The sequence below is a fragment of the Lipophrys pholis genome (genome assembly GCF_963383615.2).
Source record: "Lipophrys pholis genome assembly, chromosome: 16".
Taxonomy (NCBI): Eukaryota; Metazoa; Chordata; class Actinopteri; order Blenniiformes; family Blenniidae; genus Lipophrys; species Lipophrys pholis.
In genome coordinates, this window is record NC_137634.1 from 23,614,787 (window position 1) to 23,683,556 (window position 68,770).

The 68,770-nt window shown below is 44.6% G+C and overlaps 3 protein-coding genes across 8 annotated transcripts; all 3 read right to left on the reverse strand.

The window, feature by feature from the left end:
- Window positions 1-591: 591 nt before the first annotated feature.
- LOC308121767 (transmembrane protein 120A-A-like) lies at window positions 592-8,252 on the reverse strand. Of its 6 annotated transcripts, XM_080483222.1 has the most exons (13): window positions 8,171-8,252; window positions 7,256-7,392; window positions 6,168-6,286; window positions 5,968-6,084; window positions 5,830-5,889; window positions 5,341-5,436; window positions 4,441-4,530; window positions 4,178-4,243; window positions 3,889-3,950; window positions 2,891-2,983; window positions 2,561-2,625; window positions 2,066-2,134; window positions 592-1,002 (listed from the first exon to the last, which is right to left on the reverse strand). In XM_080483222.1, the coding sequence occupies exons 2-13, from the start codon at window positions 7,331-7,333 to the stop codon at window positions 895-897; spliced, it is 1,023 nt and encodes a 340-aa protein (XP_080339348.1). In that variant the 5' UTR covers window positions 7,334-7,392; window positions 8,171-8,252; the 3' UTR covers window positions 592-894. The 6 variants fall into 6 exon arrangements, with proteins under 6 accessions (XP_080339348.1, XP_080339347.1, XP_080339352.1 ...); XM_080483221.1 differs by lacking the exon at window positions 8,171-8,252 and having other exon boundaries at window positions 7,256-7,569; XM_080483224.1 differs by lacking the exon at window positions 8,171-8,252 and having other exon boundaries at window positions 601-1,002; window positions 2,891-2,972; window positions 7,256-7,485.
- A 278-nt stretch (window positions 8,253-8,530) lies between these two features.
- Window positions 8,531-12,882, reverse strand: styxl1 (serine/threonine/tyrosine interacting-like 1; the record flags this gene model as incomplete). Its single annotated transcript, XM_080483437.1, has 9 exons — window positions 12,592-12,882; window positions 10,813-10,918; window positions 10,657-10,718; window positions 10,321-10,420; window positions 10,084-10,217; window positions 9,815-9,960; window positions 9,629-9,732; window positions 8,855-8,967; window positions 8,531-8,662 (listed from the first exon to the last, which is right to left on the reverse strand). Exons 2-9 carry the CDS (start codon window positions 10,916-10,918, stop codon window positions 8,531-8,533), a joined length of 897 nt encoding a protein of 298 aa, XP_080339563.1. The 5' UTR covers window positions 12,592-12,882.
- Window positions 12,883-13,632: 750 nt separating this feature from the next.
- On the reverse strand, window positions 13,633-29,646 carry gemin5 (gem (nuclear organelle) associated protein 5). Its single transcript, XM_080482457.1, has 28 exons — window positions 29,378-29,646; window positions 28,226-28,380; window positions 26,225-26,406; window positions 26,003-26,154; window positions 25,638-25,736; window positions 23,919-24,051; window positions 22,424-22,589; window positions 22,129-22,341; window positions 21,886-21,971; window positions 21,000-21,082; window positions 20,780-20,916; window positions 20,486-20,559; window positions 20,221-20,402; window positions 19,733-19,872; window positions 19,477-19,648; window positions 19,208-19,405; window positions 19,075-19,134; window positions 18,864-18,989; window positions 18,551-18,646; window positions 18,293-18,430; window positions 17,002-17,149; window positions 16,684-16,803; window positions 16,400-16,610; window positions 15,827-16,081; window positions 15,589-15,751; window positions 14,815-15,232; window positions 13,941-14,028; window positions 13,633-13,863 (listed from the first exon to the last, which is right to left on the reverse strand). Exons 1-28 carry the CDS (start codon window positions 29,517-29,519, stop codon window positions 13,693-13,695), a joined length of 4,308 nt encoding a protein of 1,435 aa, XP_080338583.1. The 5' UTR covers window positions 29,520-29,646; the 3' UTR covers window positions 13,633-13,692.
- Between the last annotated feature and the right edge of the window lie 39,124 nt (window positions 29,647-68,770).

The following is a 68,770-nucleotide window of genomic DNA, read 5'->3' on the forward strand; positions in this document are numbered from 1 at the left end:
CAACACGGCACTGAGCCCCTGAGATCATTAAACTGGTATTAGTCTCAAAGACATGCATTCAGGGTGAATTTGTCAAAACATCCCTAATGCAACAGCAACAGGAGACGTTTTTCTGACATTTCACTGTATTTTGCACGAGACGGTTTCATTAAAATTGGCTTTATGTTGAGAATTTCTGGCGCAGTTCTTTCTTTTTTGTGTATTTTAATCACATATAGGGGCTACTCTGCATCACCCACAAAAAAAAAAACCCTTTAAAGTTTAAATCAAAAAGCAATTGTGGCACTATTTTACCAGTCCGGCCCACTAAAGATGAAGTTTGGCTGTTTGCGGCCTCTGAATTAAAATATGTTTGACAGCTTTGCTTTGACTGGTGACTTGTCCATGTTTAACCTTGTTAGTGCAATGCTGCCATCTTGTGGCCAAAGTATATATTGGAGGGATTTGTGACAAATAGAGACAAAAAGCTTTCCTGTTCAAATCCCCCCCCCCCCCAAGTAAAATAAAAAAAACGCCAGTAAGGATGTATTCATAAAATTCCTCACATTTAAGAATGTAAGTGGAGATATTTCAAATATCAGAGGTAAAAATGACGAGGTTGTCATTAAAGGAGTGTTTTATTCAGTCAAGCTAGAATCTGCAGCAGCTCCTATGTAACAAACAAGATCTGAGAGGTCAAAGTGGGCCGATCCCGCCATGTTTAAAGCTTTCGTTCTTTAAAAAATAACAACCATGGCCGACTGAGGAACCTAATAACCTCTCGACTCACACAGGAAGTCCAGAAGACGCTGATCCAAGTAACATGAATCGTGTCAAAGAGCTTGAAAAAAGAAGATCAGAGCGCCGCCGCCTGTAAACATTAGAAAAAGTGAAAACTACTGCTCTGCTCCAGCTTCATACGCTTTTGGACTTGTTGCTGGTGTATTTCTGGTAAACCACCCCCAGGGTGGTGAGGAAGTTCCCCATGAAGAGAACCATGTAGGAGCAGCCGCACATCACCACCTGGAAGGAGAGAAGAAGAAACTGATTCTGCCGATGTGACCTTTCAACGCACCGTCTGGCTTTCTCTGGTCCGTCTGAGCTATCGAAGAACAACGCGGCAGGAAAGCGTCGCCATCGAGGTCCAGACGTGTTTGACTGGGAGCGTTTGAACTCAACCTCACCGTCCGACGGTTCGTTTTGGGTTGAATTCAAGTTTATTTTGCTTCTGCTGGATTCGGAAGGACGTAAACAAAATGTGAGGAATATTAGTGAAGAGTGTGATGTGACGAGTCAGCAAAACGGAACAAACTGCGTATAATATTGATACTTTTTAACTAATTCGGGTATTTTATTGATACTTTTTAACTAATACAGGTACTTTATTGATACTTTTTCACAATTACTGGTCATTTATTGATACTTTTTAACTAATACAGGTACTTTATTGATACTTTTTCACAATTACTGGTATTGTATTGATACTTTTTAATTAATACAGGTAATTTATTGATACTTTTTAACTAATACAGGTACTTTATTGACACTTTTTCACAATTACTGGTATTTTATTGCTACTTTTTCACTAATACAGGTAATTTATTGATACTTTTTAACTAATACAGGTACTTTATTGATACTTTTTCACAATTACTGGTATTGTATTGATACTTTTTAATTAATACAGGTAATTTATTGATACTTTTTAACTAATACAGGTACTTTATTGATACTTTTTCACAATTACTGGTCATTTATTGATACTTTTTAATTAATACAGGTAATTTATTGATACTTTTTCACTAATACAGGTAATTTATTGATACTTTTTCACTAATACAGGTAATTTATTGATACGAGTACTGTTATTATTACACATACATATTATCCTCTCTCTGAGACACACTGGTACACACAATGATAGAGCTATTGCTATTTGACCTTAGTGGCAGTGTGGAGTCAGCAACAAACGACAGGCACACACAAACTTTCTCACTAAAAACTTCGACACTTTTTTTTTTTTTTTTAAGAGTTCCGTGTTAGAGATTATCGTTAAAGGTGCTCTGAAGCCTGGAGCTGTACAAACCTGCCACTCTTTACACGCTGGAAGCTGGGACATCTTGAACAGTGTGATGCTGTTGTACAGCTGCCAGGACTGCAAAGCAAAGAAGACGAAACGCAACCACACTTCATTTGGTTTCATTTCTCATCCTCAGAATATTAATCAAGTATGTAACTTTTTTTTTTTTTTTTTTACACTGGATGCCCTTCCTGGATTTGTTTCAGAGTCTCGCAACTTTCACTTCAAGATTTGACCCGATGTGTTACTTAAACAGTGACAATGTAAAAAAAAAAAACATCAAGAGGCTCGTTTTGGCTGCAGGTTTCATTCAAAAGGGTAAAAGTAGAACTGCTGTGTCGATATACAAAGAAATGCTACTTCAACTTCCTTCTCAAAGTAAAATTAAGGAAAAGCAAAAGCAAAAACAGAACATTTCCACCCTGAATTAGAGTTAGAGAGAAATAAGACGGGCAAGAAAAGCCTGATAAGATTCTAGAATGAAACTTTTTTTTAACTCACCTGACCGAAGAACAAGAATGGAAGGAGGAAGGTGAGACCTCTCCACATCCAGGACTGGAAACCCTCTGACAAAACAAGAAGCACAGGAGAGACGAGGCGACTGAGAGGAGATGAATCACTCACTAGTGTCACACATAAATAAATATTCCAGCCCGTTGGTGGACGTACGGGTGACTGCTGGGGAGCTGCGGAGAAAATCACAACAACACAAAAGTCACAACAATTCCCTCCAGCTCGTCTTTGTTTGGATGATGATCTGTGGATTCCTTGTCTTCTCATCCTGCTGATTTGGATTAGTTTTGTTCCCCGACCGTGTTCAGACCCACTCACCCACAGTCAGGTCCATGTTGTGTCGCTCTCCCAGCGCGCGGAGTCGGTACAAACAGCCGCTCTGGTAGTAGTACTGCAGGAACTGGACGAAGCCTCCTCAGCAAAGCAGGGAGAGGCAGAAAGACAGAGCTCAGGTCACGGAGACCAGCGGGATGCAAGTTCAATTCCAGAAATGCACCGACACAACTGCTGAATTCCTCAAACGGACAGGGAAACTCTTCCTGGAGTTGGTCGGAGGGACATGTTTAGTTTACTCCGGTCGTTCTAAACCTTTTTCCTCAAGAGTCACAAATATTTGTCGAATGTTTCAATGAAGTTTTTTCTCTCTCTGGTGTCACCGGGGAAACGTTAGGGATTTTTAGAGAAACGAGAAAATAAGCTTTGGCTTTGGATTATATCCATTTTGGCTACAAAAAAAAAGTGTGCGTGAATTTTTAAGCACTATAATCTTGAGAATCAGTGGTTTCTAGTCTTCCAGCCTGATGAGATATCAAGTCGGTCGCACCAGTAAAAAGATGATCATGTATAAATAAATAATGACATTTAACCAAAGCTTGAATTAAAAAAGTGACCTTTCACCATTATCCAGATAGAAAATGTCCAGAAAGCCTCATTTTACCACACATATTTATTATTTCACTTTGAGCTTTTAAGAAATCGTTCCCGTTGCTTAATTCTCTTGGGGTGAACGTTGGGAAATCGCAGACTTCAACACGTTTTCCTCGCCTCTCCGTCTCATTCTGACCTTTGAAGCTCATATCTGATCCGACAGTAAAGCTGCTACTTCCCACTGTGATCTCTCCAGGACACATTAGAGACAAGAGTCACTGAAGTTTGTCTTTGTATTCACACTTTGTAACATCGTTTTTGGGCTGGAACGGAACGTTTTGTCCTGCTCGACTTCCTCTTATCATCATTTCCTCTGGTGAGGAAACAGGGCAGAGGTTATTTGAGGCTGATAAGACGAGGCGTCACTGGCACATAGAATCAGGACTCACTCTGGTATAGACAGTAGGTGAGGAACTGGTTCCTGAACATTTGATAGAGCGCTCCTTCTGGCCTGGAAAGAGAAACAACATCAGATTAGAGTCATGAGACTGAAAGACTAAGTCAGCCAGAAGGCGATCACACACGAATAGTCAGATTTAATAGAAGAGAATCCCAAATGATGCCTTGAAATCGACTTCACATCTCATCTGTATCATGTCCATGAGAGAAGTTCAGCTTGAAGGTGGTGTGCTTGACCTCAGTCTACCTCACGAGGAAGAGGAAGACAGAGAAACTCACCAGGTGAGCATGACTCCGGACAGGAAGGTGGAGACATAGTGATGGAAAACCCACCAACCTTTGATCCTGAAACGACACCAGCCGCCGACACTCAACACCAGGGGACAACGTGTGTGTGTGTGTGTGTGTGTGTGTGTGTGTGTGTGTGTGTGTGTGTGTGTGTGTGTGTGTGTGTGTGTGTGTGTGTGTGTGTGCGTGTGTGTGTGTGTGTGTGTGCGACATGAAAGGACTCCGAGAAGAAGTGGAGTCAGACTACTGCAGACCTGGAGCCGTTGCTGATGAGGATGCTCTCGCGGATGGTGAGTGTGCAGTAGTACCACACCAGCAGGAAGTTGAACAGAGCGTCCAGGGCTCTGGGAGGGAACAGATGATACGATGCAATACTGGAGAATACACGGCTTCACAGCAACACATGACGAAATGTGCAGCGCCTCACTAGAACACTCGCTTCCATACGGAACGGTGGATCATGGTGGAATAAATTACAATACAACTCAATGCAATCTGATAAAACAGAACGTGTTTCGTTTCTTTGAGGAAATAATCATGACCAGACGTAGACGTATCCCAAGGACAAAGTACCTCTATATATGTACCTTTTAGTTCTCTTCTGACTTGATCTATTTTCATTGTACGGCTCTTCAATTGCCTAAGATTGGACAGTCTCACAACAGAACCATTACTGTGAAATCATAATGGGATCCTGTTTTCTGCTGGTTCATGTAACTTCTAGACGCCATTGATGGTCGAGGAGTTACAGGAATAAAAAGAATACATGCTAAATTCTGACAGCAGTGACAGGATTGGAATATAAGAGGTAAGGGTTCATATAATGAAGGCACCAAGAGAATTCAGAATCCGTATGTGGAAAGATTAAAGCAAAGTTTTGTTGGGAAATCTCCATCAAAGTGTGTTTGTCTGCTGGAGCTCTTGTGCGGAGTCTCCTGACATCGTGGGCAAGTTAACTAAATACTTTGTCGGACCCTGTAATTTTCTCTGTTGCCTTTATCTGATCTGAACAGTGACGACGCCTTCAGCCCAACGTCCTCGTTGAACCGCCCGGCTGTCTGGGCGGAGCCCCGAGGAACAAACGACCCGGAGTCGATTGAAGTGTCACTCACCAGCTGTTGGTCGTTTCTCTCATGTTCAAGAAGGATTCTCACCTGGAGCTGAACAAGAAGCGGCAGGTGAAGGAGAAGACGAAGAGGATGACCGTCAGGATCAGTTTGAACTTCTCGTATTCGTCTTTGTAGGCAAATCTGCTCAATAAAAAAAACAACGAAATGACGGGTTCACAGCCTGGTACCAGAAAGCGGCTCGTCGCAGGAGAATGAGCTTTAACTCTGGAATCAGCTTCCAGACAGTCGGAAGGTGTCTGCACACTGGAAAACGTTTTCGCTTTGGAAAAGCAGCCGTGTCAGAATGAGTTGTTGTTGAATGTGTCAGCATAACATTTTTAGTTTTCAGTGTGAATCTTTGTAAACCAGGTGATGAATTGTTATGGTTCCTGCTCAGGTTCCCGACGCTGCTGGAGGCTATATTTATAATACATATCATAATGTTGTGTTCATCTTCTCTGTAACATTAATGTTTTTTGTACATGGTCCCTGGAAAATAAACTAATAAAGTAAAGTGAACCGAACCGGACTCACTTGGACTGTTTGTTGAGGAGTGTCACGTTGACGTTTCCCAGGACCAGAGTGAGGTACAACCTGAGCAGGAAGAGTTCACAATCAAATCAAACAGCCGAGGAATCTGATTCCGCTTCAGCCACTCCGACTCCGACCGACCCGTTCTTCTTCGGGAGGAACGTCTCCATCTCAGAGAAAGCAGCCTCTCTCTCGGTGATGGAGTCCCTGATTTTTGCGACGGCGTCCACATCCTCTGGACTGGAGTTTTCTTTGCATCTGGTGGCAGAAGGAGAAGGTGTGAGGTTTAAATACACGACTCTGCCCGGATCACATATGGAGACCGTCTGATCCGAACGTACTCTTCCAGCGAGCTGTCGAGGTCTTTCAGCTTGTTCCTCTGGCGTGCGATGGCCCCGGAGCAGCCGGCCTGCAGCTTGGCGACTTCCTCCAGCTTCTGCTTGTACAGACGATGAGTGTCCTGGTGGTGGAGAAAAGAGCAATAAACCATGAGGCTGGACGACGGGACAATCAACAACCCAATCTTCTTTTCTACATTTTCTTTTCCTACAGGTTCAGAATCATTGAATTATACCTCATAATGTGAAGGGACTGTTAAAGTCTTCACATTTAAACACTAACCATCTACTTAATTTCTTTCCAGAGTGGTGAACCATTCTCAATTTTCACTTCTGAGATCCCAACTCTATAAAACACTGTTTAAATACCCAAACAAAATCCAATTCTTCTCAAGACGGGCTAAATTGTCTTGATTTGAACATTTTATATCTTCTACTGCGTAGAACATATGGGTTCAAGATGATGATTATCATTTTAGTTCAGATATATAAATCATTGCGTTATAAACCATAACATATTTGTGTATATTTATAACAATTGGTGATTGAAAATATCGGTGTCACCTGCAAACATAACTGTAATACTTTTGAAACCTTATATTTATGTATAGAATAAAGTATTGGGGGCCCAGTACTGACCCCTGGGGGACACCACAAGCAATGCCAAAGTACGATTGACTGGAAGTAAACAATTGTCACGAATTACTTAATGAACTTTTGTAGAACTTAAACAATGATGTGGATGTGAATACTTTAACTGTAGATATTTATGAAATGTTCCTTTAGAAGACCTGAATTCTGCTCCTGGTTCTGGTTCTCCTTAAACAACCTCTGGAGTTACAGAAACAGTCTCACAGTCCGTCGTCCGGGAGGAACCGGAGGGTCGGGAGGGACCGGAGCGTCGGGGGAGGGGGGCCGCCAGGCTGACGGGACTCATGTGACAGTCTCTCCGGTGAAGTGAGGACCGAGGTGACCGGCTACAGACCCACACTGAAGCCGTGTTTTTGTCTCGGAGCGCGGCTGCTGCTGAGGGCGGATCCCCGTTCAGCCTCCACCCGGTCCGAACAGAACCACAGCGGCGGGTGACTGACCTGAATTTTCTGGTAGTCCTTCTCCAAGTCCTCCCATTCCCGAAAACACTCGGTCAAACCGCTGGGACTGAACAGCATGGTCTTTAGTGAGACATGAAGAGCTCCGGGAGGCTGGGGTGCGGTGTGCAACAGATGTGCTGCGTTCACGGACCCAAACACAGGAACTGTTAACGCGGGTGTTGCGTTCCTGGACCCAACGCAGGAGTTGTCAACGCGAGTGCTGCGTTTAGGAACCCAAACACAGGATCTGTCAACGCGGGTGTTGCGTTCACGGACCCAAACGCAGGAACTGTCAACGCGAGTGCTGCGTTCAGGAACCCAAACACAGGAACCGTCAACGCGAGTGTTGCGTTCAGGGACCCAAACACAGGAACTGTCAACGCGGGTGTTGCGTTCAGGAACCCAAACGCAGGAAGTGTCACCGCGCGGTGTTGCGTTCAGGGACCCAAACACAAAACTGTCAACGCGGGTGCTGCGTTCAGGAACTCAAACACAGGAACTGTCAACGGGAATGCTGCGTTCATTGACCGAACCACAGGAACGGAAAACAGTTGTAATGCGTTCACGGTCCAAACAGTTGTTCTGATGTTCACGGTGTATTCTTAATTTAACCAGAAAAAAAAGCACATTTATGACTAAGAAAACAAATATATTTGATAATGCTATTTGTATCGTGAATTATATATTTGTAGATTTGTAAATAACATTCAAAACATTCCAAATTCACGGTTAATGTCCTTCTATTGAGAAAACCAGAACTATTTCTCTCCATAACTAACATTTTAAATCAAGTGGGTTTTTTTTTAATAATCTTTTTAAACTATGTACTAGCTCTACATACATAGTTCATAAAATGAGTAAAAACACATTCTTACTCAAATAATAACACGTTTTCCATTTCCTATTTAAACTCACATTAGTTTGTTCCAAGTTAATGAATAATAGATGCGTCTTCTCCGCTGGTTCTGACTACATGGAGTATATTTGTTATGGCAGTATGCTTCAGGGCAACAGTTGCTGATGATCAGCACGTGTTTTGTATTTTTAGAGCAGATATTGTGTAACTGATGTCATTTCCAACATGGTCATCGCCTCTGGCTCAGGACTGAGGCTCAAGTTTATGTTGAATATTTCAATACACAAGAAAAACAATTGTGTCTATTCTTGCTTTCTGTGCAGACATTTATTAAATGTTTAGGATTCAGGAAAAAGAAATAATGAAAAAAAACAAAAAAAACATGTATGTGTCACTTGATATCTGTTGTGCTTGTATTGTTAGAAACAAGACTGTGAGATGTCAGTGAGTTTTGTTCCCTTGGTGTGAAGCTCCCAGTCGGACAGCTGCTGCAGGAATCCGGTGTTGGGCCTCATCAAGGGTTTACACTTCAGCATGTACCTCCAGGCCTCCTGAAACAATCGGAACAATAACGAGATGCAGCGGAAAGATCAAAACCACAATAGGACTCCACAAACAGACGTTTTATCATATCCTTAATCAAACCACACAGTAACCGCATATTACGTACTGAAGATGAATGTTTTCCGCTGATATTCTCATTCATAGGAAGAATGTAACATTTCACGAGAAACGCCACTGACCTCCAGTGTGTATTTGAAGTGCTGCATGAGAAATGCAATGGTCACGGCACTGCAGCGACTTCGGCCCAGTCGGGAAACGATGAGGACGCGTGAGCCCAGGTCAAAGTTTGAACCTGAAAACCAAAAAATGGAAAGATAGATGTCTGCAGAATGTGGTTTAAATCGTGCTTGATATCTCATATTTACATAAAAAAACTATTTGCACATAAAATCAGGAAAACATCATTTGATGCATGTTATGATTATTTGATGTGTTCTTGTTTGGTTCATGCATTTATTGTTTTTATCCCGGATTTATTGGGTTGAAAACATGTTTCAGTTGTGTTTTCTGCAAAAAAAAAAAAAAAGAGTTAAACTAACTGGGGCGGTAAAGCTTGGTTGGTAGAGCGGTCGTCTCCCAATCGGAAGGTTGCCGGTTTGATTCCCACCTCTGCCATCTCTGCCTGCCGACATGCCGAAGTGTCCTTGGGCAAGACACTGAACCCCAAGACTGCCTCCATTGGAGTGACAGCGCCTTGTACGGCTGCAGCCTCCAAGTGTGTGTGAATGGGTAAATGTGATGAGCTCTGTAAAGCACTTCGGGGCTGCTGTCAGCAAAAAGGCGCTATATAAGTAAGTCCATTTATTTAACAAATTAATTTAATGTATATTTCCCTATAATGATATTTAATGATATACTATTATTGCCTCTGAATTAAGAATCATGTCTTCTAGTTTTTTGTTCCTGTAATGAAAACTACCTCTATAATTAAACAGTTTTTGAGGATATCTTACCGATAAAACCACAAATCTTTTCAAAACTTGAATATAAATCAGAAGTCACAGAGTCTTCCACAGGGATACTCAACATGGCCTGTTTCTCATGAGCAAATGTGGATCTAAAAAAAACAAACAAAGAAAGTCTTGACAAATCAGTCATTTTGAATACATCGTTATTTTAAACATCAGCTTTAGTCTCACTCCAGAGTGTCGCTCTGTGCGATGTTGACGACCGCTCTGATTTTCAGATCCTTGAGAATGCTGCTGTCCGAGCCTTGATTCAGGTCTCCCATGTACAGCAGTCCTGGGATGACCTCCACAGGATAAACCCTCAGCTTCTCCAGCTCCTGAGACAAATTCAATTATAAAGCAGCAGTTGTTGGAAAGGAAATACTGGAGTGGCACCCTGACACGTGGTCGGATGGTTGGATGGACGAATTCATAAACGGATGAAGTGAGTTTTGTGTTACGGTGACGGTATAAAGGATCTTCTCTGTTCTCAGGAAGGTGTACAGAGCTGAGAACGTCTGGAAGCCTCCTCTCACGATGTGAACTGGATGGAGGCTCATCCTCGCCAGGACCCGAGCGCAGTCCACCGCTCTGCCTGCAACCACAGTCAAACAACATCCCCACGAGTGTGCAGAGCTGCTGTGGCTGGAACGAAGAGCCTCGACATGCAGCATGACACTCCACACTCATCTTGGTACCTGGATCCTGCACGGAGCTCGTGCTGTCGTCATAAACCACCACATGCTGCATGCCGTCAACGTCCCCCCACTCCGGCAGGACAAACGCACCTTCGGAATCCTGAGAAACGATCACACGGAGGACGTCACGCGGTTAGATTGACACTAAAAGACAATTTTAATCAATGAATCCTATTGGTTTTCTAACCAGAACACAGGAGGATACAGGTGTAAAACAGTTACTATAAACTGAACCTGCTGAGGATCAAGTACCTGCTTTTCGTCTCGACATGTTGTAACTGGATCATCTCGCTAAAACAACGTCACATTATCATGAAATCACAATAACGTTCGTACCGTTTTGGCGTTTTTAGCCGTTACAATGTGGCCTGTGTGGTAGTCTTGCCGTTCACGAGCGTCTAGAGAAGAAAGGAGTGAGATGTAATCAAAGCCAAGGTGCAGGAAAAACAATGAAAAGGTGAAAACCTTTGAATCCAGACAGCGTTCCGTTACCGATCAGATAGAGGTGATTGATCTCTGCCAGCCTGGAGAGGCCGCCCCGCTGCTGGTTCAGGAGGTTGAAGAGCTCGAGCGGCTCGCACAGCGTCACTCCATCCATCTGGAAGAGTTCACAAATAAATCAAAATATCGATAATATGACTGGAAAATTCCGGAGGAAATGCTGTGTCCCTGCCTCTCTTTTCTCCTGTGAACTCAGCGTCTCCATGGTAACAGACGCTGATCTCGAGCCGAATTGATAAATTGCAGTCAAGTTTTCGAAAAAATGCGCTCCACTAAAACAGCCCTATTAAAATGATCACATTGTGATGATGGCTGCAGACTCTGGTCCCTTTGATACTGTGGACCACAATATATTAGGAGAGTTGAGGTTTTCCGGGTCTGTCTATGAGCAACATAATGTCTGACGTGTCCATGCTGTGTTGTGGCGTGACCCAGGGCTCGGTCCTGGGGCCTGTTTTGTTTCTATTGTACCTGTTGCCTCTTGGTCGTCTCATTGGTGGTTTTAAAAATGTGTCTCACCACTTTTACACTCATGACATCCAGTAGTTTTGCTCCTTCAGTGACTCAGAGTTTCATGTCTTATGTGTTTTTGGATTGTGTGACCTGCATTAAAAACGGGCTTTCTTCTAATTACCTCCAGATAAACGCCGACATAACAGAAACTCTGATCATTGCTGCTGATAAAAAGATTTCCCTGATCAAAAACCACCTTGGTGCTCTGGGCTCGACTGTCACAACCAGCCTCAGGAACCTCAGGGTTAGGTTTGATCAGGTCACTCCCGACAGCTGACCAAAAACTGCTTTTATCACCTGCAATTCCATTTTCACTAGCTTCAATAGAACCGTCCTCGGCAGACTTCAGGTTCTACAAAATTCAGCCGCAAGACCTTTAACAGGTTCTCCCACAAACAGCCCACATCGCCCCCATTCTATCAAACCTTCACTGGCTCCCTGTCAGATTTTGACTTAACTACAACATTTTAATTCTGACTTTCCGGGCGTTGCATGGTCAGGCCCCTCAGTACATTGTGGACACGCTGTCTCCCGACTCCTCAGGGTCACCCTCCGATCGAGAGGACAGAGTCTCCTGAAGGACCCAAAGACCCGTTTTAAAACCAGGGGGAGTGGTCCTTCCAGGCTGGAGCCCCTTCCCCCCCGAGTTGGACCGGTCCTTTCAGGCTGGAGCCCCTTCCCCCCCAGGGGGGGCGGTCCTTCCAGGCTGGCGCCCCTCCCCCCCAGGGGGGGCCGGTCCTTTCAGGCTGGACCCCCTTCGCCCCTGAGTTGGACCGGTCCTTCCAGCCTGGAGCCCCTTCCCCCCTGAGTTGGACCTGTCCTTCCAGGCTGGAGCATCGCCCCCCCCCCCCCCCCCGTGTTGGACCGGTCCTTCCAGGCTGGAGCCCCTCCCTCCCCGGGGGGACCGTTCCTTTCAGGCTGGAGCCCCCAGACTAGGCAGGACTTGGAACGACTTGCCCCGGTTCCTCCACATGCTGGACTCAACAGACTCTTTTAAAAATCCCTTAAAAACATTTTGATTTATTACAGCTTCTGGCTAAATGAATTTCTCACTTCTTACTTTGTATTTTATGAAATTCTTATGTTTTGTTTTTATCGCTCCCATTTTATGTACAGGACTTTGTGATTGATAAACTTTCCTTCCTATAAACTGAATTTGTTGAGGATCAACTCCCTGCTGTTTCTGTCTGCACGGTGTAGCTCGATGAGCTCACGTAACCACATCATGTTGTTGTTAAATCTCCGGAACATTCGTACCGTTTTGGTGTTTTTATCCGTTACGATGAGGCTTGTGAGGTCGTCTTGACTTTCTCAAGCATCTAGAGAAGGAATGAAATGTACTCAAAGCCGAGGTGCGGATAAAAACTAGTAAAACATCTGGATCTCTGGACCCGCCGCCTCGCTGCTGGTTCAGGAGGTTGTGGAGCCTCTTTTCTACTTGTGATTTTTTGTGCCAAAAAAAAAAAAAGAATTAAATAATTAAATCAAACGGACTCCTGGGAGGAGAGGAATCTTTGTGTCTTGAAGGAACAAGAATTATTTTGCTCTGTTCTGTCAGCATATCGAGGTACCTGCCATCTGTTTGGGTTCGCTTGCTGCTAGGCAACTCAGAAACGTCTCTCATTGGTTGTTTCCATATGACATCACGCCTTAAAGTGACAGCTCCCTTTTTGTTTTACAATTGCATATTTATCAACATTATCATGTTTGTTTCTTTCCTCCATTTTAATAAACAAGTACGTTTAAAAACAAAGTGAGTTAGGTGTTTGACTCATTATTTTCTGAAATCACATTTGTAATACAAAAAAAAGAAAAACACGACCGGAACACGAAATTTAGATCTTTGCAGTTTTCTCTTTATGTCTTTTACTCACCATCCATCAATTTTTTTTTTTAATACTGTTGATATCAGAGGTGTCAAACATAAGGCCTGCGGGCCAAAACTGGCCAGCAAGAGGCTCCAAACCGGCCAAACCCCCAAGATGATTGTAAAAACTTCAAATAAAACATTGATCATTAAACATATTTCTTTAGAGTAGTGGAAACAATACAACACTGAGAGCAGGGCTAACGTATCAGTGATGCCGCCACAAACTGGTCTGAAAGCCATGCTGTCAGGGGAGTTTGTAAAAAAGGTTTTTGGACATTTCAGTTTTTGCGTCATTAAAATTGGCTTTCTGTTGAGTTTGTTGTCACGATTAGTAGTAATCATTTTTTTGCAAAAATGACATTTCCCCTCAAGCATACTCTGAAGTTTTTCTTTGTTGTGACTCAAAGTTAAAATCAAACATGACAAAGACTTTGTAATTTACTTTTTATTCAACAAAAATCTGTACAAGGAGAAGTGCTGGTTTGAGTCTAACATGAGGTGAGGAATCTGCGGGAGGCTTTCTGGAGGGACGGGGTGTTTCCGTATTTCTGCAGCAGATCTTTGACTCGCTGCCGGAGGCCGTCGGAAACAGACGGTGAAGACTTGTTGAGATGCAGAAGAAGCAGACAGCACTCCACCACGTCTGGATGAGGAAACATCTGAAGACACAGAGAGAGTTTCTATACATTAGTGAGCTCAGGGTCTCATCTCGGTGAGGTTTGAGCCGTGTGATCACCTTGACAGAGTCCGGGAGGTCGGCCAGCTCCTTCTGGTGCGCCGACATGTTGGAGGACAGCGAGAGCAGAGAGTCCTGATCTGCACAGCTGAGGAAACATCACAACTAAATCAGAAATGAAACTTACAAGCAGCAGGTTCAGACTCCCAGGCTGACTTCATCAGGTCATGATGAAGTTTATTCCAACTGTACGGCTCAAAGATATTAGAATGATTCATGTAGGACCGAAGGTGTTTGTGGAATTACTTTTTTTTTTTTAGACGATGTAATTATATAAGTTTTAATAGATCAGACTCTGGAAGCAGAATAAGTATCACATGTGATTATTGAATATTGGATAAATGGAAGGATTAAATAACTTTTACTTCTTCGTGCACATTTTCAGACGTTAAATTAGATATATGTGTGTATGTATGTCTAGATCCGTGTGTATACTTGGATATAGATTGTATTGTGTATATGTATTTAAAGAAATATATTAACATGTATTATTTACAAGGGGTAAAAAATCTTAATCATTAATAATTAATGATATTAATAATGATCAATTCTGAGATTTCTGTCCGTTTGTGTAAAAACATTTTGTGAGCAAGTATTTGCATATTTGTGAGTATATTCATGTAACTGTGAAAAATTGTCTTTACATTTATGTGTGCATTAACGTTTTTAAGTGAGATGTGTGAAACTGTTTGTATGCATCTAGAGTTGAGCGAATCCAGAACACGATGCGATGTGTCCATAATGCAGTTAGTGTGTGAATGAGGATATTTGGTTGTGGCTATTCTACAACCATACAACACTCTACATAGCTGGATGACCATGAACACATCATTGTGGTGTTAACGATGAAGGTAGATAAGATGGAGGTTCTCACCGCTTCCCAGCATCGTCAGAGTCCAGGACGGACCCGGACTCTCCGCCGGTTGTGTGATCCGGTTCCTCCCGTCCCTGTGCTCGGCTGTGCTGCGTCACCATGCTGCTGAGCCGCTCCTGGATCTCTCTGATGGCCCTCTGGGTGGCCTGACAGGCTGCGTGCGGCTCCGATAGCAGCCGCGAAGCTTCAGAGTCCGGCAGGTGGAATGTCTCAGTGGGCTGCGCCGAGCCCTCCTCAGACTCTGTCGACAGTCCGTTCACCGCTTCAGGACCGGAGCGTCCCGCCGGCTGAGCCCACCAGCTCTCGTACAGACGGTGGTAGAGGACGAACGCCTGCAGGCTGCCGGCCGCAGCTTTGGCTTCTTCCTCCGTGTGATCAAGTTGTTTTGGATGCTTCGTGGAACAAACACTCACATCACCTGAAGAGAAAGTTTATTAGCACCTGCGATTCCATCATTCGTCAGTCATTTTATCCCACATGTGTCCGGAATCCACACAATCCGCTTCTGCGTCCCATCTTAACTGTATCTTTGTAATTGTATTTGTGAAGTTAAATGTGAAGAAAAATCCTCAGTTCGTCGATTTATTTCAGGACCTGCTGTACCGCTTATCACCACTTGAGGTCGCCAGAACTCAACTAATGTCTGCAGTTGCAGGAAAATGTAAGTGAATCCTTTGGATTTACCAGGAATAGTGCATAAATCTGAGCACACCAGACACTCTTCTTAAAGTAACCAGCTATATGACAGATAAATGATTAATGTTTGAGACAAACCGTGAGGGAAGAGCATCCTGCAGAGCTCCGCAGACACACTGAAGTGTCCGGCGTCTCTCATCCAGCTCAGCGCTTCACATAGCTGCTTCACCAGCTGAGCTTCGTCTCTATGGAGCCAACTGAGGCCGGCTCGGGTCAGATGGAGGGACGAATACATCAGCACCTGCACACGATCAGACATTTCATTTAATCATACGGATCCAGAAACAGCGAGCGAGTGCCGCCTGGTGGATGTTACCTGAGTGAGAGGCACGCTGGTGGAGGGCGGGGGGCTGTCTACAGACTTCAGCTCCTGCAGGAGGACTTCCACATGTCCTTCTGAAACGCCAAACTGCTCCTCCCACACCTCCCTCACTCGGTCCAGGAAACAGGTGCCGCGGCAGCACGGCGACGCCCACGTGTGACTGGACGTGCGCGGCGTTGGAGAGATGACCCCTGACCCCTCCAGCATGGCGGCCAGCAGCTCGACCACAGAGAGGTGCAGCCTGTGGACCTGCAGACGGAGGAAACAAAGAGGGCTGAGAACTACCAGCACTTCATTCCAGTAATTTTACGAATTACAATGTAATCCACTATTAAACTCATGAACCACAATTTAATATGTCCACACTTTCATTACCAATTAATATTTTTGATCCAAATTTGTTCCAGACAATAAGAGAGAAAATTCCTGATTTCTTCGTCATCAGTTAGTGGGAGGAAGATGCTCTATAATCTGGATGTTAGTGGAAGGAAGGTGATTACTTGTGACACACTGAAAGGATGCAGCCCCCGGTAGGAATCCCCCATCCCCCATCCCCCCATTTCTGACCAGCAGTCCGTCCTGCGAGCCGAGAACCTCCTGAGCTGCGGTCCAGTCCTGAGCAGCAGCCAGAGCTTTGGCACAGCGCAGCCCCAGAGAGCGAGCCAGAGCGTCCTCCCCGGAGAGCCGGGCCACGGCGGCGGCCGCTCGCATGGAGGACACGTCGCTCTTCCTGGAGATGACTTTGGCTGCGTCGAATCCGGCTCCGGCGGCGAGGTAGCTGTGAGGCGAGGCAGAATGAATGAGTGAACCGTGGAAATGTGACAGGAAGGCGAGGAGAGTCTGGTTCTGACCATTTAGCCGCTGCAGACAAGTGTCCGTCTTTCTCCAGCACAGCAGCCCAACATGTGAAGAGCTCCTTCAGGACGGGATCCTCTGCTGGCAGCCGGGCTTTCCCCAGAGCGACGGCCTCCCTGAAACAACACGACATCTGTGAGCAGAGGCAGCAAGAAGAACCACAGCATGCAATATCTGTGTACTAGTCTCATGCCTCACTTTTCAGGTATTCGTCAAACCAACACACTAAAGAGTTACTTCTCAATTCTCGTCTGAAAGTAACAGACGTAAAGCGACAAATCTGTGTGAGAAAAAGTGAGAAAGAAGAAGTGAACCTGTAGAGCTTGTGCGAGCGCAGCAGGTCGACGGCCTCGTACACTTTGTTGATGGACAGCAGGTGAGACGCCGCCTTCAGGTACTGCTCCTGCAGACACAGCTGCTTGACGAAGGCCTCCACGGTGCGGCTCCAAACCTCGAACCCCGCTGAGGGGACAAGCAAACCACACAGCGTTGGAACAATTATTTAACATTCTGAATCTCAGATTCTGCCGTTCTTAAACTGCCTTCCTCTGAGGCTCCTTCGATGGTCTATGACGGGAGTCGGTAACCTACAGCCACACGTGGCTCTTCAGTGCCACAAAGCTTTGAGAAAATTATTTGGAAATAAGCATTTTGTTTTCATATTTATTTCATTTGCATACCAGGCTGATTTTCAAAAATGGTCTGATCGCCAGGGTGAAAGCAGACAGAACAACTGGAACTGCTAAAAACGAGTAAAATATGAAATTACAAAAAAGAAAAAAAAAAAAAAAAAAAAAAAAAAGGAAAGTAAGAAAAAGAAAATAAGGGAAAATTTAAAAAAAAAAAACACAAAAAAATGACAAAGGAAAAGAAAGGGAAGCGAAAGAGAAAAGGGAAAATATGTAAGAAAGAAAGAGATGGAATAAAAAAAATAACTTAATGCAAAAGAGAAAAAGGGGAAACAAAGAAGAATAAACAAAAAAAAAGAAATGGAAAAAGAAAGGATGAAAAAGGATAAAAGGAAAGCATTAGGAAATGCAGAGCAGCGATCAATAGCCAAGAAGTGTGAAACGGTTAAAGTGGAAAAGAAAAAGGGGGAAATCTATAAAAAATGGTCACAAAATGTATAAATGTATAACTAATACATCTAAGATAAGATCAGACTTATTAATCACACATGAGGAAATCCAGTCAACTAAATTGTAGCTTTGATACTTCATCAATACAACCTCAGTTAATGACCGTAAAGAAATTTTTTAAAATTGATTTTAGATAAACATGTGAAAACAGCTCTTCAGGGTAAAAGCTGCAGACCTCCTATCAGATGTCTAATTCGGCCCCTGTGATCTCAGTTGGTCTTTAAATGAGCTCTATGTATAAAAATAATAGTCACGCCTGTGCATTGAGTGGAGCAGAGCCACACATGCAGAGGGACAACATGTAAACTCAAGCATGAAATCCCTCCAGTGTGAGGCAGCAGAGCGAACCACTGCACACCGGCGAGTCCACAGGAGCTGCAAGTGGAAGATTTGAGCTCTGATCAACAGATCCACTCCCTCAATGACCCGGATGGTTTTCACCACGGTACCACACAGGAGTCTTTACCCATGGGGGCGATGGAGAGCAGGTGATCGTTCAGCTCTCCTTTCTCGGTGGCGAGCTGCAGCGCCCCCTGCAGGTCTCCGCTCCACAGCCGCAGGTACACAACCGAGTCGTAGTGACCCGCCTCCACGTGACCCTCCTCTGAAACGGGACAGCAGAAGTTACACAGCAGCTCAAAAGTAACCGAACTGTCCAGATTCATTCAGAACCCAAAAGTAAACTTGACGTATTTTGGGAGATTATTGCAGAAATCAGACGCACCTTCTGCCTCCAACATGCGGTGCAGAGCCTGTCTGTCGGTGAACAGGCCCAGATGAACATGTTCTCCTTGACCCGGGACACAGCCAGCTGGGGGCGCTACAAGGCACAAAAGGAAGAAGAAGGATTTAACACCCTGCTTCAAGTGAACGGATTCAAACCCATAACACGTCGTGAAATCACTCAAAAGTTTCTACACATACTCAGCATATTGGAAGCTAATTCGCATCATCGATAAATTTACTTATTTAAGGTTTTGCATTTTCGATTGAATACATTGTGGCGTAAACGGGGCCTGAGAAGAACGAGGTTTCACCCTGGTGGTTCTGAACAGAAGCCAGAGTCACGCAGTCCTGCAGCTGCGTCTCTTTGGGCAGATGATCCATGGACGTGCTGAGAGGCAGCATGGAGCGAGGCTTCTTCTTCTTCAGCAGGGTCAAGTCTGAAGTTACGCAGAGGAAGAAGATCAGCACACGCAGGCAAGAGAGGAGCTGTGTCCACCTTCTTTAATTAAAGTACAGGCCTACCTGGCTTGTCTTTAGTCTTCACCATCGTCATGGAGGATTTCTTTGGCATCTCAAAAGCAGCTGAAAATAAAACAATTTTAAGTTTTACATTTTTTGTTGAACGTGTTGAAAACTGTGTTTTATAATCTGTTACCTGATACTGAGCTGCTGGTGGAGCTGATTTCATCTTTCTCCTCCTCCTCCTCCTCAGACGGCTCCTGTCCCGTCCACGCTGCGTCTCCGCCGGGCTCCGGCGTGGCGGCTCCTCCTCCGGGCCCGGACGCCACCTTCTTCTTCTTCTTCAGTTTGGGGTTGGCCTTCAGCTTCTCCTTCATCCCGGCCTTCTTCTTGCCTGAGAGGAGAGGCGCGTCAGTTTTGAAACTTCAGGAGTTTGGAGGCGAGATGATCGGTGTTTGAATTCACCCATCGGAGGCTTGGTGAACTCCTGCTTGGACACGTTCCACTCCTGCACGCTGAAGTCCCGCCCCCCGGTCCAGACCACGTCCGGGTCCACGGGAGACCAGGCCACGCTCAGCAGGTACCCGGTGTGACCGCGGTAGTTACAGACCGCCGCCTCCTCCAGGACGTCCCACACCTGTACGCAACAAATCAACACTGGGTGAATCAAAAGTGGGTGTTTCGGCGCTCTACGCCAACACGATGGCAGTTGGGTTCCGACCTGAGCCGTGCCGTCGTACGAGACGGTGACCAGCCGGGCGCTGTGATGGGGGCTCCAGGCCATGCCGGTGATTTTAGCCGTGTGGCCCGCCAACCTGCGGTACGGCTCGGTCAGCACCGCCGGGCTCTCCGGAGGATTCTCTGCACACAGGATGCGACGAGTCACACGAGTTTCACATTCAGAGATCGTTTTCACCTTCCGTCCCACTGCAGGACAACGCCGACCACAAACACACTACAATGCTAGAGGAAGAGCAAACACTCATCATATAAGTAGAATGTTTTATGTTGGAAAGTTTAGATCTCTTCATCATATGAAAGAAGAAATAGAAACATGACACGACCTTCATTATTGGATCTGCGGTTCAATGCAGGTAAAGATTATAAGCTGTTTAAAGGCCATTCAATTGCAAAAACCACTAAACACAAACTGCTGCTATTGCTCATTGTTCCTCCTGCCACTGGAGGGAAAGTGCAGAATCCTCTCACCTATGATGGAGTGCAGGTCGTGCACGTAGACGATGGCGTTGCCGGAGCCGGAAGCCAGCAGACCGTGCAGCTCGGGTGCAGCGTCGTGCGCGTGGTGCCACCGCAGCGTGTTGATGATCTTGTGGTGCTGCTGGATGCTGCAGAGCAGCTTCAGGCTGGGAGCCTCGTACACGTCGATGCAGCTGCAGCAGAGGGCGCAGGGTCAGAGGACGCGCAACAAAACATTCCTACAGTGTTTCCGACTCGAGACGAGCCGGCCGCTCACCCGTCCTCGTTGCCGATGGCGACGACTCTCCCGTCCGGCTTCCAGCTGAGGTCGGTGTGTGGAGACAGTTTGTGCTGTTGAGAGGCAAAGTTCACCTTTATTCTCTTTTCATTCGCCTTCGTTCAGCTTTTCTAACCGTCAACGTATCGAGTCACAACTACAGGAGACCCTGCTTCAGTGCAAGACTGTTCACGGATAAAAAAACTGAAATCATTCAACCGTCACAGAGTTCTCGTGGCGCATTTACACCAACAACTATCAACCTAAAGCGCTGCACATCCTGCGTCGTCCCACCTTGATGTTGTTTGTGTCTCGGATCAGCTTGTCGATGTCGGACGCCTCGCCGCTCAGCTTGGACGGATCGTGCTGCAGAATGACTCCTTCTCCAGCGCAGCTGTACAGGCTGAAGCTGGGCTTTCCTGCGGGGGCGCCTGCACCTCACACACACAGAAACACGTCCAATCAGCTTGTAGGAAAGAGGCGCCGCTCAATGTTTCAGTCAGGTGAAACTCACCAAAGGACACGGGGGGCACCGGGGGGCCCCAGGCCAGAGTGTACACGGTTTTCCGGTGGTAGGAGTTGGAGATCTGAGGAGGCCTGAGAGCAGGAAGCAGAGCAACCATTGAAACCACAAGATAAGAAAATAAACTTTAAAATAGAGGTTTCATTTTCAGGGAAGCTTATAAAGTTTATTGTCCAGTCAAAGTTTGTTTTTAATCTTGATTAATTTTTAAAGATGTGATCAGGATAGTTTTACCCTACTGATGATGTGTTGTTGCAATAGTCATCCTTCTATTGTGTGGCGGTGCAGTGGTTAGTACCGTCCCCTCACAGTGAGATTACTTCCAGTTTGAGCCCTCTGTGTGTCTTCCTCTGTGTGTCTTCCTCTGTGTGTCTTCCTCTGTGCGTCTTTCCATTTGTGTCTTTCCATGTGTGTGCGCACATTGCTTTCTGTGTGTGTGTCTCTACAAGAGCTTCGATGACAGGACCACAGAGCTCAATCAGCATTAGTGTCTTCAAAATAACCTTTTATTACAACTAATGTCCCACTCAAACTCTTCTTTAACCAAATGCAACCAAACTCTGAGGGTGACACATTAATCTTCCTCACAAGGGGGAAACTTTAAAGATACGGAAAAGGTAACATACTCATGTACTAAGTGATAAAACATATGTGAAACATGCAGAGTAATAAAATTAAATGACAAAATAAAGTTGGATAAATTTAGCCAATAAAATCTGGTTAAAATAAAAAAAAAAGTCTCTCTAATAATAGACATCTATGTTGGTGAATATAAAAGACAAGTAACAGAGAGAGTGACGGCCTAAAAATGTTGAACAATGAGAGATTGAGAAGGTAAAGTATTCAGAAGTCAAAAAGCTGATAGACTGTCTCTCACTTGTTGGAGAAAACATCGAAGACTCCCACTTTTCCGTCGTCCGTCCCAAAAGCCAGAGAGCCTTCTTTCATCGGGTGCCAGGCGAGCTGCAGGGAAGGAAAACTTGGTTAAAGTCATTTCAGGGGTTTTCTATCAAACTTCTCAGAAGACAAGATGACAAACTAGAATCTGGATATATAATCTAGAAACAAACAAATCCAGTTTCTAGATTTATTCAAAAAAGCTTTGAGAAAGCCATCGTACCGCGGTGACTTTAGACTTGATGCCTTGCCAAAACGAGCGGATGTCGTACTGGTTCTGCGTGGCCAGCGTGTTCCACACCCGGATCATGTTGTCACCGACACCCAGCGCCAGGCAGCCGACGCCCACCGGGGAGAAGGTCAGGGCGTAGACGAAGCCCCCCATGGTGGGCAGAGTCCAGCAGCAGTCCAGAGAGGCCATGTCCCAACACTTCACCTGGAAAACGGGCCGGAAAACTTTATACTCTCCTAAGGTTCTATTCATTCGACGGAGCGAGCAGCGACGGAAATGTTCCCACCTCCCTGTCCATGGAGGTGCTGATGAGCAGCTCCCGGCCGTCCTGCAGCTGCGCTGAACTCATGTTGAAGACGATCCGGCTGTGGTTCTGACCCTCGGACGACGTGCCGAACAGAGTCCAGCGCTGCTTCCCGGAGCGGGTCAGGTCCCACATCACCAGCTCCCCGCTGGAGACGTGCATTTGTGGGATGAGCGGCAGAGTCAACGCACAAAATGAGAAACGGCAGAAGTCAATACAAATATTGAGTGAATCTTTATGGGTCCAACTTATGTACTCTGCTTGGTGCTTTCTAACAGTTTAACACTTAAATCGAAAAAGCACCGTTATGACACAGAACATACTAAAAACAAGTTTCTGCTTCATTTATACTAAAAACTTTCTTGTTCAGTTCAGAAAACTTTATTTATCCCACAAGGGATCATTCATTTGTAGCTTCCCAGTGTACAGTCACATCTCCAGTCAGCCACAACATAAATATATAAGCAATAATCAATCTGTCAAGGAAACATATTTAAGCATGGGAGAGTTGGAGGTGTCAGAACATTGTAAAAGCCCACTTAGAGCAAGATAAAATCTGATAAAAGATGAAGTGAACAAGACAATATGAAACCAGTAAAAATAAACAAAAAACACGACAAGAAATTAATAAAGTCCTTTAAATAAGTCATTTAAAAGTAAAGAAAAAAACTATAGCGCACTCGTCAGGACCAAAGTAATCCTAATTGAGAAATCCCAAAGAGTCTTTTACACTCTTATCAGTTTATGGTTTATACTACTAATTATAGTAACAATAGATAAATCCAGACCGTGACCTCCGTTTCAAGTGAAAACGCATCGTCTCAGCATTTTGTTTTCAAAATGTTTCACATTGACATTATGAACATATCGACTCTGTCACAGCTACGGGCGATCCTGCTTAAGGACGGAAAAACTGAAATACCTATAGAAGTTCTTTGAATACTAACCGGGTAAAAAATGTACTTGTTGGGTTTTTTGTTTAAAACAAAAATGTTTTTTACAGGATAACAGGACATGAATAAGGCCCTGTTTACACATCGACTTTTAATGTAAAAAAATGCTTTTTTGTTTCAGAAAAGCTTCACATTTTCTTTGTTTTGAAGACGATAAATGATATAGTTGCCGTGTTTTTGGTGCTATACACTATTTGGATCACCAGGTGGCAGTACTGTTATTAGTACTTACTGAATAGGTGGGAACAATGTCCGAGCATGACTCTAAAACCGGCACATCACATCAATGTAAAATAATTTATTGGCTGCGGCTGAGAAGTAAATCAATCAACACAGAAAGTTGTGGATTATATTTGATGTAAAGGAGTTTACACAGGAGCACGTCTGAGATTTACCAAACATGTAACCCTAACAGACTTTAAATATTAGGTTAACTACTATAATTGACTTGTATTTGCTTCAGGAGTTTGTCCATATGAATGAGGTTATAAAGGGAAACCTCAGCTGAATATACGCCGACATACCTGAAGCAACTGGACACCAGCTGAGTGGCTCGTCCCTTCGGCCAGTGGACGTTTAGCCAGAGTCTCTCTTTGACCCCGGGGTCGACCGCAGAGCCTCTCTTCTTCACATACGGCAGCTTCAGAGTCATCACACCTGAGAATCGGAGGAAGGAAACGCAGACAGGGATGTAAAACATCCCTTCAGAGTAGGCCTGTCACGATAACAAATTTTGCTGGACGATAAATCGTCCCAGAAATTATTGTGATAAAAGATAATATTGCCATTTTGATACCATTTTTCCACTAATATATTAATAATGGTATAATAATGCAAGTATACCCTTTTAAAGATAAACATAAACAATGAAAACAACCTCTCTCTCTCCCTCTCCTCCTCACGAGGCTCTCATGCTGCACTCAGGTGTGCCAGGTGCCCCGCCTCCCCACACTAGAGTGATTGACAGGCAGTGTTGGGAAGGTTCAGTTTCTACATGAACTAGTTCAAAGTTCAGTTCACAAATTTTAATATAAACTAGTTCAGTTCATAGTTCTAAATTCATAAATGAACTAGTTCATAATTATTTTTTTCCCCCCAATATGTTGCGGTGAGCATTGGAGTTACGTGATGCACCTGAACGCATCACCCACGTATCAGCAGCATGAAGCTTGTTAACCCTTAAAAAGCAGAGTCATCAAAGCATGTAAGGAAAAAAAAAAGTAGCGACTTGTCGTCTGGAAAGTACGGCAACCATACGAAGATGAACTATTAATGGTGGAGACTGAGGTAGTGCTTCTGTCTTCTATTTGTTTTTGTCGTGATGCTTCGCATTTTGATGACGTATGAGGCGGTGCGACTCCCGTGGCTGCTGTTGCCAGATTGGCTGTTTTCCCCCCCGACATGTTAAGGCCCGTTCACAGTGAGCATTACCCGGGTTTTTCACTGGAAGGCTCAGAAATCTGGCAACTCTCTAAAACAACATTAAACTGTGAGAGCGCCGCTCACAGTGACGTCTTTGGTAAATGAAAAATTATCCAGCTCATTTTCAATTATCGTGAAATTAATTGATTTATCGATTGCTTATCGCGACAGGCCTACTTCAAAGGTGTTCACATTCTGAGTTTTGACTCAAAAGTCCCAGACACGTCTCCGGCAGTTTGTCCCAGGAGACTTGCCGCTGTGCATGTGCGAATGGGCAGTAGTGACAGAAGCAGATCATTATGGGAGACGCTCATCAGCATGTCGATCCTCTCGATGGAAACTTGAGCACAAAAAACCCAAGACAGTCGACGGACATAGAGTCTCATGCACGCTCTGCGGGAAGGAGTTCTCTTTTCACCGAAGCTCATCCAGCTTAAAATCCCACATCGACGTGAAGCGAACGTTAGTCTGGATTCTGCCGACTGTTCCGAGCTGCAGCAACATTGTAAATAAGAAGCGGAGCTCTTTCCTCTCGGACAACGTCAACAAGTTAGTTAGTCTCGGCAGCAGCTGGAGGAGGAGCAACAGGAACATTAATGTGGATAAATCTTTGTATTAATACGTATTAAACTGTTAAAAGTGTTTAGTAAACACATTAAGTTCAGCCATAGTCCTTCTTTCTTCAGTCTGTTTGCTCAAATGAAAATAAAAGATAGCTTCCGTGGCCAATTATTTCATTTGAACAACTCCTCCTGCAATGTTTGTGTCAATCCCTCCTGCATGAAGACTGTAGGAACTGGCTCCCGACTCAGATCTCTCACCTTTTCCTCTGGCGGTGCTCCAGATCCTCAAGGTCTGATCTTTGCTCCCAGATGCCAGAAAGCCGCCCTTCTCCTCCGCCGCACACACTCCGTTAGTGGCTGGAGCACAAATGTTGGCAACTCAACATACGAATGAACATTTTTTTCTCAAAATTTATTCTTTTAGAAACAAGACAAGTTGCCGTATAAAATGAAAATGAAGCCACGCTCCGTGTGAAACAAAGAACTCAATACTCAATTACTTTCTTTTAAACCACATCCGGTTGCATTATATTCAACATATTATCATTATTTTGACACGCTGCAACTGTAGATAACGTTAATAAATATGTTTAGTTTGAGCTCTCACGTCCCGACCGTGTTACCTTCACTGTCCTCGGGTCTGCAGAACAGCGCGTCCTCGCTGGCCAGCGGCGACCAGGCCAGCGAGTGGATCTCGTCATCGTGTCCTCGCAGGCGATGGACGACCTGGCCCTTCTTACTCACGTCGATCAGAACGATCATCCCGTCTTTGTACCTGTGGGAGAAGTTCTGGCTTTTGAGCTGCGGTTTGTTAGGAAGTTAAATGTTTGGTGTTTTCTCTTTACCCGACGGCCACGGAGCTCCAGGTGTGAGGGGAGCAGCTGAGGCTGAAGATGGTCCGCGGCTCGGGGAAGAAGCTGGCGCTCTCGCCGGTGTTGTACCAGTGACACACCACGACGCCCTTCTCGTCTCCCGACACCACCAGGTTCTTGTCCGCCGGCGACCAGTGCACCGCCGAGACCAGGTTCTGCCAGGACGACACAACGTGTTTAGACTCCGGGGGAAAGTTTTAATGGCGGACAATCGGTTTGATTAGAAAACTATTTTATTTGTCAAGCTCTATAATCTGGATGTTAGTAGGGGAAGATGTTCTGTAATCTGGATGTTAGTGGAGGAAGATGCTCTGTAATCTGGATGTTAGAGGGAGAAAGATGCTCTATAATTTGAATATTAGAGGAAGGTGCTCTATAATCTGGATGCTAGTGGAGGAAGATGCTCTATAGTCTGGGTGTTAGTGGAGGAAGATGCTCTATAATCTGGATATTAGAGGGAGGAAGATGCACTATAATCTAGATGTTAGAGGGAGGAAGATGTTCTGTGATCTAGATGTTAGTCGGCAGATAGAAGATGGGTTTAGGTGGCCTGTGTGCACAAAGTGTGTACTGAGTGTGTACTGAGTGTGTACTGAGTGTGTACTGAGTGTGTACTGAGTAGGGCTGAACGATTAATTGCATTTGCGATAATATCGCGATATGATAAAACAGGATTTTCTAATCACAAGGGCTGCTCACGTGATCTGGTCACGTGACGACTTGTGCGTCCTGCGCGTGTCATCTGCCCAGCATGCCCGAACGGGCTAGTGGTTTTTATGGATGGAGCCGATCCGATCCGGTATCGGGTTCCGATATCAACATAATTCACGGATCGGAAATTTCCGATCCAACCTGTGGAGATTTCTGATCCATGAAGCCTCGTCTGCTTCACTGTTACTGAAACGACTCCACAGTGTTTCCCTGCTGCTGCTCTGCTCGCTGGCTGCTGCTCTGTGGACTGGATTTCCTGAAGGGAGTCAGGAAATCCATTCCACAGTTTGCGGCCAGCGAGCAGGCGAGTGTAGCAGCACTGTGCTATCAAACTTTTTAAAGATAGAACTAGTTTATTATGAGATGATGACGTCACACAGACCCCCACATTGTCCACATGGAACAGAAATAGTTTTTACTGCTTCATTTTCTGTCCTTACACTAACCTCAAGTTGTCTTTTGAGAGAATACATGTATACATTAGTACAATTCATACTTTACTGTAGAGAGGAGTTTATTACAGCCTCATATAAAGTCAACAGTAATGATAATAATAATAATATTAAAGCAAACAGAGCTCTGCTATCAGAATCGTAGCAACAGATATACAAATTTAAGTATCGGGATCAGATCAGAAGTGAAAACACGTGTATCAATGCTTCCCTACTGCAATGTTGATGAGCAAACTGCTCAAAATCCTTAATGTCCAGCCCTGCATTCGTATAGTGACCAAGCCTGGGTTTACGGCTTTGAAAAGCACAATGGACAAGCGGTTGGCTTGTTGTGATGAACGTTACAAGACTGCAAGTCACAGTATTTAGTAAGTTTACAACTGTAAACTTATTAATACATGCTTCATTTGACTTTATCTTAACATAAGCCTAGTCTATAAGAAAGAACATTTATGTATAATAAATCTGATATGGTTTATTATAATACAGATTGATTTATTGCTTGTGATTGTTGAAAAATACATGGAGAAGAGGACCTTGAAGAAATCATCGCATTTTAAATCGCAATATTGAGGAAAGAAAATTGCAATTAGATTATTTTCCAAAATCGTTCAGCCCTAGTACGGAGTGTGTACTGAGTGTGTACCGAGTGTGTACCGAGTGTGTACCGAGTGTGTACCGAGTGTGTACTGAGTGTGTACCGAGTGTGTACTGAGTGTGTACCGAGTGTGTACCGAGTGTGTACCGAGTGTGTACCGAGTGTGTACTGAGTGTGTACCGAGTGTGTACTGAGTGTGTACGTGACAGTCACCTGATGAGCCGTATGCTCCCGGATGAGAGCTGCAGTGCTCGAGTCCCAGAAGCGAACGCTGCCATCGTTGGAGGAGCTGACGCAGATGTGACTCTGTCCCGGGTGATGACAGAAGGAAAAGCCTGATACGAAATCCTTATGACCCACCAGCTCACCTGGAGAGAAAACACAGAGTGAAACCTCCATGGTTTCCCAAACGGGGGAGAAACAGCTTCTTTATGCAAGAATTTACATCAACAGAGTGTTTATTGTGTTACTTTTGTTTCTCTAACGTGACCAATCAGATAATAAGAGAACAATCTGGACAAGCTCTCAATGTGTGCAGAAAGTCTACAAAACAAATGCAGAAGTGCTTCTGGTAAAGTGAAACTTCTTGGACGGAACCTTCAGCCCTACAGAGGTGCAGTGGTGAGCACTGCTGCCTCACAGCAGGATCACCTGCACCATTGATTTGTCTTTCTTCCATAATCCAAAGATTTGACTCCCACAGAGGACCCAGGTCACCACTGTGGGTCCTCAAGCGTGACCCTTGACCCTGAGCAGCTCTCCAGGCTCCACATTCAGGTGGCCCTCCGCGTCCAGAAATAGGACGGGTTAAATGTATAAGAAATGATTTTCCTCAAAAGGAAAAGCGTATACAACGCCAAAAAATAAAAATAAAAACAATAAATCTGAGCAGTTTCACATGAAAGAAAATTCTTAAAACTTCTGATGCATTAAACCCAATAATCGAGATGCTTTAAGTTTATAGAAGCAAAGCAAAGCAAAGACACAATATTCCCCAAAGTCTGTCTAAAACACACTTAAATTAAGTGTTCAGGCTACGACTCACGTCTCGTTGAGTCATAGGACATAAACACCTGGAACGGTATGACAATAAATAAAACCTTTACAAATTAGATCTAACCAAGTTTATCAGAATACGAACCTTACAAATCTAATATTCTGATTGTATATTTATTTTAAATGATGTGTTTTATTTAAGTATTGTTAGTAATCAAGCCTTTTATTCTATCAGTGCCTGAAAGCCGCATGTAGTGGAACACCAGAGTGAAACCTTCAGTCCAGGAGAATCAGACCCGCCAGGCAGCATCTCACCAGGTTTGTACCTGAAGGTCACATGTAGTGAAACACCTGAGTGTCCAGACCCACCTGAGACGCTGCACGAGGACGCAGACACATCAATCAAATAGATGATGCTTTTGGCTCCGACTCCCAGTAAACCTCCGCTGCTGACGTCGCTGCAGCGCGAGCAGTACCAGTTCGGAGAGGCGGGAAGCGACCTCTCGTGCATGTCGCCTCCGGGGGGGTTTCACTCCTAATGTTGAGTAAATAAAAAGTCTTGTAAAAGTCCAAACTGAACTTCTCACATGTTGCCTGGACCGGCCTAGCTACGATCACTGCCGTAAAGTCAGCGTGGTGTCGTAAAGCCAGCCGGCGACGGAAGCCTCGTTAGTCCAAAATGCAAAGCTCTCGCGAGTCGCTGCTTCTTCTTCTGGCTTTCGTGCAGGCTGTACGCCGTACGGCAAGATGCTGCCCTCCATCGTCCCAACTCGATATTACTCCACCAGCTCAAACCACCGAGAGGCGTGGAGGAATTTTAACCCTGCCTTCCCAGGAGTCAGAGTCCCCCCATAACTCTAAAGCTGTTTTTAAGGAAGACAGCTCCAGACCCAGATCAGACTAATCTTCAAACAGCTTCTGCGAGAGTAATAAGAGAGTAAATAAACAAGAGTTTATCTTACAGCAAAATAACACTTGAAATACCATCCCTGATTCCCCACACTCACACAAACCATTCAGATGTTTTCCAATCACTTTTAAACTACTTCCCAGACTGTAATGCCTCAATCTCAGCCTGGTTAAAATAACGTCATCTCTCTCTCTTTTCACGTTTCACTGAAGGTTGCGCAGAATAAAAATGTCGACCTTTCTGCTCCTGATCCCGGTCCTGTTCTCACATTGTCTCCAGCTTACAGATGCTAATTCATTCCCCTTTACCCATTAGAACATTAAATTTTATTGTTTATTTATTCAAAGATTCTTTCGCTAATCTATCAGGAAGTTAACTTTGCACATAAAACAAACATGAGAACTGGACGTTTCAATTCTTGAAAGGCAGTGCAGGATCTCCTTTACTAGATCAGGTCGAGCTCTAGAAGCTCCTTCATCTGATGCCACCAAAGCAGCAGCAGAATCCCAGCATATGACATTGTTCTTTGGTTTATTACGCTCTAAATGTCAAAAGCTCTTTGAATTGCTAAATGTTCAGCAGGAAGAAATAGACATATTGTGTGATATGTGTATGCTGGTTAGCAGATTCTGCTCAGCAACAAAAACTCCAATCCCAGTTTTCCCAGGAACAGGATCCTTAGAACCGTTTGTGAATATCTTCAGGAACCCATTAAACTAATGTAGGGTTAGGGTTAGGGTTTTAACATTATTTCTACACAGGCTGAGATTTAGGACGGTTTTTATTGAGGCGTTTGGGTTTCACGTTATTCAGGCTGGAACTGATGAGTCACATCTGGCAACCTCTGGTGCTGGCTGGCGTTCCATACACATTTACTTTCCTTAACAGCATGCTCACCGTGACTTCACACCGTCTTCTGCCCATCAGCTCTGGGGTTTCAAAAACGTCTGGTCTGATCACGTTCACCCGGCAGAGGTCCCCTTTAAAATGTTATGCGAATGATCATGCAAAACAGTTAGATCCCAGCAGAAATCGAGCATCAAGATCTGCGGTGTGAACGAAGTCTAACATCTGGAAATAAAAAAGTTGATCAGTTAAAGTTAGTCTTACTCCAACTCCTGTGAGCAGAGGCGTCTACTGGTGCATCTCAAAGAAAGAATGGTGCTGGGAAGTTGATTGATGGTCAGTTATTCCCTCACTAAATCAAACACTCAAATTCAATCGATAAATCTTTTTTTCAGATTATTCTGACTTGATTTTATTTTTATGATTTAAAAAACCTGGAAAAGGATCTGATCTAAATATTCTACAAATGTAAGATATCGTGCTTTTGATCATCACGACTTACAAGCTGAAATAATAAAGGGCTTGAAATATTTAGATTTGCATAATTAGCTCAATTTAATGCAAACTGTAAACTTTTCATGCATTTTAAGAGGAAAAAAAAAAAAACTCTTTATTGAGATTCGCCTGCATTGTGAGCCACAGTCTGGGAAGTCCAGCGCTGGTCGTAGGCCACCTGCTGTGCTGGGACCACTGGGAATGCGTTGGTGGTTTTGGAAGTTTTCCCAACTTGCTTATTTGATTGATTTGGACCAAAACCTGCACCGGGACACTTGTGCCACGTGGCAACAAGACAATAGGAATGCAGCCTAAATGGGGAATCTCCCTCTGGCCATGTGTCTTCCTCAAGGCCGAACCCTCGGTAGGATTCCCTCTTTGATAAAACTCAAAGTTTAAAACTATTTTCTAATTAAGCTGCTCCAGGTTTAGATTTCTGGGACGATATATTTTTTGCACTGAACTTTTCTCCACCTGTGATTCTGCTTCTGCAACTGTTTTTTTTTCTTTTGTTCCCAAGTAAAAGAGACTTTGTCCTCCTCAGTGTCACTTATGCTTGCTAATATCACATCGTCTGGTTTTTATCTGTTAAAGTGACCTGAGATGAACATGTTCTAATCAATGCTACGTAAACAAAACTAAACTTATTTGAATTCTCCTAAAACCTCAGTGTGAAATCTACTTTCCCCCCTTGTCACTCCCCACAGACGTTCATGACATTTCACAGATCCGTGCCTCTTTCCTGTCTCTGTACCGTCCTGCAGGATCCCTGACAGTGGAGCTGGAGGTTTATGATCTGTACCCCGACCCCATCAAGTTTGATCCAGTTGCTCTCTGGACTCTTTTCACTCCAACCCACCACGGCGGATGTCACTAACTTGCGCCGCCGTCGCATTATTATGACATCTTGAAGGGAAAGTGCTGTCCGACTGCCACACTGACGTGATCGCCTTTCACCAACTCCTTCAGGAAGCCTCCCAACACCTTTCCTTAACCCCGTGACGTCATCCACGGGGTTAAGGTAAAGTCGATAGTTAAGGAGATAGAAGGGACTTTTCAGACGTACTCAAAGTCTTATCTTATCTTATCATTAGGAATAAAATAGGAGCACTAAGTTGAGCTGCTATAGGCCTAGACTGCTGAGGGGATTTTCTCTCTCCCGTTAAAGGGAGTAACTCTACATTTGGAGGTTCTGTTTCTTGTCTTTCTTTCTTTCTCTCTGTGTAACAACATTACTGTAGCCACCAGATACTGCCGCCGTCTTTTTTCTCCCTGACAGGAGGGGAGCAGGATCCAGGGGATCAGACCCAAGACTCCCAGAGTGGAGTTACGACGGTCCTACTACCCGACCCCACCACAGCACCGGGACCCCACCGCAACGGCACGGCCCTTAAACTCCAGACTAAGATTGGTTCATCATCAGACCAACGCTCATCATAGACTTTTCTTAGTATTAGTATTTATCTGGCCTGTCTGCCACTCTCTCTCTCCCTCTTCTATTCCTCTCTCTCCCTGTCCTATCCCATGTACTTCTCCCCCCAACCGGTCAAGGCGGATGGCCGCCCTTCCAGAGTCTAGGGTCCGCCCCACGCTTTCTTCCTGAAGAGGGAGTTCTTATGAGCTTTTCTCCATGCGAGGGAGGTTTTCCTGGCCACTGTTGCCTGTTTACACCTGCTTGCTTTGGAAGGGTTTAGTTGGGTTCTGTTGTTCTCTATCATTGTAAAAGCGCTTTGAGATGTTTGTTGATGTGATTTAGCACTTTACAAATAAAATTGAATTGAATTGAAATCTTTCTCTCTCTTTAGTACGTCTGTCTGCATTGCAGTATCTTTACAGTCCTGCAGGGGGCAGCAGATCTACACTTTACACACTTTCTTTACTTAAGATTCAGTTGCTTTGCTTGTTTTTCAACTCAACTGATTGTGTTGATGATTAAAACAAAGCAGCATTGGAGAGAACATTCCAACTATATTCAATGTTTATGGTTTCAATTTCAAATTTTTTTTCAGCAATTTGATAAACACTTTTTAAATTTTTACCTTGTTTATTGGGTTCTGTGGCAATTGCACTTGATCAACAGGACATCGGGGGTATTTAACCTTGGTACAGGGAAAAATAAGTTTTTCCTGTCAATTGTACACGAGACTCGTGTGAATTGTTGCTTCATTTCTTATGATTATTTTCCAGTTGTGATGGTAAATTCCACTTTAACTTCTGAATATAATCCAATCCAATCCAATCCAATGTATTTATAAAGCACTATTAAAAACAACTCAGTTGACCAAAGTGCTGTACAACAATATAAAAATACAATTATAAATACAACAATACAGTGGCAGCACAGAATACACTTTGAGCAGTAAAAGCCAACTTCAACACTGGTTAAAAGCCAAAGAGAACATGCGTGTTTTAAGATGTGATTTAAAAACATGAAGGGAGTCAGCCTGTCTAATGAACAGAGGAAGCTCATTCCACAGTTTGGGACCAACCACAGAAAACGCTCGGTCTCCTCTGAGTTTGCGATGCGTCTGGGGGACCGAAAGCAACGCTTGATCAGCTGACCTGAGTGAACGTGCTGGGGAGTACGACACAAGCAGGTCGGACAGGTAACGAGGGGCAAGGTCATTAAGACATTTAAAAACAAATAACAGAATTTTAAAATCAATTCTAAATTGCACTGGGAGCCAGTGCAGAGAAGAGAGGACGGGTGAAATATGATCATATTTTTGTGAGCCACTCAAGAGGCGCGCTGCAGCGTTCTGAACCAGCTGCAGGCGGGTCAGTAAGGACTGGCTGATGCCGGTGTACAGGGCGTTGCAATAGTCCAGCCGGGTTGTGACAAAAGCATGAATCAGTATTTCAAAATGATGTTTTGAAAGTGAGGATTTTATCTTTGCGAGTTGCCTCAGTTGGAAAAAACTCGCCTTCACCACAGCACTGATCTGTTTGTCAAATTTAAAATGTTGATCCATCTTTACTCCCAGATTAGAAACAGTTGGTTTGACAAACTGTGTCAGCGATCCTAGGTTCACCGGGGCGGCAGTACCAGAAGTGCTCGGCCCCACTAGGAGGACTTCAGTCTTTCTGTCATTAAAATGTAAAAAGTTAGCAGACATCCAGGATTTGATTGCTTCAATACACTCCAAAAGTTGAGTGGCACTGAAAGCATTCTCACGCTTCAGGGGCACATAGATTTGGCTGTCATCAGCATACAAGTGAAATGACACCCCAAATCTACGGAGAACAGATCCTAGCGGGAGCAGGTACAGTGAAAACAGGAGAGGACCAAGGATGGACCCTTGCGGTACTCCATACGACAGGGGGGCTGTGGAGGAAACACAATCCCCAACTTTAACACAGAAACTCCTCCCTGTTAAATAGGATCTGAACCATTTTAAGGCACATCCCCGAATGCCAACCAGATTTTCAAGGCGATACAGGAGGATTTCATGGTCGACTGTATCGAACGCAGCAGTTAGGTCCAACAGCACCAGAGCCACAGTATGGCCAGAATCATTCAACATTAAAATGTCATTAAAAACCCTTAATAAAGCGGACTCAGTACTGTGGAGGTTCTTAAAACCAGACTGAAAAACCTCAGGGATCTCATGTTCATCCAAGAATGACTTCATCTGAATGAAAACAATTTTCTCCAAAATTTTGGAAAAAAATGGGAGCTTGGAAATGGGGCGGAAATTAGAAGGGTCGTTAGAATTTAGGCCCGGCTTTTTAGTTAATGGCTGAACAACAGCGTGTTTGAAACTTGCAGGCACTGCCCCATTCGCCAAGCAACCATTAACACAATGCAAAGCAAAGGGTGCTATTGTGGAAAACACATCTTTGAACAGGCGTGGGGAAATAGGATCAAACGGTGAACCAGCGGGCTTCATTTGACTGACCACCTTTTCCAAGTTAGCGAGTGTGACAGGCTCAAACTGACAGAATAAAGCTGAGCAAGAAACATGGTTAGACATGCCTACAGAGGGAGGGCTTTCTTTTGATGTCCCCTCACTGATGAGCTCATGATACTATGTCGTCCTACAACCGACTCTGAGCCTAAAGATAAGACTGATCCCAGTAAGATAAAATGTCAGTTGAGGTTTCATTAGTTTTGCACATTTGTGGACTCCAGAGGATAAATATCCACCTCTGAAGGCCTGACTTATGTTAACACTCTTAGTAAATGTATATATTTTCCATAATTGCATCGAATTACTCTTTGTAGAAAGTTTTAGGAAGGAAATCTGAATTACAGTTATTATATCGATAGGCTGTGATCAATGATATCTGATGTTCTTTTAACCATGCTCTACACTGCCCAGTTTATTATTTTTAGTTCTCCTCTAGAACAGTCTGAAGTGTAAACAGCTTACCAAATAAAATTATTTAAAAAAAGACCTAAATAAACGTTTTAATTTGGAGGATTCTATTTGTCAGTGAAGAGGGTCAATGTGGGTTGGCTTTGGTCACACAAGTGAAAGAAGCTGATTGGTTGAAGTCGGTGCTTCTGCCCCCGAGAGTCAATTACAGCTGATGAGCAGCACCTGTGGCAGTTAGTGAGACTATTTAAACAGGAACCTGCAGTCTGTAGTATCACTGTCTACCTGGAGCCATGGGATCACGTTGGGCCTTCCTCGCCTGTGCGCTGCTTGTCTTGCTGGCACAAGGTTTGGGTGCTAATGACTCTAGTTGCTCTATTGTGCTTTATGGTACTAAAATATATAATAACTGTCTTGATGTCCACAGGATCCTGGGGGCTGGGAAATGTACTGCAGAGGGGAAAGCGCGGTAAGCTAACTAGTGAGGAAATCTTAAAGGAGTGACTTTCTGACTGAATGCTAATGCTAACATCTTGTTTTCAGAACCGTCTGCCAGTGATATTTCCATGACCAAGACGGTGAAGCTTCTCCAGTCAATGGAATCCATGTTTGAGCAAATTGCCAAACAAGGTAAGCAAAGTCGTGGAAATGATACCTTGGCAGATGGCCTTCAGTATAACGTCACATTGAGCCAATGGTGTTGCTGGCTACCGTGAGTTTCATGTTTTCCTTTCCCCAGTTAAACAAGGAACCAAAGAAGTGGAAGAAGAGGCAACAATTAGTCATGTGAAACTTGTGCAGCAAGACTGGAAGCCCGCAACTCCACTCAACGAGACGGCAGCCGACAGCGGTCGCACCAACGAGACGGCAGCCGACAGCGGTCGCACCAACGAGACGGCAGCCGACAGCGGTCGCACCAACGAGACGGCAGCCGACAGCGGTCGCACCAACGAGACGGCAGCCGACAGCGGTCGCACCAACGAGACGGCAGCCGACAGCGGTCGCACCAACGAGACGGCAGCCGACAGCGGTCGCACCAACGAGACGGCAGCCGACAGCGGTCGCACCAACGAGACGGCAGCCGACAGCGGTCGCACCAACGAGACGGCAGCCGACAGCGGTCGCACCAACGAGACGGCAGCCGACAGCGGTCGCACCAACGAGACGGCAGCCGACAGCGGTCGCACCAACGAGACGGCAGCCGACAGCGGTCGCACCAACGAGACGGCAGCCGACAGCGGTCGCACCAACGAGACGGCAGCCGACAGCGGTCGCACCAACGAGACGGCAGCCGACAGCGGTCGCACCAACGAGACGGCAGCCGACAGCGGTCGCACCAACGAGACGGCAGCCGACAGCGGTCGCACCAACGAGACGGCAGCCGACAGCGGTCGCACCAACGAGACGGCAGCCGACAGCGGTCGCACCAACGAGACGGCAGCCGACAGCGGTCGCACCAACGAGACGGCAGCCGACAGCGGTCGCACCAACGAGACGGCAGCCGACAGCGGTCGCACCAACGAGACGGCAGCCGACAGCGGTCGCACCAACGAGACGGCAGCCGACAGCGGTCGCACCAACGAGACGGCAGCCGACAGCGGTCGCACCAACGAGACGGCAGCCGACAGCGGTCGCACCAACGAGACGGCAGCCGACAGCGGTCGCACCAACGAGACGGCAGCCGACAGCGGTCGCACCAACGAGACGGCAGCCGACAGCGGTCGCACCAACGAGACGGCAGCCGACAGCGGTCGCACCAACGAGACGGCAGCCGACAGCGGTCGCACCAACGAGACGGCAGCCGACAGCGGTCGCACCAACGAGACGGCAGCCGACAGCGGTCGCACCAACGAGACGGCAGCCGACAGCGGTCGCACCAACGAGACGGCAGCCGACAGCGGTCGCACCAACGAGACGGCAGCCGACAGCGGTCGCACCAACGAGACGGCAGCCGACAGCGGTCGCACCAACGAGACGGCAGCCGACAGCGGTCGCACCAACGAGACGGCAGCCGACAGCGGTCGCACCAACGAGACGGCAGCCGACAGCGGTCGCACCAACGAGACGGCAGCCGACAGCGGTCGCACCAACGAGACGGCAGCCGACAGCGGTCGCACCAACGAGACGGCAGCCGACAGCGGTCGCACCAACGAGACGGCAGCCGACAGCGGTCGCACCAACGAGACGGCAGCCGACAGCGGTCGCACCAACGAGACGGCAGCCGACAGCGGTCGCACCAACGAGACGGCAGCCGACAGCGGTCGCACCAACGAGACGGCAGCCGACAGCGGTCGCACCAACGAGACGGCAGCCGACAGCGGTCGCACCAACGAGACGGCAGCCGACAGCGGTCGCACCAACGAGACGGCAGCCGACAGCGGTCGCACCAACGAGACGGCAGCCGACAGCGGTCGCACCAACGAGACGGCAGCCGACAGCGGTCGCACCAACGAGACGGCAGCCGACAGCGGTCGCACCAACGAGACGGCAGCCGACAGCGGTCGCACCAACGAGACGGCAGCCGACAGCGGTCGCACCAACGAGACGGCAGCCGACAGCGGTCGCACCAACGAGACGGCAGCCGACAGCGGTCGCACCAACGAGACGGCAGCCGACAGCGGTCGCACCAACGAGACGGCAGCCGACAGCGGTCGCACCAACGAGACGGCAGCCGACAGCGGTCGCACCAACGAGACGGCAGCCGACAGCGGTCGCACCAACGAGACGGCAGCCGACAGCGGTCGCACCAACGAGACGGCAGCCGACAGCGGTCGCACCAACGAGACGGCAGCCGACAGCGGTCGCACCAACGAGACGGCAGCCGACAGCGGTCGCACCAACGAGACGGCAGCCGACAGCCCTCAGAGTAAAGGTAGGTGAACCAAATTTAAAACTAAAGGTCAAGCAGTTCAGAGTTGTAAAGCTGATTACGTTCTTCAGTTGCAGAGACTCAAGCTTCAGTTGACCCTGTGAAAATCATCAAACCGCCCATGAAGAATCAAGCTGCTGGGGAGATGCTGAAGGGGACCAGAAAACGCCTTCTTGGACTTAGAACCCCACACTAACTCTGCTGTGATTGTCAGACGTGTGGGGTTTAGGGACAATGCAAGAGATTGAACAGGTGTTTGAATCATCTCGTCCCTCTGCTCTGAATAAAAGGCTCAAAGTCCACTTCTGTCTCCCTTGATTCTCTACCTTGTCTACCGCGTTTTCATGGTGGTTGCTCGAGCTTCAAATGGGAAGCTTTTGAGGCATTTTATACTTCTGAAGTTGCAGGTTTCCAATCTGTCCTAGTTGTATAATCTGATGGCATGTGGTTGGACCACTGAAGCAGATCTTATTTCACCAATGCTGTCGCTGTCTGGCCTCGCGCCACTCATACCATGCACCTCCCCTTGTCAAGTCGGAACGCTCCTGCCTTGAGCAAATTGGAGCTGCTGGCCTTGTAGAAACCGTTCCGCTTTGGCCGAGATTCCTTTGAATGTCTGGTCTAAACCCAAAGCCTCAATTCCAGTTTACTGTCTTGGTTTAGTTGCCGTCACTATAGAATATCCTGCTTTGTAAACATGGCATGAAGGAAATGGAAGCTGGGTTTTCAGTGCTTTTGGGATCTTGTAGCTTTGACTTTATTGCAGACTTGACTGTCTCAAACATACTTCTAAGACCATTTGCCATCACGTAGATTACTTGGCAGTATGTGTTCACTCTTGGAAGAGACCAAGCACTATTTCATTAACCTTAGACTCGAATCTGGATTGCATATGGTGGGGATTCATTAATCCTCCTGAGCAACTGTTCTTAATGTGCTCTGGTCTTCGACAAATTTGCCTAGTTATGGAAGGAGCCAAAATGGGATCCTTCACTGCAGCCTTTCAAATGATTTAAGTCCTTGACAAGTAGGATTAGCTCTCCGCCAAACATTAAGGTCTTCGTTGCTTTCGCAATGCAGTTGACCACTAAAAATGAGGCTCTTGGTAAACATGCTGGCCTTCAATAATTTTTCTTTAAGGGCTCATCTATTCAGGAAGGGTGCTTGGTCTCAGTGGGGAAGTAGTTTTGATAGAATTCCCTCCTGAACCTGCCTCGAAGGCAGAGCTCCACCACAAAGGGGAGGCCTGAATCTTGACACAAAGGACCTGTTTTCCTGGGAGTACAGGAGATGGTGGGAAGGAAGAGCTCCTTTTTTAACAGGAACATACCTGCAGTCAGAGGTGGTGAATTTCAGCTGTGATAAAGGAAAGAAGCTCAGTGCAGTAAAGGTCTCCCAGCAGTCTAAACCTACAACAGCTTAACAAGAAAATGATCCAGGGTGTCCCGAACTAGCCCAAACTGTAAGCTTTATGAAATTGACTGTTTACAATATAAATATATTTGACCATATAAACAGAACAAAAAAGAATAAACAAGGAAAAACCATTGTTTTCATGTTTGCTCAAATCAAATATCTAACATCTCATATTACACTGGGTAACAAGTTTTGTGTAAATTGTCTTTTTCAACTGATTTATGACAATTTTGCACCGCTGATTCCGAAAATGATGTCCGTTTCTCTCGATCAGGTCAGATTTTTACGCAAAGTTGTTTTGAAGGAAGTCCGATCTCCTGATTGCATCGATTATATTTTTATGGCATCGGTTGATTTTTGTTAATATTTCTCACCAGAAAAAGGTTTTTGAGAAAGATGTGTTTTCCAACACAATGTATTAATTATATGTTACAAACTTCGATTTCTGTAAATTGAGTAATAGACATTGATAAAGGTCAGTACATGTATTTCAAACATTACGTCATCATTGTGCAAACTTCATGGCATGATCTTCACTTTATTTGAACTCCTAGAATGTTCAGCGGCAGGAATGTCTCTTCAGACTCCAGTAATAATCAGCTATCATGACTGCATTTTGTTTTGTCCTTGACGTTTTATTTAGAAACACTAATAAACCTTACATTAGTTTCCACGAGTATTTCCACACGTTTGGATCTGACACACCGACAGTTTTGCAACGACGTTCACAAACCACAATGGTCTAACAGTTTTACCTTTATTAGGCTGGAATGTTGAACTGTTCAGTACAGCCAATATTCATTATTATTTTTAATAATTATATTAATTATTGTAATTAGATCAATAATAGAATATTTATACATATATTTGTGCAATATGGAACTGTTGTGATGAATGAGTTTCCACATGTGGGATGAATAGAGGGTAAGTCTGAATTGTCCCTACAGTTGTGCTCATAAGTTTACATACCCTGGGAGAATCTTTGATTTCTTGGCCATTCTTCAGAGAATATGAATGATAACACAAAAGCCTTTCTTCCACTCATGGTTGGGTGAAGCTATTTATTGGCAAACAACTGTGTTTACTCTTTAAATCAAAATGACAAAAGAAAGTATCCAAATGACCCTGATCAAAAGTTTACACACCCCAGTGACTTTGACCTGATAATGTGCACAAAAGTTGACACAAACAGGTTTGAATGGCTAATCAAGGTTCCCATCCTGACCTGTGACCTGTTTCTTTGTAGTTAGTGTGTGTGTGTGTATAAAAGGTCAGTGAGTTTCTGGGCTTCTGACAGACCATTGCATCTTTCATCTAGTGCTGCACAGACGTTTCTGGATTCTGAGTCATGGGGAAAGCAAAATAATTGTCAAAGGATCTGCGAGAAAAAGGTAATGGAACTGCATAAAACAGAAAAGGGGTATAAAAAGATATCCAAGGAATTAAGAATGCCAATCAGCAGTGTTCAAACGCTGATTAAGAAGTAGAAAATTAATTGAAACCAGGTAGACCAGCAAAGATTTCAGCTACGACTGCCAGGAAAGTTGTTCGAGCTGCAAAGAAAAATCTACAAATGACTTTAGCTGAAATACAGGACTCTCTGGAAAATTGTAGTGTGGCTGTTTCAAGATGCACAATAAGGAGGCACTTGAAGAAAAATGGGCTGCATGGTCAACTCGCCAGAAGAAAGCCATTTCTGCAAATGTCACAAAATATCCTGCATCCATTACGCCAAACTACACACAGACAAGCCTCAAAACTTCTGGAACAAAGTCCTTTGGAGTGATGAGACCAAAACTGAACTTTTTGGCCACAACCATAAACATTACATTTGGAGTGGAGTCAACAAGGCCTATGATGAGAGGAACACCATTCCTACTGTGGAACACGGAGGTGCATCCCTGATGTTTTGGGGGTCTGTGAGCTTCAGAGGCACATGGAACTTGGCCAAAATTTATGGCAAGATCATTGCAGCATGTTATCAGAAAATACTGGAGGAAAATTTCCACTCATCAGCCTGGAAGCTGCACATGGGACGTTTATGGACATTCCAATATGACAATGATCCAAAACACGAGGCCAACTCAACCTGTCATTGGCTACAGCAGAACAAAGGGAAGGTTCTGGAGTGGCCATCTTAATCTCCTGACCTCAATATCATTGAGCCACTCTGGGGAGATCTCAAACATGCAGTTCATGCAAGACAGTCCAAGAACTGGAGTCTTTTTGCCAAGAAGAATGGTCAGCTTTGCCATCTGAGAAAATAAAGAACCTTATCCACAACTACCACAAAAGACTTGAAGCTGTCATTGATGATAAAGGGGGCAATGCATGGTATTAACAACTGGGGTATGTAAACCTTTGATCAGGGTCATTTGGGTGCTATCTTTTGTCATTTTGATTTAAAGAGTAAACACAGTTGTTTGCCAATAAATAGCTTCACCCAACCATGAGTGGAAGAAAGGCTTTTGTGTCATCATTCATATTCTCTGAGGAATGGCCAAGAAATCATAAACTCTCCCAGGGTATGTAAACGTATGAGCACAACTGTATCTCCTTATCTATCGATTTTCCTCAACCCCGGAAGTGTTTTGTGTGGCGGCCATGATAAGAACTGTCCGAATTCTTAATAAGCAAAGGAAATGAGGCTCGTTGCTTCCTTTAGAGCCTCGTTTAGCCTAAGAACCACTGATGCATCCTTTCGCAAAAGGAGGCGAGCTCATCCTGCCCAACAATCCCTTGCGGCAACCATATTTAAAGGGAATCGCTAATCCGAGCGTTCAGGGAAACTCACGATGTCGGAAAATGGGAGCAGATCATGTAAGTTATCAATGCAATAATCTGCCTTGAACAACTTTAAATCATATAAAACTCAAATGCGCTGTTTGTAGTCCATTTTCGGGAAATTCTAGTTCTTTCCCCACCATGGCGGATGTCACTAACTTGCGCCGCCGTCGCATTATTATGACGTCACAAAGTGAAAGTGCAGTTCGACTGCCACACTGACGTGATCGCCTTTCATTAACTCCTTCAGGAAGCCTCCCAACACCTTTCCTTAATCCCGTGATGTCATCCACGGGGTTAAGGTAAAGTCGATAGTTAGAGCTAGAAGGGACTTTTCGGACGTACCCAAAGTCTTATCTTTCTCTCTCTTTGGCATTTCTGTCTACGTTGCAGTATCTTTACAGTCCTGCAGGGGGCAGCAGATCTACACTTTCTTTACTTAAGAGTCAGTTGCTTTGCTTATTTTTCCAAAATAACTGATTGTGTTGATTAAAACAAAGCAGCATTGGAGAGAACATATGAATGAATCCCCACCATATGCAATCCAGGTTCTGGAGTCTAATGTTAATGCAATAGTGTTTGGTCTCTTCCAAAGGAGTGAGAAGTAGGTTTGAGACACCATCAAGTCTGCAATAAAGCCAAAGCTACAAGATCCCAAAAGCACTGAAAACCCAGCTTCCATTTCCTCCATGCCATGTTTATGAAGCAGGACGTTCTACAGTGACGGAAACTATACCAAGACTAGAAAAACCCGGAATGGAGCAGGCTTTGGTTTAGACCAGACATTCAAAGGAATTTGCCAAAGCGGAAAGGTTTCTACAAGGCCAGGCTTTGAACCAGACCAGCTTTTTGCCACCGCCGACAGCCCGCAACTTCGGAATAGAATATAAAATGCCTCAAAAGCATCCCTTTAAAATGTCCAGCAATTGCCATGATGCCACAATGAAATTCAACAAGGTAGACAGAAGTGAACTGGAGCCTTTTATTCAGAGCAGAGGGATGAGATGATTCTAATGCCTAAAAACCCTTCACCTCCATAGTTAGTGTGGGGTTCTAAGTCCAAGAAGGCGTCTTCTGGTCCCTTTCAGCGTCTGCCCAGCAGCTTGACTCGTCATGGGCGGTTTGACGATTTTCACAGGGTCAACTGAAGCTTGAGTCTCTGCAACTGAAGAAAGTAATCAGCTTTAAAACTCTGAACTACTTGACCTTTAGTTTTAACTTTTGGTTCACCTACCTTTACTTTGAGACCTGTCGGCTGCCGTCTCGTTGGCGCGACCGCTGTCGGCTGCCGTCTCGTTGACGCGACCTCTGTCGGCTGCCGTCTCGTTGAGCGGAGTTGCGGGCTTCCAGTCTTGCTGAACAAGTTTCACATGACTAATTGTTGCCTCTTCTTCCACTTCCTTGGTTCCTTGTTTAACTGGGGAAAGGAAAACATGAAACTTACGGTAGCCAGCAACACCATTGGCTCAATGTGACGTTATACTGAAGGCCATCTGCTAAGGTATCGTTTCCACGACTTTGCTTACCTGGTTTGGCAATTTGCTCAAACACGGATTCCATTGACTGGAGAAGCTTCATCGTCTTAGTCATGGAAATATCACTGGCAGACAGCTCTAAAAACAAGATGTTAGTGTGACGCCCATTAAATGTATCGTCACATTTTATGAAATTTTGGTTGTTTTAATTTGGAAAGATTATTTCCGTCAAAGAAATGTATTAAGATGAGCCCAAATGGCCAATTATTATGTTTTGAGAACACCAAAAACTTTATTTATTTGATGCACTGAGAGCTTTCCAGTGTTGCCAGCAGGAGGCAGTGTTGCGCCGTGCCTTTCCTTTGGGACCCTCCTTGTGCGCGGATTTTCGTTGACTTCCTCATTCGGCTGAGAGAAGTTCAATGGTAAAGAAGCAACGGTCGCCTGTCTCATCATTTCTCCTGTTTTACAGGTTGGTGGAGTAATACAAATGTTAATAATCACTCGTGTGGGTGCTATACATGTAAAGAAGATGTTAGATCGATTCTGGGAAAGTATTGTCAATGTTTGAGTTGTTTTCAGAACAAGTGAAAAATACGTTTTTTCCGTGTGTCGTGTGTGGCTCAAGATGGCGTCGCGGTATTATTATTTTGTTGTGACCAAACCACGTCACAGTTTCTGGCTCCAGTACATTTTATTTTGAGTTTAAAAACGATTCTTAGGGACAGTATATTGTTCACCTGTAAATTCATGAGATGTTAAAGTTTCATGTGTATGTCTGTGTGTCGTAAGTAGTTAAAAGTGTAAAATTGTGTAATGTTCAGCTCATGCCTTGATCCGAAACCCACAGTTATGGAATGTGATATGCTCATGTCAGTTTTATTTGCACTAGGTAAGATGAAATACACATTTGGTGTTTCATGTTATTGTTTTCGTATTTATAAAGTATATAGTGACTCAGTTAACATACTGAATGGCAATATGTTAGTACAGTAATACACTGAATCCAGGACAAAGTGTGTATTTTGGTTCTGGTTTTGAATATTGTGCATGTTGCTCTGTCAAACTGATATTTGAGTGTGAAAAGACCTATTGCATGAAAGAGAATCTTGTAACTTTGTAAATAAATTCGGCTGAGAGAAGTTCAATGGTAAAGAAGCAACTGTCGCCTGTCTCATCATTTCTCCTGTTTTACAGGAAACCTTATCTGTTTACAGGTACTCAGTCTGAGACCTGTTACAGATTGGTGGGAGCTCGTCTGGGATCGACGACACCCGCGCTGGGGAAAAGTTGTTGGTCCAGTGATCTCTGAACCCGTGGACCAGTGTGTGACTTGTCATCAGAGCCAGGGGCTGCAAGGATCCAGGGCATCTGACTGCTGCCAGAGCGGTGGAGTTCGAGAGCCGAGGGCATCTGACGCGAGTTCGCAATGGAGGACGTCGAGAGAAAGAAGTTGGTGTGGACTGTAAAGAAAGGACTGTTTCGTCTTTCCGCTGATGGCTTGTTCCAGATTGCAACCGCCATTCCACGGACACCGGATCAAGACTCAGCTAAGTTGAACAAACATGACGAAGAAGGGTGTATTGACTATTTGTGTACATACATGAACAGTACATTTTTGATGGAGTTGGAGGACGAGGGCATTTCACAGTTACTCTTTATAAAAGATATGATTGCTGAGATGATGCGTGACCAGGAACAGGGCGAAATCTCTACAGAGGGTGTGACAAGTGTTGTAGTGTCTGATGCTAATGTTTTGCCACGTTCACCATCTATGGTCACTCACATTAACACTCAGACCTCGGGCACACACATCGAAGCTACATCATCAGGTTTAGCTTTACAGCCTAATTGCCCTGAGTCACAACAGAATGAGTTGAGCAGCCAAAAGCTTAAACAGAGTAGTACCTCACTCACTTCAGATTTGATTGACACCCGACATACTGATGATGACGGTAACCAGTCCCACAGTCCACATGTTATGCTGTCACCATGCTCAAACACTAACCAGCATTCCATCAACACCTTGGAAAGCATGATTGCTCTCAGAGACCTTCCCCTCCTACAGAGGAAAGAGTTCAAAATCCATGGTGGGCAAATCGGTGATAATGCATCTGACATAAATTACAGCAATATCAGTAAACAAATTGACCTCGGACTGAAAGAAAAGCACACCGAGGGTGAGATCACCAGAGCAGTGTTTCGCATCATAAAGCCTGGCAACTTCAAGGATATGCTCTCCAGCAAGGATGAGATGACAATACCAGAATTAAAGAGCTTCCTCCAGTCACACCTAGGAGAGAAAAGTAGCACTGAACTGTTTCAGGAATTGATGAATGCCAAACAGCATGAGCATGAAACACCGCAGCAGTTCCTCGACAGAATGATGGGGCTCAAACAAAAGGTGATATTCACATCCAGAGAGACACATTCAGACATTAAATATGAGGCACGAACAGCACAAAATGTCTTCCTCCGCACAGTTTATCAGGGCTTGAACGAGAAACATGATGACATCCGGCGTGAGTTGAAGCCCCTCCTCTCGGGCCCAACAGTTACTGACGAGGTGCTTCTGAGACAAGTGACTAAAACAACAAATGAGGAGAGTGAGAGGAAACGACGCTTGGGACGCAGCACCCGTCCAAAGACAGCTCACGTACAGAGTAGTGAGATAAACACGGGTGAGGTGAGCAAAGAAAAGCTTAACATTGACACCAACGCTAAAGATGAGCTACTCCATCAGCTGACAGCCCAAGTCCAGGCCCTGACTCAGGCCGTAAGCTCTCTACAGTCAAATGCTCCAGCAACCGTGAAGCAGTCAACACCTGATACTAGGCCCCAGTGCACCGGTCAGTGTTCTAATCAGCAGAACAGACAGCTAAGAAAAGAGAGACCACATGGCTGCCCTAACTGCATCGCCAACAATCGGACAGACTGTAATCACTGCTTTGTTTGCGGTGAAGAGGGGCACCGCGCGGTGGGATGCCTAAAAAGATCCAAGCCGTCGGGAAACGCAGCTCGGTCATGGCAGAGGGACATGCTGTGACCGACCGGAGTGTAAAGTCCCATCCAGCGAACAGCCAACCAGCAGTCACTCCACCTTATCCACCAGCTGATAACAAATCCACATCACAGCGAGTGGCTAAACTAATTGGAGAGAAATGTTTATTGACATGTAATCTGAATGGGTATACTGTGACTGCTCTTCAGGATTCTGGTGCCCAGGTCAGCATCATCGACCGTTCATGGAAACAAAAATACTTACCTCAACAGGATGTGCGTCCTCTCAGTGAGCTTTTGGGAGATAGAGAACTCGATTTCACAGCAGCCAATGGACAGCCAATACCATATGACGGATGGGTGGAACTCACCTTTAACCTCCCCGGGAATGATGATCCAAACCTCGCCATCAGAGTGCCCTTCCTGGTGAGTCAGGTGAACCTCGCAAGACCAATAGTGGGCTTCAATGTGATCAAAGAGCTCATCCGTGGGCAGGAAAATGGAATGGGTGTTGTCACTGTGATTGCGAGGTTGCTGGAAGGGGCCATGCAGGTTGAAAGCGACACCGCTGAGGCAATCGTAAACTTCATACAGACTCAAGAACCCACCAAAAGCCATGCACTAGTGAGAGTTGGTCGGCGTGAAGTCGTTGTCCATCCTGGCCAGGTGGTCCGCCTGAAATGTAAGGTGCCGGATGGTTTCACTTCCCCTGTGGCGCTGTTCGAGGTCAGCCATCCAGACCTAAAACTTGAAGAGCTAGATCTTGGTGATGGCCTGGTTGAGGTCCACCAGAACAGATGGCCTTATGTTGAAATCCCAGTGGGAACCATACTCAACATAGCATCACATTGAACCACTTCACAGTGTTAGGCAGTATTCAGACCATTGACAAAATAATGGAAACAGACCAGACAGATAACATGGAGGTCAATGATGTCGAGTCATCCGTTCCTGGCTGTAGTGAAGAGAAAGGTGAGGCGGAGCCGCCACCTCAACTGTGGCACCCCAATGTCGATCTAAGCCATTTGAATGAGGAACAGCAGGAGATGGTGAAAACAGTGCTCTACGAGGGGTCCAATGCATTTGCTCGGGATGACAATGATATAGGATGTGTTCCCAGCCTCCAGATGAGTATAACGCTGAAAGATGACATACCAGTGCAGCGATCTTACTCTGCAGTCCCCAAGCCCCTCTACAAAGAGGTCAAGGAGTATATCCAGGACTTACTGGCAAAGAAATGGATTGTAAAATCAAAGTCCCCATACTCTGCCCCAGTAGTTTGTGTTCGCAAGAAGGACGGCAGCTTGAGGCTTTGCATTGATTACAGACTCCTGAATCAAAAGACGGTCCCAGATAGACACCCCTTGCCCCGTATTCAAGATCTTATTGACACGCTCGGGGGGTACAGCTGGTTTTCAATTTTGGATCAGGGAAAGGCCTACCATCAAGGTTTCATTGCTGAGGGTTCACGACATCTGACAGCATTCATAACTCCCTGGGGTTTGTATGAGTGGGTGCGTATCCCCTTCGGACTGTCAAATGCACCAGCGGCTTTTCAGAGGAGCATGGAGGAGATGCTCAACTCTTTGCAGGATGAATGCTGTATCCCCTACTTAGCACTAACAATACCATGTAGAAGTCATTTGACTTTTCGTCCTCTAGATACCAAAGAACAGTCAATTGACTGACAGACTTTCAGCTAACACCTCACCCTCAGCTGTTTGTTATGTAAACAAGGCTAATACTGGTGCACCACAGGAGGGGGAGCCAGGTATTGAAATGCACATGTGTACATGTATATTTATTGAAATCAGGAGAACCACATTGAGATTACTCACCTCTTTTAGTACATAAAAAAGTTTGCTGTGTCTTATATTAATTCTAAATACAAAAATATTCTTAAAACAAATAAATAGCACAAAAGACAAATAGATGGAAACAATAAAAAGTACAGTCGCAGAGAAAGACAAAACTATAAAAGCCACCAAATACTTAAATATAAGTTAGTTAAAACAAGAACAAGGTTAGGTTTGTGTTTACATGTGCTGTAAAATGGCCCTAAACTCGCCCAGCATGACAAACTGTGAGTTTATAATTTTTTTCTGTACAGCATTCCATAAACATGGAGCAGAAATACATAAAGGCTTTTTTGCCCAGTTTATAATGGATGGTCGGAACTGTGTGTAAAAACAAGTCTTTAGACCTCAGACTGTAGTTATTCCTGGGACACATTATAGGTTATCACACACGCAAATATTCTACAATTTATTGCTGAGATTTATTGAGTGTGCTAAAAGAAGCTCTGAGCTTTGCCCATCCCCAAACACTCCAAAACATCCAAGGTGTGAAAAATTCCAATGCGCAAGTCAGATTCTCATTTTCACTCCTCTGCTGATCCTCAGGTAATGTCCTTTCATTTGTAAATAGAGTCATTTGACTTAGAGCTGGGACTTAGAGGAAGTCTGAAAAATTGCTAGTGTTAGACGACATCCTCTGCTATGCCAAAACATTCGAAGATCATGTTGAGGTTCTGAGACGCGTCCTGAGGGCCCTCCAATGCTACGGTGTGAAACCTAGGCCAACCAAGTGCGAACTCTTAAAAAAGGAGGTTCGTTATGTCGGAAAGCTGGTCTCTGCCGATGGAGTTAGAGTAATGTATTAAGATGAGCCCAAATGGCCAATTATTAGGTTTTGAGAACACCAAAAACTTTATTTATTTGATGCACTGAGAGCTTTCCAGTGTTGCCAGCAGGAGGCAGTGTTGCGCCGTGCCTTTCCTTTGGGACCCTCCTTGTGCGCGGACTTTCGTTGACTTCCTCATTCGGCTGAGAGAAGTTCAATGGTAAAGAAGCAACGGTCGCCTGTCTCATCATTTCTCCTGTTTTACAGGTTGGTGGAGTAATACAAATGTTAATAATCACTCGTGTGGGTGCTATACATGTAAAGAAGATGTTAGATCGATTCTGGGAAAGTATTGTCAATGTTTGAGTGGTTTTCAGAACAAGTGAAAAATACGTTTTTTCCGTGTGTCGTGTGTGGCTCAAGATGGCGTCGCGGTATTATTATTTTGTTGTGACCAAACCACGTCACAGTTTCTGGCTCCAGTACATTTTATTTAGAGTTTAAAAACGATTCTTAGGGACAGTATATTGTTCACCTGTAAATTCATGAGATGTTAAAGTTTCATGTGTATGTCTGTGTGTCGTAAGTAGTTAAAAGTGTAAAATTGTGTAATGTTCAGCTCATGCCTTGATCCGAAACCCACAGTTATGGAAGCCTCGTTAGTCCAAAACGCAAAGCTCTCGCGAGTCGCTGCTTCTTTTTCTGGCTTTCGTGCAGGCTGTACGCCGTACGGCATAATGCTGCCCTCCATCGTCCAAACACGATATTACTCCACACCTCAAATCCTCTCGTACCACGCGTGGAGGAATTTTAACCCTGCCTTCCCAGGAGTCAGAGTCCCCCCATAACTCTAAAGCTGTTTTTAAGGAAGACAGCTCCAGACCCAGATCAGACTAATCTTCAAACAGCTTCTGCCTGTGACAAGAGTTTATCTTACAGTGAAATAACACATGAAATACCATCCCTGATTCCCCACACTCACACAAACCATTCAGATGTTTTCCAATCACTTTTAAACTACTTGCCAGACTGTAATGCCTCAATCTCAGCCTGGTTAAAATAACGTCATCTCTCTCTCTTTTCACGTTTCACTGAAGGTTGCGCAGAATAAAAATGTCGACCTTTCTGCTCCTGATCCCGGTCCTGTTCTCACATTGTCTCCAGCTTACAGATGCTAATTCATTCCCCTTTACCCATTAGAACATTAAATTCTATTGTTTATTTATTCAAAGATTCTTTCGCTAATCTATCAGGAAGTTAACTTTGCACATAAATCAAACATGAGAACTGGACGTTTCAATTCTTGAAAGGCAGTGCAGGATCTCCTTTACTAGATCAGGTCGAGCTCTAGAAGCTCCTTCATCTGATGCCACCAAAGCAGCAGCAGAATCCCAGTATATGACATTGTTCTTTGGTTTATTACGCTCTAAATGTCAAAAGCTCTTTGAATTGCTAAAAGTTCAGCAGGAAAAAATAGACATATTGTGTGATATGTGTATGCTGGTTAGCAGATTCTGCTCAGCAACAAAAAACTCCAATCCCAGTTTTCCCAGGAACAGGATCCTTAGAACCGTTTGTGAATATCTTCAGGAACCCATTAAACTGATGTAGGGTTAGGGTTAGGGTTTTAACATTATTTCTACCCAGGCTGAGATTTAGGACGGTTTTTATTGAGGCGTTTGGGTTTCACGTTATTCAGGCTGGAACTGATGAGTCACATCTGGCAACCCCTGGTGCTGGCTGGCGTTCCATACACATTTACTTTCCTTAACAGCATGCTCACCGTGACTTCACACCGTCTTCTGCCCATCAGCTCTGGGGTTTCAAAAACTGATCACGTTCACCCGGCAGAGGTCCCCTTTAAAATGTTACGTGAATGATCATGCAAAACAGTTAGATCCCAGCAGAAATCGAGCATCAAGATCTGCGGTGTGAACGAAGTCTAACATCTGGAAATAAAAAAGTTGATCAGTTAAAGTTAGTCTTACTCCAACTCCTGTGAGCAGAGGCGTCTACTGGTGCATCTCAAAGAAAGAATGGTGCTGGGAAGTTGATTGATGGTCAGTTATTCCCTCACTAAATCAGATGTAACCCTGTTATTTTGCCACTGTCTTATCCTAGAATAGAGTCTGATTTAAACACTTGTTAAAATGAATGAAGTGTAATTCTGAGTTTCGCCAAAAGGTGGCAGTGCACTAACACTTTGCACACTTCTTCGTTGTTTTCTTTCTCTGGCATCCACCTTGCTAAGCTAAGCACATCGTGGAGAGACAAACCGAGAGCACCTGTGAATATTTGGAACTCCTTGAAACTTAAAAGAAAATCGTTTAGAAACGTGGTTATCCTGGTGAGTCCTGACTACATTTCCTGTGTATTAGCATACGAGGGATGCTGATTAAAACATAAGAAATTACTCTAAACATAATTGTGAACCTTGCTGACGAGGAAAACCAGTCGGAAGAGTGTTAATTGTTGAACCTGACTCCGGAAAGAGTGAAGTGATTACTTTTTTATTTACTTTTGCCTGGACAATCACCTTTCATGGAAGAAATGACAGTGAACAAGAAGTTGCACGTGTCTGGAGTTGTTTTGTGTATGTTAAGATGGTTACAATACTATGATTTATATTGTATTGAAGATAAATACTATTATGTGTAAATTGAGTGCCAACTTTGATTGTAATACTGTTTTATTTTGGTTATCTCAGCTGATAAGCTAAATTTGAGTTGAGGAATGGACTATGTAATATGAATAAGAACACAAAGACTGATTAGTAGTTAATTTTCTGCACGTTCTGCAGACTGGTTTTTTTAGAGGATTCGTCTGGATCTGATTCTTGGTTCTGCTGAACTGGATTCCTCTTCGTTCGCCCTGGTGCCTGGTTCCCTGATCCATCTCCTCGTCCAACAGCGCTGCAACGGTCACACTGGGATATCCCTCTCCCTCTCCCTCTCCCTCCCCTCTTCCTTTTTTTATGGACACTGAGTATTACGGATCCTAATTTGAGTGCACTCGGGGGTAAATTTTATTTGGTACCCACCTTTATATTTTTTTGTCTTTTATTTTATTCTTTCCTGAGATCTCAGAGGTTATATTGTTGCTGATCTGTACATTTGTTGTGTTATTTCAAATGAAACGTTGACTTAGAAAAAAAGAAAGAACTGGAAAAACGAATACTAATTCAAACTAAGACTTAAATCTGTTGTCATGTGCTTCTTTTGGAGTGGAATCTACCAGTTATTAAACTGTTAGATGTATATACAACCAGCCTCCTCATCGAATCTAGATTTAGATAGCCTTACCTTCGAATCTTAAGAGTTCCTACTAGCAGGAAAAGCACCGTAGGGCTCCACAAACATTGAAATCCAATCGATAAATCTTTTTTTCAGATTATTCTGACTTGATTTTTTTTTTTATGATTTAAAAAACCTGGAAAAGGATCTGATCTAAATATTCTACAAATGTAAGATATCGTGTTTTTGATCGTCACGACTTACAAGCTGAAATAATAAAGGGCTTGAAATATTTCGATTTGCATAATTAGCTCAATTTAATGCAAACTGTAAAATTTTCATGCATTTTAAGTGGGAAAAAAAAAAACCACTTTATTGAGATCCGCCTGCATTGTGAGCCACAGTCTGGGAAGTCCAGCGCTGGTCGTAGGCCACCTGCTGTGCTGGGACCACTGGGAATGCGTTGGTGGTTTTGGAAGTTTTCCCAATTTGCTTATTTGATTGATTTGGACCAAAACCTGCACAGGGACACTTGTGCCACGTGGCAACAAGACAATAGGAATGCAGCCTAAATGGGGAATCTCCCTCTGGCCATGTGTCTTCCTCAAGGCCGAACCCTCGGTAGGATTCCCTCTTTGATAAAACTCAAAGTTAAAAACTATTTTCTAATTAAGCTGCTCCAGGTTTAGATTTCTGGGACGATATATTTTTTGCACTGAACTTTTCTCCACCTGTGATTCTGCTTCTGCAACTGTTTTTTTTTTTTTTGTTCCCAAGTAAAAGAGACTTTGTCCTCCTCAGTGTCATTTATGCTTGCTAATATCACATCGTCTGGTTTTTATCTGTTAAAGTGACCTGAGATGAACATGTTCTAATCAATGCTACGTAAACAAAACTAAACTTATTTGAATTCTCCTAAAACCTCAGTGTGAAATCTACTTTCCCCCCTTGTCACTCCCCACAGACGTTCATGACATTTCACAGATCCGTGCCTCTTTCCTGTCTCTGTACCGTCCTGCAGGATCCCTGACAGCGGAGCTGGAGGTTTATGATCTGTACCCCCGACCCCATCAAGTTTGATCCAGTTGCTCTCTGGACTCTTTTCACTCTTACTAGGTCCAACCAGGCACGTCAAACTGAGGCTGAGCTGGGGGCCACCGCTGACACTGTTTTGTATTTGACGGCACATTTAAGGTTTGAATATTACAAAATGTTTAGTTTGAATTGTGTGATAGCACAAAGCTGCAAACGTTTTCATTATTCTTTAATATTTAATTCAAACCTTTAAATAATTGGTCTTTTCCCCTGGCCAGACATGTCAAAGCACTCGTGCTCATAGTTTCTTCATATTTAACATCATTATGAAAAATACACAATATTTCTTGAAATATGTTTTGACAGTAAACACACCATATGCTTATTTGTTTTTCTTTTATTGTTCTTCATTGTTTAAATACAAATACATCTAAAAAGTTACCAAATGCTCAATTATCAAGGGATTAGTGAGATTCAAATACTGTGTAGTCAGTTAGTGTGTGTTGTGGATGTTTGTCTCTTTAAGATTTAAACCTGGTGTGTGTCATTAATATCAGTGTTGCAGTCAACCTCAGAAAGGAATGATGAAAGTTTCTGCACAAGCAGCGTCACAAAGTTTTACATCCGGGCAAAAGAAACCGGGTTGATCAGTTAAAAAGAGCTTTACCCTCACTCACCAAACCAGAGACATGGACAGGTGAATCTCAAAGACAGAATATTGTTGAAAAGTTGATTGATTTGTCGGTTATTGCTTCACTAAACTAAACATTCCTAACCAATCTGTAAGTCCTGGTCTGATTGTGTTTACCGACTGACGAGGTGAAATCATGAAGAGATTGAAGTATTTCAACACAAAACATATGGACGTTTGACAGGTTCCATGAAATTAAGAAGGATTTTATTTTCTTCTTCTTGTCCCTGGGAAACCACGCTGCCACCGAGGGACGCACGCTGGTTTCAAGGGGAAGCGGGGGATGAACTTCATCCGGCAGATGAGGGACGTGGGAGACACGGTCTTTCCTCACAGTTTGAGGCTCGGGTCCGGAGCCCCGTTAGGTTCTTCTGCCGAACAGAGGGGCCCAAACCCTGTTCAGGGAATCTTCTGCGCGCCTCTGTTCATCTCCTGGTTGTTTCTGCCGACGGGACGGTGAAGGGAAAACAAAACTAAATATCACTGTCATTAACTCCCACATTTTTATTTTTATTTTTTTCAGATGAATAGTTAAAAATAAAATAAAAATAAAGACATGATGGAACACCACGTAAAGCCAGGTTAAACTCACCGACTTTACTGTCTCGTCTGTCTGTCCCTTTTCCATCTGGGACCATAGAACCTGAGCATCCAGGACACTGCGGGGGTCTCTGAGGCCCGGCAGAGAAGAGAAGAGAAGGATGAAGTCAGCCAGTGTTCATTTCATTAAATAAAACTATGACGAAAAATATCAACAAACTTTTTCCATGGATGAAATCGTAATAAAAAAGAAATTAAAGAGTAAGACAAAGACTGTGAGGAAACATAACTGACGCCAGTCAGCGGAATAAAGCGAGACGACGATGTTTAGGGCGGGACGAATGGACAAAGGAGCCAATCAGAGCTGCTCTCGTTGTGGGACAAGTTGGGAAGGGTCAGAGCGAGTCTTCTTACACATCTAAATCACGCCCAGTACATATTTTACTGTACAGGCAGAGCTTAAAACGTTCATAAAAAAAAAATGTAATTGTTTTGAGCGAACACCACCAGATTCCTGTTCAACCTGCCTCCAGCTGCCCCTGAGTCCATTTTCAAGCATTTTAGAGCTGGTCACTGAGGTCATGTGACGCTCCGGTCAAAATATGTTACGCTATCTATTTCAAAATATATCTCTAAAAATAAATACTCAAACAATGTTGTGTTACTCAGAAGACAAAGACTAAATCAGAATTTTGTTGTTTGAATCAACACTGACGTCATCACGGCGTTGCTTCCTGTCCTGCTCACACAGCGTGTTCAGAACCAAACGCTTGGTCTCCCTCTGTGCCGTCCGGCTGAGGAAAAGACTCAACTCCTCATTAACCCATCGTCCATCCACTGTTACGCCTGTTGCTCATGGGCTTTGAGATGAAGAAAAAGGCAGCTAATAATTCAAAACGGCAACGTTTACAAAGAAAACGACAAAACAAACCACACCTCTATGAAAGGGCCACTTTTCTTTTCAAAATAACATTAAAGACGAGGAAAATAAAAGGCTTGTTTAAATGCAATGAGAAGTCTGAAATGATCTAAAGTTATAACTTCTGAATACAGACAGAATGGATTTTCAGAACGTGGGGACATTTTATATGGTTTATTACACAGAGAACCACTCAGATTCTCACTCGGGGGCAATTGATGGACACCAGTTCACCTCACATGCATGTTTTTGGACTTTGGGAGTAAAACCAGAGGACTCAGAGGACGCCCACGCCCACGCACAGGGAGAACAAGCAAACTCCACACAGACAGACCGGCCGGTATTTGAACCCACAACCTACTTATCATCAATAAACATCACTGATGAACACATTTTATTTCTGAATGTTTTGACAGTATTGGTCAACAACTTAAACGTATCATTGTAAGAACACTGGATTATTATGTTCAAGAAATAATAATAAATAATTTGTACTGAGGGGCCTATCACTCCACTGTAAATAACAGAATGAGTAGGTATATATTGTAAAGTTATGAGGTTTGAGGGTATGGAAGGCGGATTATGATAGTTTGTAAAAGTGGAAGGTTTGTTCATTCTTTATGAATAATAGTGCGTTTATGAGTAAGTGGGTGGAATTCATGTGAATCACTCGCAGTTTGAGTGTGACTTTATAGAGTTCTTAGAAACAGCAACTTTTAAGGAAAGCGAAGAAATGATAAGTCTTTTTTTTTTCACATCTCATATGCATACATGAATCACGTCTTGACGCAGTAAAGCTTCATAAGAAAAGTGTGAGAAATCAGCGTAAAGGCGTTTTGTGTCACGTCAACGTTATGAACCAGCTTTTTAAATGGATCGTGTGTTTACATGCTTGGGATTTCTGTTCATCTCGGACTCACCTCTGACTCGCAGATGTATGAGGTGAACGCTGAGGTCTGAGAAGTTGCTCACTGGCCCTCTTTGCTTCACTCCAGATGTTCAGGCAAACTGCGTCGTAGCAGTCAAGGGGCGCATTTGGATGAATCCAGATGGAGCGTGGGAACGGAGCCACGGCACCGAAAAACTGTTGTGCCATTGGAGAAATCGCGCGAGGGTTTGTCGATCCGACTGCAAATGGTGTCGAAGATAAGTACAAAAATAGTTTACTAAATCATGCAGGCATGAAATTCAGCACAGAGGCTCAAGAGAGACCATTCTTTAAAAAAAAAAAGGGTGTTAGGCACGTGAAGATCCAAGATGGCCACCTTTTTTTTCGAAGGTCGATGCCATTAACACGAAAAACACAACACTACTTTGTGAATTGCGACTACTTCAAGTTGTTTTCAATTCAAGACCTTATGTTTTTGTCATAGAGCCTGAAAGTTTTTGGGTTTTCTCAACAAGTGACCATTAAAATCTATACATCTGATGTGGCAAACCAAAATAAGAGTGCTCCAAAATAACACATCTGGGTTCCTATCCCTCTAAAGTCAGACTGATATTAAAAGGAGATTCACAGCTATCATTAAAGTAAAGTTAAAATAAGTTATTAAATTATTAAATTAACCCAATCTATGTCAGATTGATAATAGACCACTTCAGGATGTCACTCACAATGTCTCAGGCAATCCTGATTTGTCATTAATAATAAAATAAAAAGCATTAGAAAATTGGAATATGACCAAACACTATGATATTCCCTGATTTAAAGTTGGATTAATTCCCAAAATTTCTAGCTATCATATAGTCATTCCGCATCACAGTGAGAAAAAAAAAGTAAAAGACATGAAGAGGTTTAAAGAAGTTTTATTAATGAAAATTGGAATGTTTTAAAGTTGAATCATTTAAATTGGTGGAGGTTTTAAAGAGGTGTAGGCTGAATATTGAAACATTTTTTTTAATTCTAATCCGTTTAAATGGAAAAAACATTCTAAAAAAGTTTAACTATTTTATAAAGTTGAAAGTATATTAAAAACTTACAACACTGCATGAATGTTTTACAAAAGCTGCACATTTTGATACTTGAATGGTTCAAATTGGTTAGACTGCAGGAGCCGAAGCAAGTTAAAAACTGCAAATAATTCTCAGAATCAGCATTCACACAATCAAATGTCAATAAGAAAATCCTCCACGTTAGCGTTAGCGTTCTGGAGTTGAAAAAGTACTAACCTTGTTGCCTCTGTGTCAGTCCTTGGAGTCACAATGATTACAAAGTAAAGGTATCTGTGCATTAAATTGTCTCAAACCACAAAAAACTAATCCAGTGACCAGTTGATGTGAAATTACTGAAATAAAGCTGCAGATATGAAGCTGTTAATGTTAATTATAATAATGTATGTGATGTCATAAAGGTTTCAACTTCAGAGCTTTATGATGTCATATGCTAATTATAACACCGCTCCCCCAGCCAGAATGGAAAAATAAAAGCCTTGCAGCCAGGGAGAAAAGTTGTTGATAAGCAGTGATGGCGGTAACGCGTTAATTAGTAACTCGTTACTCTTACATGACCACTTTTTTCAGTAACGAGTAATCTAACGTGTCACTATGTCAAAACCGTAATCAGATTAAAGTTACTTCTCCAAGTCACTGCGTTACTATTGTAACGTCTCGCAGGACGTTGGAAAGGAAAACGAGTTTCTTGTCTGTAAAGCAGCTTTTTTATATTAAACTGAACCTTCGTTCTCCTCCAAACACACACACACACACACACACACACACACCACACACACAGTGCATGCAGTGCACGCTCACATGACCCGCCCACTTTTCCACTTTCAGCCAATCACAGGCCAACTCGCTGTAACGGTGCGTTCACGTGACACAAAAAGAATCGGAACTATTATACATCACCACCGATTAATAGGTTGCATAGGACAGACAGTACAAATAAATAAATAGATAAATAGTGCAACAACAGACTACAACTACATCACCAGGTAAATAAATACCAGTAATAGCAAAAATTGGATAATAAAACCGTGAGTCAGATATAAATACAACAATAAAGAATGTAGGCCAAACCAGTACAAACCAATGGCGGGCCTTCACTAAGGCTGGTGTGAGTCAATCCAACCAAAAAAATTGCAATTAGATTATTTTCCAAAATCGTTCAGCCCTAGTACTGAGTGTGTACCGAGTGTGTACGGAGTGAGTACCGAGTGTGTACTGAGTGTGTACGTGACAGTCACCTGATGAGCCGTATGCTCCCGGATGAGAGCTGCAGTGCTCGAGTCCCAGAAGCGAACGCTGCCATCGTTGGAGGAGCTGACGCAGATGTGACTCTGTCCCGGGTGATGACAGAAGGAAAAGCCTGATACGAAATCCTTATGACCCACCAGCTCACCTGGAGAGAAAACACAGAGTGAAACCTCCATGGTTTCCCAAACGGGGGAGAAACAGCTTCTTTATGCAAGAATTTACATCAACAGAGTGTTTATTGTGTTACTTTTGTTTCTCTAACGTGACCAATCAGATAATAAGAGAACAATCTGGACAAGCTCTCAATGTGTGCAGAAAGTCTACAAAACAAATGCAGAAGTGCTTCTGGTAAAGTGAAACTTCTTGGACGGAACCTTCAGCCCTACAGAGGTGCAGTGGTGAGCACTGCTGCCTCACAGCAGGATCACCTGGACCATTGATTTGTCTTTCTTCCATAATCCAAAGATTTGACTCCCACAGAGGACCCAGGTCACCACTGTGGGTCCTCAAGCGTGACCCTTGACCCTGAGCAGCTCTCCAGGCTCCACCTTCAGGTGGCCCTCCGCGTCCAGAAATAGGAGGTTAAATGTATAAAAAATGATTTTCCTCAAAAGGAAAAGCGTATACAACGCCAAAAAATTAAAATAAATTAAAACAATCTGAGCAGTTTCACATGAAAGAAAATTCTTAAAACTTCTGATACATTAAACCCAATAATCGAGATGCTTTAAGTTTATAGAAGCAAAGCAAAGCAAAGACACAATATTCTCCAAAGTCTGTCTAAACACACTTAAATTAAGTGTTCAGGCTACGACTCACGTCTCGTTGAGTCATAGGACATAAACACCTGGAACGGTATGACAATAAATAAAACCTTTACAAATGAGATCTATCCAAGTTTATCAGAATATGAACCTTACAAATCTAATATTCTGATTGTATATTTATTTTAAATGATGTGTTTTATTTAAGTATTGTTAGTAATCAAGCCTTTTATTCTATCAGTGCCTGAAAGCCGCATGTAGTGGAACACCAGAGTGAAACCTTCAGTCCAGGAGAATCAGACCCGCCAGGCAGCATCTCACCAGGTTTGTACCTGAAGGTCACATGTAGTGAAACACCTGCGTGTCCAGACCCACCTGAGACGCTGCACGAGGACGCAGACACATCAATCAAATAGATGATGCTTTTGGCTCCGACTCCCAGTAAACCTCCGCTGCTGACGTCGCTGCAGCGCGAGCAGTACCAGTTCGGAGAGGCGGGAAGCGACCTCTCGTGCATGTCGCCTCCGGGGGGGTTTCACTCCTAATGTTGAGTAAATAAAAAGTCTTGTAAAAGTCCAAACTGGACTTCTCACATGTTGCCTGGACCGGTGTAGGTACCATATCTGTCCGGGCTACCAGATCTGTCCGGGGCGGGGCTTGCGCATGCGCTCAGCCTACCAGCTTGTCAGCGGCGGAGTTTACGGGCTGGATCGATCGATAGATAAACTTTTTCATAAGAATTCTACTTTTGTCGCTCCGTCCAATATTATAATATTGTGTATGTATTTGGTAATATAATGAAAACAGTCACTTATCTCTACATTATATCTGAACATTCCTTCTCATTCATGTCGCCACAATATTTATCTTCAGTCTTGGAAAACACTCAGTTTATTGTTTCACCTGCTGGAGACATGAGACACAGACTGAATGTCTCTGTCACCCATCACAAGTCTTTACAGCATTAAGTGGGTCAAAAAAGGACATTACATAAAAGAAGACAGACCACATAGAAATTTAGAAGTTGACTCCTGTACAAAAACACATAAACCGGTATATATTACTCTAGTTTTTTTAGATCTATGGCCCCGCTCCGCCTGCTTCTAGCTTCTGCAGCTCGACCGGACAGATCTGGTAGCCCAGACAGATCTGGTACCTCCACCGGAGCTTGTAGTCCGTGATTGTTGTGGTTATTAGACGACGTTGCGGACCGCAGTGGGTGGAAGAGAGGGGGGCGATTACGTCATCTTTTTTCCACGAATGAGATTTGCTGAGCGTACTCCGCCGCATGTTTACTTTTTAGATGTCTTATCAAATTCGTTTTGTCAAACGAAGCTCTGGTGCTCCACCTCTCGGGACTGTGGTGAAGCTCTGGTGCTCCACCTCTCGGGACTGTGGTGAAGCAAATAGTACAACTGGCCGCTGGACTAGTTTTGTTGTCAACCTTAAAATACCTCAAGATTGCTGACATTTTATCCACTCAATGGCTTTATGCTGCTAACCGCAGTTTACGACAGGTCGCAAACGGGGCTCGCTTTACGGCAGCTGACGTGAATTTTTTTTTTTTTTTTTTTTTTTTAAATTTACATTAAATACATTTTTTTAGATCGGCGGCGTGATCGGCTGGATTTGCCGATTCCCGATCACTCACAAATCACCAATATCACCAATATCGGCCCCGATCCGATATCTACCGATCTGATCGAGACATCCCTATTTACAATCTAAATATATTTTACAATATAAACGGAACATAAAATAATAAATAAACAAGGAAAAACCATTGTTTTCGTGTTTGCTCAAATCAAATATCTAAAATCTCATATTACACTGGGTAACAAGTTTTTTGTAAATTGTCTTTTTCAACTGATTTATGACCATTTTGCACCGCTGATTCCGAAAATGATGTCCGTTTCTCTCGATCAGGTCAGATTTTTACGCAAAGTTGTTTTGAAGGAAGTCCGATCTCCTGATTTCATCGATTATATTTTTATGTCATCGGTTGATTTTTGTTAATATTTCTCACCAGAAAAAGGTTTTTGAGAAAGACGTGTTTTCCAACACAATGTATTAATTCTATGTTACAAACCTCAATTTCTGTCAATTGAGTAATAGACATTGATAAAGGTCAGTACATGTAATTCAAACATTACGTCATCATTGTGCAAAATTCATGGCATGAACTTCAGTTTATTTGAACTCCTAGAATGTTCAGCAGCAGGAATGTCTCTTCAGACTCCAGTAATAATCATCTATCATGACTGTATTTTGTTTTGTCCTTGACGTTTTATTTAGAAACACTAATAAACCTTACACAAGTTTCCACGAGTATTTCCACACATGTTTGGATCTGACACGCCGACAGTTTTGCAACGACGTTCACAAACTACAACGGTCTAACAGTTTTACCTTTATTAGGCTGGAATGTTGAGCTGTTCAGTACAGCCAATATTCATTATTATTTTTAATAATTATATTCATTATTATAATTAAACCAATAATAGAATATTTATATATATATTTGTGCAATATGGAACTGTTGTGATGAATGAATTTCCCCATGTGGGATGAATGTAAGTCTGAATTGTCCCTCCTATCTCCTTATCTATCGATTTTCCTCAACCCCGGAAGTGTTTTGTGTGGCGGCCATGATAAGAACTGTCCGAATTCTTAATAAGCAAAGGAAATGAGGCTCGTTGCTTCCTTTAGAGCCTCGTTTAGCCTAGGAACCACTGATGCATCCTTTCGCAAAGGAGGCGAGCTCATGCTGCCCCATAATTCCTTGCGGCAACAATATTTAAAGGGAATCGCTAATCCGAGCGTTCAGGGAAACTCACGATGTCGGAAAAAGGGAACAGATCATGTAAGTTATCAACGCAATAATCTGCCCTGAACAACTTCAAATCATATAAAACTCAAATGCGGTGTTTGTAGTCCATTTTCGGGAAATTCTAGTTCTTTCCCCAGCACGGCGGATGTCACTAACTTGTGCCGCCGTCGCATTATTATGACGTCACGAAGGGAAAGTGCTGTCCGACTGCCACACTGACGTGATCGCCTTTCACCAACTCCTTCAGGAAGCCTCCCAACACCTTTCCTTAACCCCGTGACGTCATCCACGGGGTTAAGGTAAAGTCGATAGTTAAGGTGATAGAAGGGACTTTTCAGACGTACTCAAAGTCTTATCTTATCTTATCATTAGGAATAAAATAGGAGCACTAAGTTGAGCTGCTCTAGGCCTAGACTGCTGAGGGGATTTTCTCTCTCCCGTTAAAGGGAGTAACTCTACATTTGGAGGTTCTGTTTCTTGTCTTTCTTTCTTTCTCTCTGTGTAACAACATTACTGTAGCCACCAGATACTGCCGCCGTCTGTTTTTCTCCCTGACAGGAGGAGAGCAGGATCCAGGGGATCAGACCCAAGACTCCCAGAGTGGAGTTACGACGGTCCTACTACCCGACCCCACCACAGCACCGGGACCCCACCGCAACGGCACGGCCCTTAAACTCCAGACTAAGATTGGTTCATCATCAGACCAACGCTCATCATAGACTTTTCTTAGTATTAGTACTTATCTGGCCTGTCTGCCACTCTCTCTCTCCCTCTTCTATTCCTCTCTCCCTGTCCTATCCCATGTACTTCTCCCCCCAACCGGTCAAGGCGGATGGCCGCCCTTCCAGAGTCTAGGGTCCGCCCCACGCTTTCTTCCTGAAGAGGGAGTTCTTATGAACTCCTCTCCATGCGAGGGAGTTATTCCTGGCCACTGTTGCTTGTTTACATCTGCTTGCTTTGGAAGGTTTAGTTGGGTTCTGTTGTTCTCTGTCATTGTAAAAGCGCTTTGAGATGTTTGTTGATGTGATTTAGCGCTTTACAAATAAAATTGAATTGAATTGAAATCTTTCTCTCTCTTTAGTATGTCTGTCTGCATTGCAGTATCTTTACAGTCCTGCAGGGGGCAGCAGATCTACACTTTACACACTTTCTTTACTTAAAGGAGACATATCATGCTTTTAAATCCTTCCTTTTTACATATAAATCATACAGTTGTGGTCTATACAACGCGGAACTGCAATGCTTGGGTCTGAATTCCTCATTATTAGAGCTCCACAGGCCCCTTTTCAACCCCTTCTCTGATGTGCTTCTGAGAGCAACTCGTTTTGGGGCGGTCTCTTCAAATGCAAATGAGACACTTCATACCCCGCCTCCTCTCCAGGTTGCAGAGGTGACACTCGGTTCAACGTCACCCTGTTCGGCCATCTTTGTAGTTTGATAGAACAGATACAATTATCTAGCGGCGCAGAAACTTTATATTCACACATTATTTACAAAATGTCAACAAGGGAAGATTTGTCCATCCAGCCATACATGTTGGAGCCAGAGTCGGACCCGGCGGAGCGAGATGAAAATGACGATGATGCACCTACAGAACAACGTCTTCATATGGATGTAACGCAATGGTGTGTTACTATATTTACACTAACTTCTCCATCCATGCCCACTACTACAATACTGCCTGTATTACAACGACTATTTAACACAGAAGTTACATTATAATCTAAAACGAGCACACAGCGCTAACATATGAAGACGGTGCAACTGCTAATGCTAACAAAACAATGACAGGGACGTCTTATCATCACACTTTTTAGCGTTATATACAGCTTACCGAAGTGCTCTGTTCGTCGTCTCCATAGATAGAAGGAACTGACCGCTCAATCAGACGAAGTCTTTCGGCAAATCCTTCTTTATACTGGCGGAGGTTGCTGAAGCAGTCATTCTTGAAGTGATTCGCGCACACAAAAATGACCTTACCCACAGATGTGGGTACATTTCTGTGAAAAATAAAACTCAACCAGGCACTTCGAAAAGGTTCTGATGCTGGGAGACGGTGTAACGAAGCTTGTGGGTTACTACATCCAACAACCGAACATTTCGACTTATCCTCTCGTAACTTCGGTTGGACTACAAAATCGCAGCGAGAAACAAAAATGGCGGATTGCTCGAAATGTCGATGTCCTAATTTGGCAGTTCCGCTGAGAATACTGTGACGTCATTGTTCAAAAAATGTAATAGAGAATAGAAAAATCGAAACCGATCGCAAAATATGACCAAAACAGAATATAAAGATATCAACGGAGCACCTGAAGAGACTACTTTGAACTTTTCTGTACTTCTAAACACTCTAAATATACAACAAAATGCATTTAAGGGCTAAAAAAGTGGATTTAGCATGATATGTCCCCTTTAAGATTCAGTTGCTTTGCTTGTTTTTCAACTCAACTGATTGTGTTGATGATTAAAACAAAGCAGCATTGGAGAGAACATTCCAACTATATTCAATGTTTATGGTTTCAATTTCTACATTTTTTTCAGCAATTTGATAAACACTTTTTTAATTTTTACCTTGTTTATTGGGTTCTGTGGCAATTGCACTTGATCAACAGGACATCGGGGGTATTTAACCTTGGTACAGGGAAAAATAAGTTTTTCCTGTCAATTGTACACGAGACTCGTGTGAATTGTTGCTTCATTTCTTATGATTATTTTCCAGTTGTGATGGTAAATTCCACTTTAACTTCTGAATATAAATAGAGGATTTCTTTTGATGTCTCCTCACTGATGAGCTCATGATACTATGTCGTCCTACAACCGACTCTGAGCCTAAAGATAAGACTGATCCCATTAGTTTTGCACATTTGTGGACTCCAGAGGATAAATATCCACCTCTGAAGGCCTGACTTATGTTAACACTCTTAGTAAATGTATATATTTTCCATAATTGCATTGAATAACTCTTTGTAAAAAATTTTTAAGAAGGAAATCTGAATTACAGTTATTATATCGATAGGCTGTGATCAATGATATCTCATGTTCTTTTAACCATGCTCTACACTGCCCAGTTTATTATTTTTGTTCTCCTCTAGAACAGTCTGAAGTGTAAACAGCTTACCAAATAAAATTATTTAAAAAAGACCTAATTGAAACGTTTTAATTTGGAGGATTCTATTTGTCAGTGAAGTGGGTCAATGTGGGTTGGCTTTGGTCACACAAGTGAAAGAAGCTGATTGGTTGAAGTCGGTGCTTCTGCCCCCGAGAGTCAATTACAGCTGATGAGCAGCACCTGTGGCAGTTAGTGAGACTATTTAAACAGGAACCTGCAGTCTGTAGTATCACTGTCTACCTGGAGCCATGGGATCACGTTGGGCCTTCCTCGCCTGTGCGCTGCTTGTCTTGCTGGCACAAGGTTTGCTTATCACACCAATTTGCTTGGCTGCTAATGACTCTAGTTGCTCTATTGTGCTTTATGGTACTAAAATATATAATAACTGTCTTGATGTCCACAGGATCCTGGGGGCTGGGAAATGTACTGCAGAGGGGAAAGCGCGGTAAGCTAACTAGTGAGGAAATCTTAAAGGAGTGACTTTCTGACTGAATGCTAATGCTAACATCTTGTTTTCAGAACCGTCTGCCAGTGATATTTCCATGACCAAGACGGTGAAGCTTCTCCAGTCAATGGAATCCATGTTTGAGCAAATTGCCAAACAAGGTAAGCAAAGTCGTGGAAATGATACCTTGGCAGATGGCCTTCAGTATAACGTCACATTGAGCCAATGGTGTTGCTGGCTACCGTGAGTTTCATGTTTTCCTTTCCCCAGTTAAACAAGGAACCAAAGAAGTGGAAGAAGAGGCAACAATTAGTCATGTGAAACTTGTGCAGCAAGACTGGAAGCCCGCAACTCCACTCAACGAGACGGCAGCCGACAGCGGTCGCACCAACGAGACGGCAGCCGACAGCGGTCGCACCAACGAGACGGCAGCCGACAGCGGTCGCACCAACGAGACGGCAGCCGACAGCGGTCGCACCAACGAGACGGCAGCCGACAGCGGTCGCACCAACGAGACGGCAGCCGACAGCGGTCGCACCAACGAGACGGCAGCCGACAGCGGTCGCACCAACGAGACGGCAGCCGACAGCGGTCGCACCAACGAGACGGCAGCCGACAGCGGTCGCACCAACGAGACGGCAGCCGACAGCGGTCGCACCAACGAGACGGCAGCCGACAGCGGTCGCACCAACGAGACGGCAGCCGACAGCGGTCGCACCAACGAGACGGCAGCCGACAGCGGTCGCACCAACGAGACGGCAGCCGACAGCGGTCGCACCAACGAGACGGCAGCCGACAGCGGTCGCACCAACGAGACGGCAGCCGACAGCGGTCGCACCAACGAGACGGCAGCCGACAGCGGTCGCACCAACGAGACGGCAGCCGACAGCGGTCGCACCAACGAGACGGCAGCCGACAGCGGTCGCACCAACGAGACGGCAGCCGACAGCGGTCGCACCAACGAGACGGCAGCCGACAGCGGTCGCACCAACGAGACGGCAGCCGACAGCGGTCGCACCAACGAGACGGCAGCCGACAGCGGTCGCACCAACGAGACGGCAGCCGACAGCGGTCGCACCAACGAGACGGCAGCCGACAGCGGTCGCACCAACGAGACGGCAGCCGACAGCGGTCGCACCAACGAGACGGCAGCCGACAGCGGTCGCACCAACGAGACGGCAGCCGACAGCGGTCGCACCAACGAGACGGCAGCCGACAGCGGTCGCACCAACGAGACGGCAGCCGACAGCGGTCGCACCAACGAGACGGCAGCCGACAGCGGTCGCACCAACGAGACGGCAGCCGACAGCGGTCGCACCAACGAGACGGCAGCCGACAGCGGTCGCACCAACGAGACGGCAGCCGACAGCGGTCGCACCAACGAGACGGCAGCCGACAGCGGTCGCACCAACGAGACGGCAGCCGACAGCGGTCGCACCAACGAGACGGCAGCCGACAGCGGTCGCACCAACGAGACGGCAGCCGACAGCGGTCGCACCAACGAGACGGCAGCCGACAGCGGTCGCACCAACGAGACGGCAGCCGACAGCGGTCGCACCAACGAGACGGCAGCCGACAGCGGTCGCACCAACGAGACGGCAGCCGACAGCGGTCGCACCAACGAGACGGCAGCCGACAGCGGTCGCACCAACGAGACGGCAGCCGACAGCGGTCGCACCAACGAGACGGCAGCCGACAGCGGTCGCACCAACGAGACGGCAGCCGACAGCGGTCGCACCAACGAGACGGCAGCCGACAGCGGTCGCACCAACGAGACGGCAGCCGACAGCGGTCGCACCAACGAGACGGCAGCCGACAGCGGTCGCACCAACGAGACGGCAGCCGACAGCGGTCGCACCAACGAGACGGCAGCCGACAGCGGTCGCACCAACGAGACGGCAGCCGACAGCGGTCGCACCAACGAGACGGCAGCCGACAGCGGTCGCACCAACGAGACGGCAGCCGACAGCGGTCGCACCAACGAGACGGCAGCCGACAGCGGTCGCACCAACGAGACGGCAGCCGACAGCGGTCGCACCAACGAGACGGCAGCCGACAGCGGTCGCACCAACGAGACGGCAGCCGACAGCGGTCGCACCAACGAGACGGCAGCCGACAGCCCTCAGAGTAAAGGTAGGTGAACCAAATTTCAAACTAGGTCAAGCAGTTCAGAGTTGTAAAGCTGATTACGTTCTTCAGTTGCAGAGACTCAAGCTTCAGTTGACCCTGTGAAAATTGGCAAACCGCCCATGAAGAATCAAG

Excerpts from the sequence above, each read along its gene's own strand:
- LOC308121767 (XM_080483222.1), bottom strand. The coding sequence starts at position 7,333 with ATGCTGTTCAGTCCCAGCGGTTTGACCGAGTGTTTTCGGGAATGGGAG. Across the intron at positions 6,085-6,167 it reads CTCGACAGCTCGCTGGAAGA|ATGCAAAGAAAACTCCAGTC; the intron begins GTACGTTCGGAT and ends TTCTGCCACCAG. Across the intron at positions 2,984-3,888 it reads CACCTACTGTCTATACCAGA|GCTTCGTCCAGTTCCTGCAG; the intron begins GTGAGTCCTGAT and ends TTTGCTGAGGAG.
- gemin5 (XM_080482457.1), bottom strand. The coding sequence starts at position 29,519 with ATGCACGAGAGGTCGCTTCCCGCCTCTCCGAACTGGTACTGCTCGCGC. Across the intron at positions 22,590-23,918 it reads CTGGTGTCCAGTTGCTTCAG|CGGGGAGCTGGTGATGTGGG; the intron begins GTATGTCGGCGT and ends GCACGTCTCCAG. Across the intron at positions 19,406-19,476 it reads GTTCACCAAGCCTCCGATGG|GCAAGAAGAAGGCCGGGATG; the intron begins GTGAATTCAAAC and ends CTCTCCTCTCAG.